The sequence below is a fragment of the Adiantum capillus-veneris genome, chromosome 2 (genome assembly GCF_014529385.1).
Source record: "Adiantum capillus-veneris isolate H3 chromosome 2, ASM1452938v2, whole genome shotgun sequence".
Classification (NCBI taxonomy): domain Eukaryota; kingdom Viridiplantae; phylum Streptophyta; class Polypodiopsida; order Polypodiales; family Pteridaceae; genus Adiantum; species Adiantum capillus-veneris.
The window spans coordinates 173,876,549-173,948,637 of NC_140932.1; the positions used below are offsets into that span (position 1 = coordinate 173,876,549).

The 72,089-nt window shown below is 44.4% G+C and overlaps 1 protein-coding gene across 1 annotated transcript; it reads right to left on the reverse strand.

Annotated features, from left to right (window-relative positions):
* Positions 1-4,909: 4,909 nt before the first annotated feature.
* Positions 4,910-44,430, reverse strand: LOC147464087 (uncharacterized). Its single transcript, XM_086492728.1, has 9 exons — positions 44,170-44,430; positions 44,036-44,092; positions 43,777-43,953; positions 43,508-43,613; positions 35,513-35,558; positions 34,163-34,259; positions 5,672-5,721; positions 5,452-5,564; positions 4,910-5,380 (listed from the first exon to the last, which is right to left on the reverse strand). The coding sequence occupies exons 1-9, from the start codon at positions 44,365-44,367 to the stop codon at positions 5,241-5,243; spliced, it is 984 nt and encodes a 327-aa protein (XP_086348854.1). The 5' UTR covers positions 44,368-44,430; the 3' UTR covers positions 4,910-5,240.
* Between the last annotated feature and the right edge of the window lie 27,659 nt (positions 44,431-72,089).

A 72,089-nucleotide genomic window follows, 5' to 3' on the forward strand; every position in this document is an offset into this window, starting at 1 on the left:
TGGGCACATCTTGGGGTGCTAGATCTGCTCCTAGCAATAGACATGTTTAAAGGAGGAGTATGCATATTGGAGGTGGATTTGAGCAAGTGAGGGTGCCGGGGGGGAAGGGGGGGGGGGGGGGGGGGGGGGGGGGGGGGGGGGGGGGCTTCTAGGAGTCAGTAAATTTTTGTTGATCATACAGTAGTTGCCAAATGATTCTTATGGTGAGGCTATAAGAGTCCAAGAGGGGGTTGGGTTAGAACGTTGGGTTTTTGTTCCCGGGTTTCCTTCTTCTTCCCTTACTGTGTGTGTCCATCCTAGCTCTTTTTCCTCCTCTTCCTTCATGCCCACTAGGGAGTCCAAGAGAGGATTGCATTAGATACCTTGGGCTTTGGTTCCTAGGTTTCCCTCTTCTTCCCTTACTATGTGTGTCCATCCTAGCTCTTTTTCCTCCTCTTCCTTCATGCCCACTAGGGAGTATATCTTTGGACAAGAACAATTCTAATTCCCCACTAGTGAGTTGGGTGGTGGTTGGTGAAAGAGATCTGCATGCTTGACATAGGTTTTGAGTCTTTCCCTATATAGCACATTAATTGCTTCTTGTCCTTCTGTAGAGACCCCTTTCAAAAATTTGAGAGTTGACTTCTTCAAGGAGTCAGCAGGGAAAAAGGCTTGAGCTTTATGGATCATAAGCCATAATGCATGGTCAAACCATAGGACATTCCCGTCCTTTTGCAAGCTTCCCCCATAAAGTCATATCCACACTTAATAAAACGATTATGAATATTCTAAAGTTGTTTAGTAAAATACAGGTCTCTTCCAGTGAGAGAAATTACCCCTTTAACTCCAAGCAAACATCCTATTCTATGAGCATCTATGTCTCTCAAATAGGGACATAGTAAATGGACAATCCATTAAAAATGTTCAATAATGTTAGATGAGTCAGTCATCAAGATTTGGTTTAAACCAATTTTTGTTGCTCCTTTTTCTTTTTCATTCAACAAAGTTAACAAAAATCCTTCATTGATAGATGCCAATAGGGCAAAATTTCCAAAAGCCCATACCTTCTAATGTGTATCCTGAAGCCTAACTTCTAAGAGTCTATCGGGTATGAAGGGGTTTGTGTAGGTGTCCTTTGGTGGTGCGACCTTTTCCACGATAGCTTTGTTGACTGAAAATTCTTTCTTGATAACCTCTCCACTTTGTCTGCATCAAGCTCCTCTGGGATTAGGTTACTTGGAGGGGAAATGGGATACTATGAGGCTCCTTGGAGCATGCTACGCCTCCTTTGTCTCATTAATGGGTTATTTCTTAGCTTCCTTCCAAGTAGCTCCATGAAATGTCGCATAACAAGTGGTGAGCGCTCCCTCCATTCCTTCTTCTCCTTAATATCTTCTCTTCCAAAATAGTGTTGATATTAGCAATCAAGTCATGTAATCGAGCATTGGCAACAGTTAGCCATGCATGGATATCAAGTACAACTAAACATCAAGAGCTCACAATTATCATCATTTTCCACATTGTGTAAATCATGATGAATGATGGTATTGTGAAATGTGGGGTCCTTGATGAATAATATCAATCCTTGTATTAAATTAGGAACAACCGACATGTCTCCATACCCTAAAGGGTGTAATGTTGCATCCCAAGATGGTACAATCTCCTGCATACCATAAAGTGTTATTAATGTACTTCACAAAGGATCAAAGATGGTGTTTTCAACACCAGAAGGACCATTAGTGTGTGTACGTGTAAGCAGCAGACAAAAATGACCACATAAATAAGACAATTCATAGTTATGCAAAAAGTAACAAGATTCAAATTAAAAATGACTGCATGTACCATCATCTATACTCCAATGGTAATGTTGGTTAATTATCATTTTTTAACCAAAGTGGCAGTCTATGCAAGCATTTTCCCTATTACCTACATCCCTCATAAACCAAAAAACTTAATTAGTATTTAATTTATGGACCGTAGGTGTCTTTGAAACAATGTACTTGTTATTGATGACAACATAGCTTGGATTATAGGCTTTATGGGGACATGATTATCCATATTTAGGGAGCTCTTGCTGGAGAGGTAAGGACCAAGTAGTGTATTTTCTAGTCTCCAGCTTGCAGATTCCAAACACATGCTTTTAAATAGCATAGGATATGTGGGTACGTTTCTTGCAAGCTTCAGTTGTGATGGCTTTAAGGAGTGAAGTGATAGGGGTGAAAATGGAGGAAGACGCCACCATGCAAGTAGTGGGGGTAGACCATGCATGTGGTTTCGTCACTTGTACCACTTAACATTGATCCTATAATAAGAACAAACCATCTTTGCTCATGATGAGATACTTTTTGGATTTAAAGCAAGGCTTACAAGGGCTTCTCTTAAAAATTTCAAAGTGTTAGATCCCATTATAAAAATTATCATACTACTGTGTGTGTGTGTGTGTGTGTGTGTGTGTGTGTTGGGGGGGGGGGGGGGGTATTGCTAATGTATTTATGTTTTCTCCCCTAATACACCATCAATAAGCAATCCCAAATACGATCCAACATCAAATACATTCTACACTAGCAATGGCTCATTGAAGAAATATTCTTGGTTAGTAGGCCAATTGATGATGTGTAAAACTTGTAATATGTGTTGGATATCTGATTTACTTCCCCAATTTCCTCTATTAATGCCCTTTTTGTCTAATCATCCTTATTTTGAATATTTTATTACTTTTACCCAGGTGACCATTGCATTATGTTGTTAGCGTGTGTGTAAAGTGCTCATCAAGAGCTACACGAGGGGCAAGAAGGATGGAGCAATTAAGAGTTCAAAAGGATCCGAAAATAGACTAATGGCTATTTTCTTAGAGATGGTCGTTTGTGGAAGCAACCAAAGCGTCTAGGAGGAGTACAGCAACATGTTGTCTGTGATAAAGCAACTCAACAAGATTAAAGAGTTTCATGGGAGCTTATAGGTTGGACACATAGATGTATGGGCGACTTTTGTAAAGATCAAAGATCGTTACTGGTGGAAAGGTATGTACAAAAATGTTTCTCAGATTGTGGAGATTTACACGGTATGCCAACACTATTCCAATGTACGGCATCGAGACAAGCTACATCCTGCTAGCGGAACACTATTCCAACGTACGGCATCGAGACAAGCTACATCCTACTTATCCACTAGCCATGAATTATTAGGTTGGAGATTTGATTACAATGCCGATGGGTGTTTGGCAGATGAGGAATATTGTTCTTGCTAGAGAGGATCTAACTAACAAAGTTGAAGGAAGAGCTTCGATCAAATTCCCAAGCCCGAGGGAAGGGTTGTTGAAGATTGGCTATGGTCAATGCCTCCAAGCTTACCTCGTGCAATGTATCACCCCTAAATTCCCTTTTCACTCCTCTATAAGGAGCCTCTAAGAAAAAGTGACCAAGGAGCTCAAGCTATTAGAAATATTTAGAAAGTAATTATCGTGCTAAGGCTCTAATTTTTGTGTTTGATTCACCAAATTCTCACTTGGGACAATGATTTTAAGGTTAATATTAGTATGTTGAGTTTTGAGCTAGAGCCTAGGGCCTTTTGTATAGGTAGGTTGAAATTTATAGTGTGGAATGTAAGAGTCGAACATTTAGAGGTTTCAACTTTAAAATAAAGGGTTTAGGTTTTAAGTTTGGAAATTAAAACGTCTTAGGTATATGATTGATAGAAGGGCTTTTACGCCACGTACACCAGGGTTTAATGGGTATGGCAAGATTGTGACTGTCCAAAAGGTTTTTAGTTTATTCAATGCTCAAAAAGATGGAATGGCGCGATATTTTTTTTCATTTTTCCGAGGCAATTTGAAGTTCTAGTCGGGATTTTAAAATTCTTTCGCTGGAAGTCATTCAAGAAGTTATCGTGAAGGCACGATTGTGAACATCTGTGTTTTCTATTACCCACACTAATCCCTAGCTCTCACCCCACCAGCTTCAATGGAAGGTTTGCCAGCAGCCACGGTAAGCCGGGGGATGCTCCTTCCAGGACAAATCTCGTTGTCTTAAGGAAACTGAGGCTACCATTTCGAACTAATGCGTTTTTTGTGACTGCCTTGCAAGGATTCATTCTCTACACACTCATTGGTATCACAATTTATAAACCAGTGAGGAGCTTTCCTTCACCCTTCCAAATGACATCGAACTTGTGTGGTCATGAGAATTCTTAAAGTGTCTTTGCTTAAACATGATACACAAGTAGTCACCAACATGATGTGTTGCAAAAGTGTGCAGGAAAAACATTGATAATAAACTAATATATCATGTTACAGCAAAGGACAAAAGAATCAAAAAATTTACTGTGAGTGGGTTGTGTGAATGGAGGCATTGCTCTATGACAGAGGAACTCAGTATTGCTATTGGTGCCATGAGATTGGTTTCATGACTTCAAATGTCACTGCTTTCTCAATTTTTGTCACAATTGTTACTCTCTCTCTCTCTCTCTCTCTCTCTCTCTACTTTCAAGCTGGCCAAAATGCAGTACCTTGATATGCTTGGCCCAGCAAAGCTCCAAGATCAAACATAGGGTTACTTTTATTTGACAGCACTATTAGTTTACGCAATCAATTCTTGATAAACCAAACATAATCACAGATACCCTCTTATCTTGCTGCTCTAATCGTGCAGCTAATGTAGCCAGATGGTCACTAAAGAGATGATTAGTAGGGGGTCTGGCTCAAGTTAAATTTCCAAATTTCTTGTGGCATACTTACACGGTAAGACCAAAAGAGTTGACCTGGATAAATCTAACAAAGACATCGTATAATTCAAATTGTACTCTCAACAGACAGCATGAGAGATTTAATGGGTATAACCATATGAGGATCAAGCTTCGTAACTGGACGTGAGCTACATTACAAATATAAAGCTCACCTTGCAACCCGATAAACCATTCCCGTCCTCGAAATAAATAGCTCGAGAAGTAAACATACTATTACTGAACAACTGTTACTTAACAAATGTATCCTGCAAAGCTCCAGGAACAAAAACAATGCCCAGGGACACAGCCACCAGTTTTATTGACTTCTGGCTACACAATCATGAAGTTCCAAAGCGATTTTGACTTATGTCCCAGAACTTGGGAAAACCAAGCTGACCCCATTCTCAGAACCAATGTAATATACTAATGTCATTTACGACCAAAAGGAAAAGATATAATTTTGGCCTAGTCTGACCTTTAACCTTTAACTTGACGTCTTTATCTATTTGCAAAAAGGAACTTTTTTAGGGGACAGCTTTGCTTTAAGGATTGTGAAATACTGCTGCTGAGAGCCGACGCATAGTTTCAGGAGCAGCTCGACATTGATCACATTCCTTCAGAAGATAAGCCAGGCTTATGGGTGATTGCAATCCTCCAAGCTTCAATGTAATCACCAGCCATGCTGCAGGAAATCATCCCGGCAAAGAACTCACTCTCGCAATGCATTTAAATGGAGTGAAATGTGTTAATTACCAACACTCTTGGTTTTCTGTCTCTCCTGTCGCTGAATGATGAGTACTTCAAGCAAGGATGCACTTAAGCAGAGAATGACTATGCCTGAAAGAAGCACCCTCAATGGCAAGTACCTAAGAAAGAAAATCTTAATTGGTAATCTTAACAGACTTAAGGACATGACAACATTGCACTTTATAGTTTACGCGGGGCTTTGATGCAGGTTCAAGTTAACACCTACCATGGAGGTAGCAGCCCACTGCTAGCAAACATGATGTCCACCACAAGAACCTTCACACAAACATGAGATAGATAATAAGTTTCAAGAGTTAGCAAAATATAAAAGCCATCAAAGCAACATGCCTGTCTCTCTCTCTCTCACAACATACTTTTTGGAGGAAGCTACGTGAAAGCACATTGTCGCCAGGCTCGTCAAGAGTAGGAAAGCTTTCCAAGGTCAAGGATGAAGTCATGCACGAGAAAGTACAGGTGATTATTCCTTCCGAGGAAGGAGATTGAAAGTGATGTATGAAGTTATGGAATCTCACAAAAATGATATGTATGCAAAAATGAGGAAGGTTGCGCAAAAAGAGATGCTTCGTGAGACCCAAGCAGAGATGTACACAAGACTTGAAGGGGAAATGCAAGGCTTTGTAAAGGTAGAGGTAAATGTAATGGAAGTGTGCTCCATAAGAAATTAGATGATGTACTTGTCGCTTTTGAATCTTGGAAATCAAAAGTGGAAAGATGTATACATGACAAGGATGCTTTGATTGAGGGCCTTAAAGGACAAGTTGCAGCAGAGTATGTTGGGTACAAATGAGGCATCTCAAAATGGTAGCACAGATCCACACTTGCAAGAAGACCTGAAAGAGCTGAAATCACATGTAGAGAACGGCTTGAAGTTAAACAACATGAGGAAAACACAAAGTAGATAGAGGTGCTAAAAAGAAAAAGCTAGCCCAGAACCATCTCTTAGAATCATAAAAGATACACTGGAGGAAGAGAAGAGGAGGAAAATGCGAACTTTCCATGTACAAGTTGTGGGATGGAAAGAGGACAAGAGCCCAAAAGAGGATGCTTTGGCTTTATGCATGAAAATGGGAGCAAACGGAAAGATGCCCATGGGATGCATGGAGAGCAGGGAAGGATCTATCAAACGAGAGACCACTTAGTATGAAATTTGCGGATTTGGAGAAAAAGAAAGACTTTCTTTCGCATCCACGTGTCTTGAAGGGTGAGAGAATATTTTTAGGAGAGGATCTCACTCGTGCCCAAATCGTACATAGGAGGGAATGCATGCCATGTATTATTGCGGCCAGAAAGGTGGTTGTTGTCTCCCGTTCACAGGAGAAGGGATCTAGCCCAGATGCCGTCGGGATGGGAGTCCAGTGTCTGAGCGGACGTAGTGTGAACTCGGCCAGTGTGGCCGGCCATTATTATAAAAGGGAGGCCAAGGCCTCATTTACAGTTATCGACCCCCACTGGCAGAGTGCCAGTGGTTAGCCCGCGAGGCTAGGAGTGCACGAGGTCACCTCGAGGAGGTGAGGTCACGTGGTATGGGACGCTCGGTCTTACAGGTGCACGCCTATGTCCTCGGACGCTGGCCCCAGCACGGGGGAGCTGCCAGATGGTGGCTATGGTCGGGTGGTTCATCCGACGCGTATCTGTAGGCGGTCTGTGTAGCCGGGAGATCCTCTCTCCGCGTTCGTTTCATGGTATCAAAGCCGGCTTGGCTGCACGAAGGACTGTGTGCACACCTACAACCTGGTTAGAGTCGGATTAGTACCATTTGATGCCATTTTTGATGATATAAATGTTTAATCAATTAGCCGTAAATAACTGGCTACACCAGTGGACCACATACTTTGATCTCCATGGGGAGCATGATGAACGGAGGATTCAGACGATTCCTCTCTATCTGTGCAGTAAGGCGCTTACCTGGTGACGCGACATGACAGAGAAGCCTACGACGTGGGCTGACTTTTGTGTGAAATTCAAGAGGGATTTCGCCAAAATGGACCCTTTGAAAGCTCATGCCAAACTTCAAAGTCTTTCGATGAAAACTCTTGTCTTTTGATAAATATACGACAGCTTTCAAAGAGACGCTCACCTTCTGCAAGGTGGATTCTACCCATGCTATGCACATGTATCTGCTAAGATTGCATGAGGATTACCGTTGGGCCTTAATAAGGATAAAGCCCCGACTGATGTCAAGGATGCAGTGGCAAAGGCCAGGACGTTCCATTTAATAAATGGAGCGAATTATGAGAAGAAAAGAACTGCATACCATCAATCCGGTGAGGGTGCTTCGAGGAAGCGACCCCAATTCCAGCATAAGTCCAAATCACCGCCGAGATCTTCTCAAGAGAAGAAGAAAGCCAGAAATGCTTCAGTTGCTGATGCAGTGAAGAAGGGGGCTTGCTTCGGATGTGGCCAGACGGGTCACCAAATCAAGGATTGTCCCAAGAAGAAGAAGACACAGAAACCGCAAGGTCGTCCTTCGGTTCGGATTCACGACATCTCAGGTAACTCTAATGTTGTTCAAGTTGAAATCCATCATTTAGCGCACAATTCATGCACTAATTGTACTTTTAGCACCAAAGTGTTTGATTAGCACGATCTTCTCCGTTTCCCCGGGAAGATTAATGGTCACGACGTGACCGTACTCCTTGATAATGGAAGCTCACACAATTTTGTGGATGCATAATTGGTGCAGAAACTGAGCCTACGGACGGGGGACAGTGACCATGAGTATCGCGTGAAGATGGCTAAAGCAAAACATGCCTCATGTATCTGTGTCGCTTTGTAATCAGAAGTCTGTAAATAATGGTTTTGCAATACCAGTTGTTACTGCTTTGGAAATGTATAAAGAAACAAAGTCTTCTGATGTTGACTTTTATCAATGTGTAACATCTGCTTGGTTTGATTCATTAGTTCTTGGTACTTCTGTCACTGAATTTCGTAAAAATGTTCAATGTTCTTCTATTGAACTTGGGGATTCCGACGAATCCAACCTTATCCGAGGAATCATGACTGATTTCGAGGATGTTTTTCTTGATGATCTACCTCCTGGCTTGCCGCCTTCGAGAGGAGTAGATCATGGCATTGAGTTGGTGGCTGGTAGTCATCCCTTCTCAAAGCAACCCTATCGGTTTAGTAAAACCGAGGAGGACGAGATTCAAAGACAGCTGAAGAATTATCTCGACAGGAGTTTTGTTCGGCCTAGCAAATCCCCGTGGGGAGCGCCAGTGCTACTTTCTCGAAAGAAGGACAACACTATGCGCTTCTGCGTGGATTACAAGGGATTGAATAAGCTCACTATCAAGAACAAGTATTCGCTCTCGTGCATAGCGATTTGATAGATCCGCTCCATGGAGCGTTGTATTTTACGAAGATAGACCTGCGATCATGCTATCATTAGATACGGATCAAACTAGAAGATATTCCTAAGCCAGGCTTCCATACGCGTTATGGTCACTACGAGTTTTTGGTCTTGCCTTTTGGTTTGACCAATGCTCCAACTACGTTTCAGAAGATGATGAATGATCTGCTGAGACCATATTTAGGCAACTTCGTTGTTGTATTTCTCGATGATATCTTGACCTACAACCGAAGTTTGTCTGAGCACCTAGTGCATATACGCACTGTTCTCAAAGTACTAAGAACTGAGAAGCTTTACGCTAAGGCTTCGAAGTGTGAATTCTTTAAGAAAGAGCTTCTGTACTTGGGTCACATCATTACTCGCGATGGAATTCGCGTTGACCCTGAAAAATTGGATAAAGTGCGAAATTGGCCCATTCTGAAGAATGTACGCCGAGTAAAGTTCTTTTTAGGCTTCACTGGATTCTTTCGCAAGTTTATCAAGAATTACTCTAAAGTTGCTGCTCCACTTACGCAACTCTTAAAAGAAGGGATGCAAGGGCCGAAGACTTCAGGTCCTCATCGTAAAGGTAATCCCCTTGTTGTCTGAAATGAGCGTTTCGACGAGAGCTTTCAGACACTAAAGCACTTGGTGACTACTGCGCCAATATTACACATTATGGATCCTAGCAAATCGTTTGTGGTTGAAATGGATGCTAGTGCTTATGCTATTGGTGCAGCATTATACCAAGATGGACGTCCTGTCGCGTTTGAAAGTAAGAAGCTTTCTGACACTGAGATGCGTTATCCAACGTATGAAAAGGAGCTTTACGCCGTAGTCCACGCCTTGAGGAAATGGCGGCACTACTTGTATGGCTCTACGTTTGTTGCATGGACAGATCATCATTCCTTGCGCTATGTCTGTGATCAGGGTGATCTCAGAGGCCGGAAGGCTAGATGGGTTGAGCTTATGCAAGAGTTTGACTTTGAGATCCGTTATAAAAAAGGATCCAGCAATCGAGTTGCCGATACGCTCAGCAAGATTCTTGAGGTCGATGCCTTGTCTATGGCTGAAATCTCGACGGATTTCTATCTCTCTCTCCAAGGGCTTATCGTTCCGATGGCCATTTTGGCAAGATATGGAACGAGGTCGAAGCGGGGCATGACTCGCATACAGGCTTGGGTGGTCCAGAGACCAAGTGACTCGTGCTGGAGAGACGAGACAGCGACAATATTCCATTAGAGGTGGACTATTGTTCAGAAATGGTAAAGTCTGCATCTCGAAAATCAATCAAATTCGACAAAGGATTTTATGCGAATGCCACGATGTTCCTAGCGCTGGGCACCCAAGCATCCAGAGAACTTTGGCTTTGGTCAAGCTATTGGCCAAGAATGCGCTCTTACATAGAGAGCTATGTGAAGAGATGCGCTCAGTGTCAGGTCAATAAGGCAAAGCGCCTTAGGAAAGCTGGCCTGCTACACCCATTGGAAATCCCAGATGCCAAGTGGCAAAGTATTTCCATGGACTTCATCGTTGGTTTGCCAAATACTAGTCGAGGCAATGACGCTATTTGGGTTGTGGTCGATAGACTCACGAAAATGGCGAAGTTTATACCAACGACGTCGACAGAAAAAAGCCATGAGTTGGCGGTTTTATTTGTCGACCAGCTTTATAAGCTGTATGGTCTGCCAGAAGATATCGTCAATGATCGAGATACTAAGTTCACTGGCCGATTTTGGCGAGATGTGTTTGCTCATCTTCAGACGAAGTTGAGTATGTCATCTTCTGACCATCCTGAGTCCGACGGACAAACTGAGAGGATGAATCAAACGTTAGAGGACATGTTGAGAGCCTATGTCTCTCATAGGCAGTCTGACTAAGAAAGGTATCTTCAACAGTTAGAGTTTGCCTATAATAGTAGCAAACATTCTGCTACTGGATTTAGCCCGTTCATGCTGATGTATGGATTTGATCCTAAATCCCCAATTGCTATTGGCTTAGAGAAAATCAAGGAACACCAAGCTCGTGATTTCTTGTATGACATGCAGGAAATGCTCGAATTGGCTAAGGATAGTATAAGAACGGCTCATGACCGAGTTACTACTTATGCTAATCAAAAGAGATCTCCAAGGACTCTAGATGTGGGACAATGGGTCTATCTGAAGATACCCGAGGATTCCAAGACTATGCGAACAGGAAAGCATTATAAGCTTTCAGCTAGATATTGTGGTCCGTTCTTGATCACAAAGAAAATTGGCCAAGTTGCCTACAAATTGGGCGAAGCCGACGTTGTTGTGCCTATCGAGGAAAATGTATGGCAAGACATGCAAACTAAGTATATTCCTCGAGAACCAGAAGCAATTTTAGATCATCGTACCCGTCATTCGCGCCAAAAGGCTTTTGACGAGTACTTAATTAAATGGAAGGGTCGATTTGGAAGGTTTGCTACTTGGAAACCTGTTAGAGCTTTGAAAGCTCAGTATCCCCACTTCATTGATGAAGACATCAATGGTTCTTAAGGGAGGGTATTGTTGTGTCCCGTTCACAGGAGAGGGGATCTAGCCCAGATGCCGTCGGGATGGGAGTCCAGGGTCCGGGCGGGCGTAGTGTGAACCCGGTCAGTGTGGCCGGCCATTATTATAAAAGGGAGGCCAAGGCCTCATTTACAATTATCGACCCCCACTGACAAAGTGCCAGTGGTTAGCCCACGAGGCTAGGAGTGCGCGAGGTCACCTCGAGGAGGTGAGGCCGGGTGGTATGGGACGCTCGGTCTTACAGGTGCATGCCTACGTCATCGGACACTGGCCCCAGCACGGGGGAGCTGCCGGATGGTGGCTATGGTCAGGTAGTTCGTCCGACGCGTATCTGTAGGCGGTCTGTGTAGCCAGGAGACTGCATGTTCGTTTCAATGGCAAAGTGATTATTGGGAAGAAACGGAGTGCTTGACAGTGTGGGACCCATGGGACATAAGACACCTATGGAGACGCTCAAAGACCTATCTCCTAGAGGAAGTACAAAACCGTGCGGCATGAGGGCAATGTGAATATCAAGGTAGCCTATATGATGAATGTAAAATGAACCACTGGGGAGGCCCATAATGCCATGTGATGCGACCATGGTCCTGACTGAAGAGAATTGAAGATCTCGCCCACGTGTGAAGAAAAGACCATCTACGCGAAGGAACATCGATGATGCCGAAAACGTGGGCTCGCTGCTGCTCCTGCGCATTCCCCCCCCCCCCCCCCCCCCCCCCCCCCCCCCCCCCCCCCCCCCCCCCGCGCCATAGCCCCCCCTTCGCCCTCGCCCTCACGTTGCCCCTGTTGCACGCTGCCCCCTGCCTGCACGCTGTCTGTCCGTGCGCGCTGCTGAGCTTACACCCAGCCTACGTGCAGCCCAGCCAGAGTGCAGCCCCGCTCGCTGCCCCCCCTCTTGTTTGTTGCCCGCTGCCCTCGCCGCTCCAGCCCCTTATCCTCACGCCCCCCCCCTCCGAAGGCCTCGTTTGAATTGCCTGGCAGTGGATTCTCAGTTGGTTTCTCCTTGCCGAGCTCTCAAGCGTTAGCCTTCTCGTCCGCCCTTCTCCTTCAGAGCAACAGACACTAATGGAGGCTCATGCTCCACCCCAAAGGGACTCCTCCGAAGCCCCCTCGCCCAACACCGCTGAGCCCACCATTCGACTTGCTCTCTCACCGACAGAGCAAGCGAGCCTAGCCGCAGAGATAGAGCGTCTGCAGGCGACCTCGATCATTTGCAAGATTCTCGGCACCCGACCCAGCAGAGGAGAGCTGCGTGACCTTCTCCAGGCCCGCCTTCTCGCAGAGGTGGGCAAGATCTTGGATGTCCAGATTCTCGGACGGGGGTACTACCAGATCAAGTTCGAGACCTCCGAGATGGCTTCCAAGGTCATAGCTATGAGTCCACTGGCCATCCGAGCATCACGCGCCCACTTTCGACAGTGGCAACATGGTTTTGACCCGACTTCGGATGTGCTAGTAGAGGAGGCAGACATTCCCATCTCAGTCTGCTTTCCGGGTTTACGAAGAGAGTACCTACCACTTCTCTCCAGGATTGCTCCGCCATAAGGACTGTCTTGGAGACACCTCGTACGGGAGCATCAGTAGCTGCCAAGGCGGCTGGCATCCCCTCAGTTCGAGTTTTGGTCAAAGATACCCACACGCTCCCGAAGGTCATCCTTTTGCCTCGGGTGAGTGGGGGTTGGTTTCGACAGAGTGTGGAGTACTCGGGTCTTCCGAACCAATGCTTCATTTGCAGACAGATGGGCCACCTAGCGAAGGCCGGTCCACGGAGGAGGCCACGACCTGCACCTCAGCCTCAGCCCCAGCCTGCCAAGGCTGGGCCGCAGCCACAACCAGCGGCACAACGCACAGATTCAGAGTCACCCTCCGAGCTTGGGGCTCCAGCGGAGAAGGGGTGACAGCAGGCCTGTGGCCGTCGACGCCAGGGGCCACAGCGACAGCCTGACACCCAGAGTAGCCCTCAGGTGCCTACTCAGCAGCAGTGGGTTCCCACGGGGAACCTCTTTGGTGCTCTTGAGCAGAAGGAGCCCCCTACGCCAGCCTCCACCTCCGCTTCAACCTCGCCAGCCGCCCCCCCTTCAGAATTCCCCTCGTCCTCCTCATCCCTCCCCCCGCCCTCTGCTCCCGTCCACTCCCCACCTCGCCCCTATACCTCTTTCGCCCCACCCTGCTTTTCCTCCCCCCTGCCCCCTTCAGCTTCTTACCCCCCCCCCCCCGCCTGCTCCAGTTCCACAGTCGACTCAGGAGACTGGTCCCTCGCCGGCGGCTAGGAGATCTCTTGGTAGCGCCTTTGCCAGGGTCGCCTAGCGAGAGAGGGTCAACCCTTCTTGCGGCCCTCTCTGCAGATTCAGACATCTTCCCTTGTAGCTATCCCTCGTGGTCTGACGAGCATTGACCTCCGACGCCGCTGGGATTTCTTCGACTACGGGCTCACTCGCTTTCTCGGCGATTCCGCAGCAGACCACGAGGCAGCCTCCTTCAGGGTCCATGCTTTGTTCCTCGCCGCTAGGAGGACAGAGGCCCTAGACTCAGCAGTTGGTTTCTCCTTCCCCCTCTGTGGTAGGACCGAGACAGAGTGGTCCCTCGACTCAGTGGTGGAATGGTTGCATACACAGATTCTCGAGTTCTCTCACCACATGGGAGAACTTGGAGTTACAGATTTACTGCAGACGTTGTGGCCACTGGCCAAGTTTGCGGTGACACCCCCAGACTCAGCAGGATGTAGGCACAATGTGGTGTACTTTTTTGCTGATACGCAGTGTTTGCCTTGCTATGTATACATTCATGAGGACTCCTGGACAGAGGAGGTTGCTTTACGCACGGCTCGCTTTGCTTGGGCTTGGACTAGGCACTCACTACAGTCTCGCCTATCTAGAGGACGCTCGGATGAGGATTACACCCCATCCAAGCAAGCCTCGAAGATAGCCCGTCTTGCTGCTGCGGCAACATCTGTTCTCTCTCGCTCCCCATGAGGATCGTCTCGTGGAACGTGTAGGGACTAGGTGGGCCCCAGTTTCAGCAACAACGGGGCCGATTGCATCAGGAGCTTCAGTGTTGCCTTGTGGGAGGAGAGATTGATCTCCTTATGCTACAGGAGCACCATCTGTCTGAGAGCCGCATTCGGCGATGTGGTTAGATTTTGCGAGGACGATATGATACCTTTTGGTCAGCTGCTTTTGGACCTGGAGGCATCCAGGGTGGGGTATGTATGACTATTGCGGACTCATTGCAGCAGGCCATTGTGGGCAGAGGGATTATTGTGCCAGGCAAGGCTCAGTGGATTACTATGTAGGTTCAGGGTGGCCTTGTGGGCTTCCTGAACATCTATGCGCCCAAGGTGGCGAGTGCTCGTGCAGAGTTTTGGTCACAGATTGTTGAGTCTTTGCCCCAGGCTGACCATTGGTGTGTAGGGGGGGACTTCAACATGTTGGAGGACCCTTCTGACAGAATTGGAGGCAGCCATGCTACTGTGCATGGAGTCGACTTAGCAGCTTGGAGAGGTTGTGTATGACTTTGAGGGTCTCGGATACATGGCAGCACTCTGGCTTTGTGAGGCCTCCAGAGAGTCTTGCCTTCTCTAGGTCGGACCGCAGAGTGGGTGGAGTGAATCTATCGCGGATAGATCGCTTCTACACTAGTGACCACTTCAGTGACTTGGGGGGATCAATGGGCATCCTGGCAGGGACATCCTTCTCGGACCATGCACCAATGATCCTCACAGTGGCAGACAGGCAGAGGAGTGGGAGCACGATGCTTCGCATCCCAGAGCGGGTCTTGTTGGACTCAGCACTCAGAGAGAGGGTAGAGGCTCTTTGGACAGAGTGCATGGACAGCCAGGCTCTACCTGCAGACAGAGTGGCCTTAGGCCTAGCTCAGCTTAGCCACTTTTTTCTCCAGGAGTCTTTGGCTCGACGGGCTACAGCGAGAGAGGAGGAGCAACGTCTCAGACGAGGCATTGCTTCACTACAGAGGATGCAGAAGCAACATCCAGACAGTCCATGGTTGGAGGAGCAGTTACAGCAGGCTCGACAGGAGCTTGCTTGCACAGAGGAGAGGCGTCATGAGTTTACCTTTCACCGACAGGCATCTCGGTGGACTCAAGTGGGTGACAGAGTGACAGGTGTTTTTTTGAGACAGTGGGACCTCGGCACTCGCATGCCAAGGTCAATCAGTTGAGGAGACCCGATGGGTCAGTTGTTTGTGAGCCAGAGGATATGCGTGCAGTTGCTACTGACTTTTATCGTGAGTTATTGTCGGCTGAGCCCCAGTCAGAGCGGCAGGATGCATGCAGAGAGCAGGTTTGGGCACAGATGCCTTGTCTATGACTGAGGAGATGCGCCAGAGACTAGAGATGCCTCTTCAACTTGAGGAGCTGCACACGGCTCTTAGGGCCCTACCTCGTGGTAGCTGTCCAGGTGAGGATGGGCTGACTCCCAGTTTCTTCTTGGAGTACTGGGACCTGCTTGGCCCAGATCTTTGTAGTGCCTTTCAGTACATTCTGCACACAGGAGTGATGCCGGATAGCATGAGTGAGGGCTTGATTTACCTCATTCCAAAGGAGAGTGGCTCCTTGGATGAGATTCGACAGTGGCGCCCCATCACCACCCTCAACTCAGCCTACAGAATTCTTGCCAAGGCTCTGAGTTTGAGGATTCAGCCACTTTTGGAGAGCCTTATACATGGGACTCAGACAAGTTTTATCAAGGAACGCAATATCCTTGACAACATCTTCACTTTCTAGGAGGCTTCTGCCCTGGCACGGCTCCGTGGGGAGGACCTTGTGATTCTTCTTCTCAATTTTGAGAAGGCATACGACAGAGTTGATTGGGACTTTCTAGAGGGCACTCTACGCAAGATGGGTTTCTCAGATGCTTGGATCAGAGGGGTGTCAGCTTTGTACACACAGGCTCACAGTCAGGTGCTTTTGGCAGGAGGTAGAGGTGAGCGCTTCATGCTCACACGATCTGTCAGACAGGGTTGCCCTCTTGCCCCCTTTCTCTTTCTGTTCTATGCGGAGGCGATGAGCAGATTTTTGGTGTCACAGCAGGTTGGTCTGAGGGGCTTAGCACTCCCTAAACGGGGAGACGAGCTTTTGGACGCTGAGTTTGCCGACGACTCAGCCTTGTACTTAAGAGGGCCAGGTGGCCAATCTACACAGATGTGAGCAGGCTTTGGAGACCTTCTGCTGTGCATCGGGCGCACTGATCAACTGGAGAAAGACAGTGGCTTTCTCGGTTGGCAGTGCTCCTGTGCCATATTGGATGCCAGGAGAGGGTTTCAGGTGGATTCCTCCAGGTACTGCAGTTCGGTACTTGGGTTGTCAGGTTGGTTTGGACCTGTCCCCCGAGAAGCAGATTGCTCCTCTTCTCTTGTCCATCAGGAGAAAGCTATTACATTGGAGCTCAGCACGACTTTCGCTGGCTCGTAGAGTAGTAGTTGCCAACCAGGTGTTGTTGGCGACTATGTGGTACATCACTTCTTGCTGGATCTTCTCGAGTTCTTGTATCAGCCAGGTAGAGAGGCTGATCAGGAACTTCCTTTGGTCAGGTCGTGACACTCAGATTGCCCGAGCCAAGCTGTGGCTTGGTCGGTCATCACACTTCCTTGTTCTCAGGGAGGGCTTGGGATCATTGATCTAGCACAGCAAAGCAGAGCCCTTCTTGGGAAGTTCGTCGTCAGAGGACTTCTTCCAGGCGAGGAGCCCTGGAAGGAGTTCTTGCTGCAGAGGCTTCGTGCCAGGGTGCCTCAGTCAGGAGGCCCTTAGCAACCTTCGACCAGATGGATCTTTACAGAGTTGCGCCGAGTTGGTTTGAGCAGGAGACTAGAGGACCGATTCGCTGTGAGTCTACTTCGATCTTGGGAGCTCTTACGATGTGGCCTAGAGCAGAGACAGCCGACGTGCACGAAGGAGCGCCTACGGCAGCCCCTCGTCTAGAACCCCATGGTTAGCACTCAGAGAGGCCACTTGATTGGGAGTCGGCCTCATGTTTCTTGGGGTCCCATGGCAGCAGGTCCAGCACGTTCTCTAGGTGACTGGCTTGAATTCACAGGTTTGTCTGAGGAGGTGCAGAGTGTCCAGCTACAGGGCATGCGAGGGGTGTAGAGCATGTGTCAGGACATCTCAGAGTCAGTTCCAGTTGAGTGGCTCACGCCTCTCGAGCCAATAGCACCCCGGTGGATGGGAGCCTTCACACGACTGGAGGTTCTCATTTCAGTCAGGGCCTGCTCAGAGACTGTCCCAGCCTTGTTCTTCGAGCTTCAGGGTGGGGGACGATTACAGCGAGTTGCAGTAGAGGCCCCGCAGGTAGCAGAGTGTTGTTTCTAGAGGATCCGAGTTGTGGGCATCTGTGGGAGGACTTGCGTCATAGACCCTGACCCAGCAGCTCTTGAGACTGGACACTGGAGGCTATGGGCTTGGGAGTGTTGTCCACTGGCACGAGTACAGTGGGATCCTGGTGAGTGGCTATGTAGGGACCCTTTCTCTTCTGCAGACCGCCCAGGAGTCCCCTTCTTTCAATACACTGTTCGGCTTGGACGTCATATACTTGCAGCACAGAGAGAGGCCCGCCCCGCTGCAGCACGTCATTGGCAGGAGGAGGGCCTCACAGTCGAGTTCTTGGCAGCCTTTTGGCAGAGGTTGTGGGACTCCAGACAGCCGAGGCGCGTCACTTTGTTCCAGTGGCTGGTTGCACACAGAGCCACAACAGTAGGGAGCTGGCTTGTGCATAGTGGTCTCTCGGCCGCATGTGCAGCCTGTGACCAGTTGGTGGAGAGTCAGCGTCACTGTCTTTGGGACTGTCCCTCGGCCCAGCCGGTGTGGCTACGAGTTCTTCGGTTGATGCCTGCCCTCTCCACGGCTCGACAGTACACTTGGGGGGCAGCGGCTTGGTCCACCCTCACGGGCCCGGCACTTCAGTTTGAGCTATCTTCCACTAGCAGGATGATAGTGATGCAGGGGGGGCGACCTACACTCCAGCCTGCTATACAGAGCTTACTCCACAGGAGTGGTGCAGTGAGAGAGGGGAGTGTTGGGAGCTCATCAGTGGCCTAGCTCTCTGGTTCATCTGGCGGGCCCGCTGTTTCCGCATCTTTGAGGCTCGCCCTGTGCCACCAGCAGAGATTGTTCGTGACTTTTGGCTAGAGCTGATCCATACTCTCAGAGGATAGCTTGAGGGACTACAGGGCAGCTCCGACCGCATGCGGGAGCGCCGCGAGGCTTTCCTTCGACTCTGGCGCACTGGGCCTTTCTACACCATAGTCCACGGGGTGCCCAGATGGCACTACTGTCCACCTGTGTGGCTCTTCCCTCCTCCCATCTCTTGATTTAGCCTCATTGTATATATGTTGTTTTTTCATTGGGAGAGTCTCCCCATCATGCTTGTTGTAGCCCTCTCTTGCAGAGGTGGATGTAGCCCTATGGGCAGTTTTCAATAACTAATAGAAGGATCTTTTTCTCAAAAAAAAAAAAAAAAACCATCTACACTGCTCCGTTACCCTGGAAGAGCCTGCTAAAGTACCCCATTGGCTGCGAAGGGTATGCTGTAGCTCAGTCCAAATGGTTGTCAAAGTGGTGGATGTAGGAGAAGACTATGCGCCCGGGACCATGTGGAAGGCTGGTATTCATGTTCTAGAGAGTAATGTTGTCAATCGTAGTAAAAAATGTTTCCCATTGGTAGCAATCCAACTGCTGACCTGTGTCTATAACCCAACGAGGTGAGCATGAAGACTGGATCTGTTGGCAAGCCCTAGAAAAAGAGGTGTGACCTCGGAAATTGCAAAAGCCATGCAACTGCCCCCCCGTGTCACAAACCCATCATGCATACCCACTCTCATCAACAAACAACAAACAACAAACAGCCCTCCACACTGGCTGAGCGTATGGACAAACCCAAAAACAATGTCTCAAAGACTCAAGCTGCAAAGTATGATCGGACGGAAACATAGAGATAACTGAAATTTACATACTTAGCAACAATTTTATGTACTTCAAAATCAACTCGAAAAGAGAAGAGAGAGAAAATCCACGTGAGGCATGGAGTGGCGGAGTTCCACCCCTAGACGGCACCGGCACCAAAGACTAGCGACCTTTTGGTATTTCTTTATTATTAATTTGCAAAGACACAAGTCAAGGGGCTCTTCTCTGCTTCTCTGTGCAATAGAATGCCAAAGAGAGACCCTTGTTTACAAATTTAAAGGCCCTTAGCCAAAAGCAATACATGAAAAGCATCAAGTCTAAAAGCGTAAGGTCCCAAAAGCAATCACTCATAGGGCTGTATGTACAGCGGTGCCACGTCACCGTCAACAGCGCAAAATGCGAACGGCCATGCAAAACTCAAGGGTTAGACCAAGATCTGAAGGTCACTCGGACGTTCCTAGCATAGTTACCTGAAACGAGAATGGGGAACAGGAACGGGAGGGTGCAGAACGTAACGGGAACGAGGGAGGAACGGTAGACCAAAGAAACTATATATATCATATGTTTATAGGGTCATATGTTAGTGAAAACTTGTAAGCTAAGCTTTTGAATTCGACCATCCTAATTAGAGCCATATTTAGACATGTTTTTACGATGACGGAGCTTGAGACATGGAGTTTGACTAGAGAGAGAGAGAGGGGGGGGGGGGGGGGGGGGGGGAGGGGGGATGGAGCTTGAGAGACAAGAGGGAGGGATGGAGCTTGAGAAACAAAGGTAGAAGCCACATTTGTTCTTTGAGGGTGTTGTGCTTTCCGCCAAAAAAGAACAAGCAGAAGCCAGAGCTCCATCTCCAAGCTTAAAGGTTTAGCAAGGAGAGTAGCTCAGTAGAGATGTTGAGAGCTTGAGGAGAGGAGGTTAGACAAGCCTCCAAACAGCTTCAAATCAGCCTTCCAAATAGTCCCCCAAACAGCTCCAAATCACACCTCCAAATAGCCCCAAACCTGACCCCAAATAGCCCCCAAATGGCTAGTCAAAAAAAGTTGACTTTTTTATTTGATCGTTCCGGATTCCCGTTCCACCGTTCCGGGTTGCCGTTCAGAAACGGCATTCCGTTCTCGACTCTGTTGGGAGCCGGACCCGTCCGAAACGCCATTTCGAAACAATTAGGGTCCGTTCCACCCGTTCCCTGTTAATATGGTTCCTAGTGCTCGCATAGCAAACACTCATGACGCAGAGGATTCTGGCTTTGACATAGAGATTGGCATCGACCACGATTCTAGGGAGAGTGAATCACTGGCTAGATGGACGCATTGATCAAATGCGTTTATGACCTCACAGAAGCCCTGACCCTAAACCCCTTACATACCTCCTTCTAAAATCAGAGCAATCGACCTCTATTGCACAAACAATAAAAGAGAGTCAACTTTTACATTTATCTAACAATTATGCACACTAGTGCAACGATGTCTTTTATGCAAGAAAAATAATCTTTCAATTGGCCAAAAACATCATACTTTCAAAATATGGACAATATGTCATGGGTGACACGCATATAAAATGACAATGAATCTCATCAGAGTGCAAGGTACCACCTGGATCTTTGTTGCATCCATACTCACTTGTTTGTGAGAGACTATACGGCCAAGATAGTGTATCTCCGTGAGAACGAACTCACTTTTCTTTGTGTTTACATCCAACTCATGCTTTTTGCAGTTCCTGAAACATTACGTTTAAGTGCTTCCAATGTTCGTCCTCCGTCTTCGAAAAGACGAGTATATCATCAAAGAATACTCCTGTAAACGCTCAGTGTGGACTAAAAATTTAATCCATCATTCGATTGAATATGGCAGGAGCATTGGTCAAGCCGAAAGGAATTACCAAGAATTTGTAAAGTCCAAAACGTAGTGCAAAAAGCAGTCTTTTGAACATCCTCAAGGGCGATTTGTATCTAATGATAGCCGCTCTTTAAGTCTATGCGACTAAAGATGCTTGCACACTGCAACTTATCAAGAGTATCATCAATCCGAGGAATTGGAAAGCAATTCTTGATGGTGATCTTGTTGAGAGATCGGTAGTCTATGCATGTTCGAAACGTGCCATCTTTCTTCTGCATTAGTAGAACTGGAGAGCAATAGGGCGAAGTACTTGGTCGTACTAGACATTTTTCCAAAAACTGGTTGACTTGCTTCAAAATTTCCTCTTGTTGAGCAAGACTTACCTTGTAAGGGGGTTGGTCAGGTGGAGAGCTACTATCACAAACGGCTGACGTGTCAAAGCCCCGACGAATGGAGTCAACTTACAGATGTCGGCCGAGAAGCCTAAACCCTAAGAAGAACAAGTAACAAAAGAAGAAGTCCTACCAACTTATGGGGCCCCGTTTGATGGGGCCCCGAGTGACAAAGGATTAGAATAAAGTTGGACCCTCACACACACACACACACACACAGCGGGGAACTGATGACATGACAAAATTCCGAAAATTATGCTGACAGTGCTGACGTGGCAGGTTGTACGGATTTCCGCGTTTTGCGTTGACTACTGACGTGGCAGTTGTACGGAATTCCGTGATTTACGCCGGCAACTTTTTGGCATTGCTTTTGGATTAAAAGCTTTTGAGTTTGAAGGCTTTTCGTGTAAACTACGTTTCATAGCCAAGGGCCTTTAAATATGTGCTAAGGGCTCATTCTCTGGCAGGCTTCCTGGAGAAGGTGTAGAGTTTGGAGTACTGGCTTGTACTGAGTTGATGCAATATAAAGAAATACCGAAAGGGGCACCAAGGTTTGGGGCCAATACTCTCTGGAGTGGAATTCCGCCACTCCGTGTCGCATGTCGTCTCTCTCTCTCTCTCTCTCTCTCTCTCTCTCTCTCTCTCTCTCTCTCTCTCTCTCTCTCTCTCTCTCTCTCTCTCTCTTAGTGCAGTTGTTATTGAAGTGCTAAAAGTTTGTCAATCTGTTCTTTTCTATTGGCACGTGGTGCCCGTCTTGTGACACGTGGAATTCCGCCCCTCTGTGTCGCGTGTCGTCTCTCTCTCTCAGTTCAGTTGTTATTGAAGTGCTAAAAGTTTGTTCAATCTGTTCTTTTCTATTGGCACGTGGTGCCCGTCTTGTGACAGTGGTATCAGAGCATCAGGCGTGTGCTTTTCTGAAAGCATACCGGTCCTACAAAAGAGCATATAGAGCTCTTGGAACTTTACTTGGAAGTATTTTCGAGCCCCGACCCCGAAGTTACTAGTCACTCCCACCCTTACTTCATCGCGCATCGGGCGCGCTCCGGTCTTCATCGCTCATGTCTTACAAGGCATAAGCCATAAACATCACTTGCAAGAGAAGGATCCAAGATTTGTTTCGAGTCATTGTTTTTCTCAAAAGCAATGCCATTCAGATGTTGATGTCTATAGCTACCAAGCCGCACACTTCCAAGGACTTGGCAAGCTTTCAAGAAAAATTTTGCCCGAAGTTATATGCTTTCTGACATCTTCCTTTGAAGTGCAACTTCTGGCAGAGTGGGGTATCCTGAAATGCTTGCCATGGAAACCCTAGCAGATTATAACTTGAAATTTCTCGACGTCTCTCATTAGATGTCTCTTCACGAGCAAATGACCTTGGAGGTCCAGTGCGATTGCTATCTTGTGACTACTATCGCTGCCAAAGAAACGTTGTTTGTCCAAGAGCTGATGGACCATGCTGTGCTCAGCTACGACCTTATGGATTGAACCTAACCCTAATTTTTTTGGTGCAGGTTCCAGGATGGAAAGTCAATCGACTTTTCGATCTCGACCGATGTCGAGATTGCTTGTTAAGTTTGAAATCTATTTAAGAACTTGTTTGGTGATCCTGTTTGGGATTGGTTTGAAATGGATGGTATTTGTTTTGAACCTGTCTTGGTGCCGATTTGAATTGTTTGACTCTAGTTTTGATACCGGTTTCAATGATTGGTGATTTTACTCCCGGGTAGAGTAGTGAAAAAAGATGTTTGAGAATGATTGTTCATACTCATGGCCCAGACCCTTGTGGTTATTTGCGAGGGGAGTATTGAATGATTGAAAAGTGTTGTTTTTACTCATGGCCCGGACCCTTGTGGTTATTTACGGGGGGAGTATTGTTGTTGTGACTCCTGGTATGGACCTGGATGGTTATGCGGGAGAAGTATTAAGAAGTTTGAGCAGTGGTTACTCTGAGCAGTGGTTACTCTCAACACCTCCAAACGACGCAGGCTGCAGTCTGGGGACGTTTTGCTGTAAAAGGCCTCTATATCTTCCGACCCGGACCTTTTTAAGTTATGCGGGAGGAGTGATGAGGGAGTCGTTGAATATCTCCCGGCCCGGACCTTGTTAGGTAATGCGGGAGGAGTGTTTCTCGGCGACTTTATGTTTCTATGTCTTGTAACATGCATATGTAGGCATTTGTGTTGCATTGTGATGTGCCAACCATTGAATATTCCTAATTGGATGAGATTGCCTGGGTATGTAATTTTAGTGCATCAAGACACTCGTGGAAGATCAGTGCAGTCTGGGTATGATGGCTAATTTTACTACGCCGGAATATCGATAGTTCCAATCTGGACGAAAGGAGAAGACAACTCCTTGATTAAAAGACCTGAAAGGAGAAGCTAACTCCTTAACAAAAAGAGCAAACTGATTGTCCCTCGGAATGACCCTCGGAAATTTATTAGCTAACTTGAGTTGTTTTGCAGATATGTTGTAATCGCGGACGATTACTCTCTTTCAAGAAGGGGAGATGTCACAAACGGCTGACGTGTCAAAGCCCTGAAGAATGGAGCCAACTTACAGATGCCGGCCGAGGGGCCTAAACCCTAAGAAGAACAAGTAATAGACGAAGAAGACCTACCAACTTATGGGGACCCCGTATGATGGGGCTCCAAGTGACATAAAGGATTAGAATAAAGCTAGACCCTCTCACACACACACACACAGCATGGAACTGATGACGTGGTAGATTTCCAAAAATTACGCTGACAGCGCTAACGTGGCAGGTTGTACAAATTTTCGCATTTTGCGTTGACTGTTGACGTGGCAGTTGTACGGAATTCCGTGATTTACGCTAGCAGCTTTTTGGCATTGCTTTTGGACCAGAAGCTTTTGAGTTTGAAGGCTTTTCATGTAAACTGCTTTTCATAGGCCAAGGGCCTTTAAATATGTGCTAAGGGCTCATTCTCTGGCATGCTTCCTGAAGAAGGTGCAGAGTTTGGAGTACCGGCTTGTATTGAGTTGATGCAATATAAAGAAATACCAAAAGGGGCGCCAAGGTTTGGGGCCATTACTCTCTGGGGTGGAATTTCACCACTCCGTGTCGTGTGTCGTCTCTCTCTCTCAGTTCAGTTGTTATTGAAGTGCTAAAAGTTTGTTCAATCTGTTCTTTTCTATTGGCACGTGGTGCCCGTCTTGTAACAGCTACCTCGTACGAGATCAATGCGATGATCTTTCGAACGTTTTGGAGATAGCCTGCCACGAAGAGTTTCCCCGAAACAATCCTAGGTTGGCCTGTCAGGAAGAGTTTCCTTGAAACTATCGTAGCCTGGCTTGTCAAGAAGAGTTTCCATGAAACAGACCTAGGTTGGCCTGTTAAAAAGAGTTTCCTTGAAACCATCCTAGGTTGGCCTGTCAAGACGAGTTTCCTTGAGACAGTCCTAGCCTAACCTATCACGAAGAGTTTCCATGAAACTGACGGCCACTCGCCATTACCTGAGTTGGGCACACGGTGGGCCTCTCCCCGGCATGTGGCACAGTTTGTGAGTGGCTTAAATCTACACTTGGTGGCTTTCTTGAGCTCATCATGCTGGGTCGTTGTCACAATCTGGGCACCACGTGTCAATAGAAAAGAATAGACTGAACAAACTTTTAGCACTTCAATAACTATCGAATTGAAAGAGAGACTTTCTTTATATTACTTGAACTCAGTACAATGTCAGTACTCGCGCTCTGCACCTTCTCACTGAAGCATGCCAAAGATTGAGCTGTCTGCACTTATTTAAAGGCCCTTGGCCTATGAAAAGTAGTTTACATGAAAAGCCTTCAAACTCAAAAGTATCTAGTCCAAAAGCAGATGCCCAAAACCTGCTAGTGTGATTTACGAAAATCTGTACAACTGCCATGTCAACAGCACAAATCGCAGAAATCCATACAAGCTACCACGTCAGCATGTCAGTGCAATTTGCAGAGCGTCCGTACTGCTGTCACGTCATCAGTTGCTTTATTTTGATGTCTTTGGGTTACTCGGGCCCCATCGAACGGGGTCCCATAAGTTGGCGGGAACTTCTCTTTAAAAAAAGAGTCCACTCGACAAGACTTTGCAAGTTGGTAAAACTTTGTATGTTGCTTCTGCTTCTTCACTTATGGTTTAGGCCCCTCTGCCTGGATTTGCAAGTCTGCTTCGTTCTTCAGTGACTTGACACGTCAACAATTTGTGACATCCCCCCTTCTTGAAAGAAAGTAATCGTCCACGATTACAACATATCTACAAAACAACTCAAGTTAGCTCAAAAATTTCCGAGGGGTCATTCTGAGGGACAATCAACTTGCTCTTTTTGTTAAGGAGTTGGCTTCTCCTCTCGACTCTTTTGATCAAGGAGTTGGCTTCTTCTTTTGACTCTTTTGATCAAGGAATTGGCTTCTCCTTTCGTCCAGATCGGAACTCTTGATATTCCGGCATAGTAAAATTAGCCATCACATCCAAACCACACAGATCTTCCACGGGTGTCTTGATGCACTAAAATTACATACTCAAGCAATCTCATCCAATTAGGAATAATCAATGGTTGGCACATCACAATCCAACACAAATGCTCACATATGCATGTTACAAGACATATAAACATAAAAGTCGTCGATGAACACTCCCTCCGCAAATAACCATCCAGGTCCGGGCCATGAGTTGTTCAACGACTCCCTCATCACTCCTCCTGCAAATAACCTAAAAGGGTCCGGGCCATGAGATAAAGAGGCCTTTTACAACCAAAGCCTCCCAGACCACAGCCTGCGTCATTTGGAGGTAGTGACAGTAACGATTGCTCAGACTTCTTAATACTCCCCCCGTAAATAATTATCCAGGTCTAGACCATGAGTAAAAACAACACTCTTCAATCATTCAATACTCCACCCCGCAAATAACCACAAGGAATCACCAATCATTGAAACCAGTATTAAAACCAGACAATTTAAATCAGTACCAAGATAGGTTTATAACAAATTTCAAACAAAGTTTCAAACAATACTTTCTCAAACAAAGTTCAAAGGTATCTAACTATAAAACAACTAGAGAATTCATTCAGGGTTTTGTTCGAACAACCGAACTTTGAGGACGACTGGCTTGCACTTTTGCATCACAGTGACGGTTCGATTCCGAACCTAGAGAGTCGCATCATTCTTGTCATGCCAAGGCATGCCCAAGAGAACATCGCAATTTCCCAACTTCATAATGGGGAAATCGGCTTTTCTATGATAATCTTGGATAGTCACTCGAAGAGCACCAATGAGCAGTACCACTTTCAGAGTTTGCCCTATGGCTAGCTCAGCTTCAATTTCTTCACCCTCAGCATCATAATCAAAGTCCATCTGCTTCAAGAATTTTGGATGGAGGAAGTTCTCTGTAGCTCCTGGGCAAAGAAAATTAGGGCTTTCAAACCGTTGACTTTACCATATGCACGACACAGTTTATTTGTACTTTCACGGTGTATGCCATAGATGTCAGGTACTAATCCAATGGCCGGTTCAGCTTGTTTGGCTGGAGATGGTCCTGGGTTTCTGTCGACCGTCGACGCGGACGTCGACTCCGCTGGTCTGTCAGTGCGTTGGGGACAACTAAAATAGTTGTCCTGTTTGAAAGCATCCAAAACATCCGCCTTCTTGTAGGTGTCTTGTTGTTGAGGCATCAAACAAGGCCTTTGCGGTTTGACTTTCATGAGACTCGAGAATTTGTTCTTTGTTGGCGAGAGTTGTGGTTAGTAGCCGGAGGCTCTTCTGTGGTAAACTCTAGCTTTCCCTTCATTATTTTGTAGCCATGATCCATAAGCTCTTGCATGGTAGAGACTTGCTTGGAGAGACAATATTCCTGCAATGGTGATGGTAGTCCAATGGTGTAAAGCTCGCACTAGTCCTGAACTTGAAGGACACCGGAAGGTACACGTCAAGAAACCTTTGGTTATAATCGTCCAAGGTTTTGGTGGCAAGCATTTTCAAGTTGCCCAACTCTACCAAAATCCGGACTTCAAACATAGAAGTCATATAACTGCGTGCAAAAACTGTCTTGAAAGCTTGCCAGGTCCTTGGAGCATGCGGTTGTGTCGCGATTGAACTCCACCATTGCATAGCATTATCTTTAAGAAATCCCGCTGCTCGAGAAATCTTGGATTCTTTTGTATAGTTCCCCAAAGCATAGATATTGTCGAATTGTTGTAGGAACTGCAATGCTTTCTTTCGATCTTTCACCCCGGAAAAAGTGAAAAATTTGACTGTCGTGCCGCCATCCTTGAAATCTTTGGGTTGGTTAGGTGCATATCCCGGGTATGGATAATAAGGGTATCCATATGGGCTCCAACCATTGTAGCCTGGTGGCGATGGTGTTGGGGAAGGTGGGGGCAATGGCAGTTGCACTGGATCAGGGTCAGATGGCTAAGCCATATTCCTAAAAACTCCCAAGATCGGATCAAACGACTGAAAAGGTTGCCAGTTGGAAGCTCTCGTACTTTTTGGTGCCGGAGGAGGAGGTACCACCTAGGGCATCAGAGGGGGTAACATGTAGTTCAAAAATTGTTGAAAACTTTGCAACATCAAAAGATTCTGTCGAGGATGCCACGAAAGAATAGAAACTGAAAATATTATGTTGAATCCATAAACGCCCTGTCTTAGGTTCTTTATGGCTTATGCCATGTAAGACAGAGCGATGAGGACGGGAGCGCGCCCGATGCGCGATGAAGTAGGGGTTCGGGACCCAAATATACTTCAAATATACTCTTTTGTAGGACCGGTATGCTTTCACAAAAGCACACGCCTGATGCTCTGATACCACTGTCACAAGACAGGCACCACGTGTCAATAGAAAAGAATAGACTGAACAAACTTTTAGACATAGCAATTAAGGTACGGGACGGGAAGTTTTATACGGAGCGTTTAGTACGCGTACTAGACGTATTTTTTGAGGATTAATATAAAATACGTCATGTTTTTTCAAATATATTTTTTTATAAGTATTATATTATATGGGTCCACACAAAGGTATACAATTTATTAAAGTCAAATGTTGCACATAATTAAATAGAAAGTTGACATCTGTAAATCCTAAACTCATTGCTTAGTCAATGATAATTTCAATTCTTTACAGCGTACACAAATGTCAACAACCCTCTTTGCCATTTATAATAAATAATGGAGTCATACAAAAAGTGTTTAGACGTTTGTAACTTTGGTAAAATTGACTACCTTTCAAAACTTTAAGGCAAGCCAACTAAAGTCTATAAACTGCCCACGTTTTTTAACAAAGCAACACACTGAACTTTGGACTAGATGCTTTTGAGTTTGAAGGCTTTTCAAGTAAACTGCTTTTCATAGGCCAAGGGCCTTTAAATAAGTGCAGAGGGCTCAATCTTTGGCACGCTTCAGTGAGAAGGTGCAAAGCGCGAGTACCGGCATTGTACTGACTTCAAGTAATATAAAGAAATACCGAAAGGGGTGCCAAGGTTTGGGGCCAATACTCTCTGGGGTGGAATTCTGTCACTCCGTGTTGCGTGTCGTCTCTCTTTCAGTTCAGTAGTTATTGAAGCATAGCAACTAAAAAACGCGTTTTTTAAATAGAGTACAAAACGGGACGTTTTAAACCAAAAGCTGCTAGCGTGATTTACGAAAATCCGTACAACTGCCACGTCAGCAACGCAAATCGCGGAGATCTGTACAAGTTGTCACGTCAACATGTCAACGCAATTTGTCCAACGTCCGTACTGATCCCACGTCATCAGTTGCTTTATTTTTGTCTTTGGGTTACTTGGGCCCCATCGAACGGGGTCCCATAAGTTGGCAGGAACTCCTCTTTAAAAAAATAGTCCACTAGGCAAGACTTTGCAAGTTGGTAAAACTTCTTCTGTTGCTTCTGCTTCTTCACTTGGGGTTTAGGCCCCTTGGCTGGGATCTGCAAGTCGGCTCCGTTCTTCAGTGACTTGACACGTCAGCAGTTTGTGACAATCGTGGAATCTTTCAAATACATCTTTCGGGCAATCAATGTTCAGAGTCGCTCTCCTATTGTCGTTGTGTCACGATCGGGAGCGCATAACAATAGAATTTATCTTTTAATGCTGAAGCCAATTGATATATATATATGTGTGTGTGTGTGTGTGTGTGTGTGTGTGAGTGTATATGTATACGTGTATATGTATGTATGTATATGTGTATACGTTATATGTATATGTATATGTATATGTATATGTATATGTATATGTATGTATATGTATGTATGTATATATATGTGTATATATATATATATTGTAAAGTGCAGCGGAAGTGAATGTTGAACTTTGCTCAAGATGAGTGCTCCGAACTGTGCTCAAGGATTCCTTTTACTTACGAAAAGGAGAACCTTCCGTTCCTTAAGTGAGAGAGTACAAGTAATCACAAACAAAGTGGATAAACACTGTGAATCAAGGTGCTGAGACTGAGAGATAGAGAGAGAAGAGAATACGACACCAGAATGTTGTCAAACCCTCCTCCGAAGGCCCCACTCTCTATGGCGAGAGCGGTCTACTTATGATTGCACAAATCTCTACAATGTTTGGACTTGCCGACGATGTCCACAACGATGAGGACGATGACGAGACGGGCTGAAATCTGAAAATGCTAAGGGCTGAAATCTGCAAATCTTTATCTGCTGAATTCTGACTCTATGTCGGTGACGATGTCGATGATGACGGTACGACAACGCCGCGCTGAAAACGCAGATGCCGAAATCTGCGTTTTCCGGGCTGAATTTGCAAACTTCGCGGGATCTGACCGTACGGCGAGGATTTGCTGTGGGAAGGTGAAATCTGCGAGGTTTGAGGGTTCTAATGCGGAAACTGACTGCTGAAAACTGAAAACGCCGAGTCTAGGGCTGATTCCGTCGCGAAGATCTGCAAAAACGCTGAGGTTGATCTGCAAACCAAAAATGCTAGTGTTGAAACTGTGTTCTGCTGCAAAAACGCTAGCCTCTTGCTGATCAAAAACGCTAGTGCTAAAAGTGTGTTCTGCTGCAAAAACGCTAGCCTCTTGTTGTTGCAATCTGCTAACGCTAGGGCTGATCTGTTGTCTCCGCTAACTCCAGGCTGTCCTTGATGAAAAACTATGGGCTGATCTTGGGTTTGTGGCTGCCCGGGGGGGAGTCTTGCTGAGAAGGTGTCTGCTGAACACTTGGTTCCTGTTGTCTCTTCTGCCAAAAAGTGCTAGCGCTTGGTTTTCTTATATATTAACTTAGGCAATTTGCCCTACCCAGTTTCCCAACAAAAGTCACTTAATAAATAAGTGAAAAATGTCAAACTAAGGTAAAATAGGTCTATGCACTGTAAAAATGCTCCTGATGGGTTCTGACTGTAATCTGATGATCATGCTGTGTGCAACCAAAGGATATGTATCTAATCTAAGTGTCTGGGCATGCACGGTCTGCGAACAGACTCACAAAGGTGCCAGATCACTTCCTATTCTAGACTGACTGAATTGAACTAAACCCTTGTCATGAAGTAGCTTGTCCATGTACACAAAGGGTTAGATGTGCACGTGACAATATATATATATATATATATATATATATATATATATATATATATATATATATATATATATATATAGAGAGAGAGAGAGAGAGAGAGAGAGAGAGAGGATCGACACAGTACTGGGACCAAAAGATACATAAGAGTATCTTTATTACTAAGGAGAAGTCTATACAAGCACTTGAATCGAACATATTACCACGTTTGTTCTAGATCAAACTCGATGGTACTTGAAAGCCTCTCCTTCCTAATCTCACGGAAAAACCCTTTTCTCGGGAAACTCTGTTCTTTATTCTGAATCCTCCAAAACCAGAATTCTCACCTCTGGATCTCACCTTCCAGGCTCAGGGCATGGCATCCCTGTAACTCTTTTCTGAGTATGTTCCGAGAGTCCTCCTCCCACAGAGATCTTAGGATCCACTCTCCTTTCTTGGACGTGAAGTCCTTCCTTGGAAATCTCAAATCCCTGTTCCCAACCTGCTAAAAACTCAGTAAAATCTTATAAGCTGAAACAATGCTTACACATTCGCAATCCAGGCGTCCCTGGATGCAGTCTCATGCCCAGATGCAATGTTAACATAGACCTCTTTACAAAAATCCATCTCCTTTCATAAAAAGCAACCCGCTTTCTGAAAAAGCAATTGTATTTCCTCAAAGATTCCTCTAAACCTGCTTACGCTGAGAGAAACACATCGACGCACACAAGCAACTTCATTCAAGGACTTGCTCATTTTTTGTGCACAATTTAACCCAGTTCGGAATTCTTCCTAACTATAAAATATTCCCATTCCAATGCTCCCATCACCCACCATGTGACACATCAAGAATACCCATCACCTAGTCCTTTCTTACCGAACTTACGGTACAATCTCCTTCACGATGCTCTATGTCATCCATCCCATGACGCATCCGAGATATCCGTTCCGGATGGTCGGATACTTCTTCCTGATGCTCTCTGCACCCATTCGAAGTGACGCATCAGAAATACCCATTCTTGGTGGCCCTTCACGTATCCCCCTTCACAGTGCTCCCGACATCACGTTGAATAACGACTAGAAATATATGTACTCAGATGTCTCAAGCAAGAAAAACCCTCTCACTTATAATTCCAATAATTCATTTAGAACTATATGCTCAAGCATTTAGCAACACGCAGGGACACAGTTGTTGATTTTAGAGTGGTGGACACCGATCTTCAACGTTGAGGAGTTTGATTGGCAACAACGGATCCCTCAGTTTCCAGTCACTCTTTCCTTCCCATCTCTCCTGGTCCACCTTTTGCGTTGTCTTACTCGCCTAGCTGCTAGATGAAGCCTGGTTATACCTGGTTCATTGGTTACAAAGACTAGCTCACCACGGATACATGTGCACGCCCATAGTGATACACATTCCCTCGACACAATTCGACATCAAGATCTTCCTACAGAGCGGTCCCGTTTACAGCATTTAGCAATACGACTGATCATCTAGAAACAGATGTTCAAAGCAAAAGGGTTAATCATGCTACTTGTTATAGAGGATAAAGAAGTTGAGAGGTGCCATGCTTTTGGACAAATTGTGAGAGGCTGCCCTACCCACCCTCCACGACTTGAGCCACGGCATCCCCCACCCTAGGGTGCCACAGAGGGCAACATGCTACTCCTCATACTTTTTGGCGGATATAGCAACCTACAACACAACCTCGACAACCTGTTTCTCAGCAGTTTCAACTACTCAGTTGGATTAGCCCTTGCAGGACATACCCTCTACTACTCCCGTTATGTCTTTTTCTAACAGGATTTTGCACATTGGTGTTCAATTGCGTAAGTCGGATGAGGGTCGCAAGGAGGCTTTTCTCTTTGGTTTGGACGAGTACATCAAATACGATGTGCAAGCTTTCAGCCCTAAGGACTACAATGACGCCGTCACAATCGCTCTCGCATAGGAAATGAAGCACAACAAAGGTAAGCCGAAGGAGAACAAGTCAAGTATTCCTTGAGCAGATTTTTATCAGGTGTAAACTAAAGGGTTTCCTGAGTTTTAGCCTTTCCTTTATTATCGTTGTTAGGTGGAGAATTTTGTGCTCTAGGTGTAGTGGAAGATTGAGAAGAAAAGGTGTTGTGGTTCTTACCATTCTACTGATTGGTTCGGCGGCCGCTGGCTGAATGAAAATCAGTAAAGGCAATCAGGCACAAAAAGCACCATCAGCCCCCGCTCAATCCAAAAAGACAGATTTGGGGGAGGCATACAACGCTTTGCACAATCTGCCAAAATAGGAGCACCCCCCACCCCCCCATATGGGGATGCAAACTCAATGCCCAACGCCATAGACACTCGCAGAGCCTCACAAGGCTGGGCATAGCCACAAAGAAGCCCTCACTCACTAGATCTAGCCGGGAAAACCTCCAAAACATGTTCAAGCATATGCCTTATGGAGAGCGACCACCTCCATCCAATCAAGGACAACCCCCTTTATCATCTGATCTCCACCACAGACACCTACACCTCTTCCGGGAAATCCATGGTTTAATACAGGATGTTATCCTGGAAGGGGTGGAGATGTCCGTGGTGGATGTTACCATGGCTGCTCGAGGATGTTATCCATCATCTACTGGAGGATGTTATCGATTCTATCCAGCACAAATTGTAAGAGCCCAAAGATACTTATACATGAAAAATCGAGTTCATGCCAATTCATTGCCCTTCGAAGTATTTAAAAAGATGATCATCCATTCTTCTGATAACAAGCATATTGCTTGCGTACCCATTATACAAACAGGCTCTAAGTTAGGGCTGCCAAGTTTAGTAGCAAATGGCCAGAAAGTGGCACCAAACAATGATCGGTGGACCGTGGAGCATGTCAAAGGAAGGATAGATCATAGACCTCCATTTACTGGTCAAATTTCAAAACAGGCTCTTACTGTCACATCAGCCAAACAATCTCCCCATTATTCTATATGGGGAGCTCAGGTGCAAAACTGTATATGTATGAAAGGGCCTTGTCAAAGCAAAGCAAGAGGCTACTTGTGACAACTCTTACTTACAACATAAGAAACTTTTATGTTCATTGCGAAAAGTTTCAACAACTCCATTCTCCAACCCTTCTTATATCAAAACTTCATCTAAACAAGACCCTGCTGTTCTAGCTAAAAAGCTCAAGTGCAATTTCTTCCAGTGAAGATATCAAAGGTGACTTACCAAAATAAATGAGCAGATAAGAAACTGAAGCCTTGGCACAGTGGTCATCAATAAAGCAGGCCATGCTAGCAATGGAGGAATAACACTCCAAACATACCTTAAAGGCAAAACAAAAGACATGTTAAATGCATTACTATTTCGAAACACTTTGCTTTGCAGCAAAAAAGGCCCCTGCAGAATTTTGCAGAGAAAACTAACAGCATCTAAATCTCTAGCACCTGTGTGCGTGAATCTTTCGTAAAATGAGGAAGGTTGAGCAAAAGAGTTAAATTAAAAAGATAATGCAATATGATTAGCATACTGAAAAAGACAAATAAAGATTCAAAAACATAAAAAAGGACGGAATCATACTATCCCATGATGGCTTTTACATACTGGCAAACGTGATAATTAAATCTATTAATTTACAAGATTTGCCGTCACTGCCTCCTCCCCCTCTCTCCCCCCTCTCAGGGTCACGACAGCAGCCCCTCAGCTCCACGTCAATTCCCTTGCAGCAGCCCCTCGGCTTCCATCGGCGGCTCCAGCCTCCCTCCCACAAAAGCCCCTGACGAGCACACTCCACAATAATTCTCTGGCTGTGTCTTGTGTAACATATAATGCCATCAATACCTCTTGAACATATACCTGGATGATACTAGAAGAAGTAATGTACACAATAATGAATGAGTAAAACCACATCTCCGATAACATCATCAATGTGCAATATTGGGTGTAGAATTGAACGGAACTTTTATGTTACAAATCTGAGACGTTTAAGTAGCTTACTACGCGATTCCAAACTATCTTTTAGCAAAAAAGACAAGAAACATGTACCACCTTGATACCCCAAATGACACTTTTCTATATAACCATTGAGATGTTAGTCATAATTCCATTCTACTATTTAGCGGAAAAAGGTATGCGTTAAATACCACCTTGATCACTAAACTGAATATTAGATTGTCAATTGAGATCTTTAAATAAAAGTGATAGATCACGCATAATTATGTTAAAAGACTGGATCTATCCAAAGGGTCTCTGGCACTGCGTTGAGTCATTCCAGGCTAGTCATGGAAATTATACAGGAAGCAAGGCAATAGGGGGCCTGATGTAGAGATTGCCCATCCAAAAACTTCCGATCAAAATCCAAGGATTTCCCTTTTAAACTGTAGTTGTTAATGTACAGAAAATTAGATCTATATGGAGTCCGAACGTCTTAAAATCACTAGCTGTTATACAGCACAGAGGAGACAAAACAGTGGAAACCTTTAAAGAGAGAAAACTATAAAATTGACCTTTGTGTGGAGCAAGAAACTTTAAACACCATTTTTCTCAAAAAATCAAGAGCCCTATTGAAGAGGTACTTACCGCACAGAATTGCTTGCATAGTTGAAAATTTTGCGATCTGGAGATGCTGTCAAAATCAAAAGAAAAAAGGGCATTTGTGCTCTATCAACAAAAAGTAACAACTGAGAATAGACATCTCTCAAAGTTTCTTTCAGCCTATTTAAGAAGCAAGGAAAATGAAAACCATCATAATATCTTGTAATGATAATGTTTTTGCACAACATATTCGGGGCTAAATTTTTAGAAAAATATAAGACCAATTCTATCCAATCATTTAGAAGCCATTTTGCATGTCTCTATGTGTACTCAATCTGATAGGTGAGATCTCGATGTGTAAGGTGCAGCGGAAGTGAATGTTGAACTTTGCTCAAGATGAGTGCTCCGAACTGTGCTCAAGGGTTCCTTTTCCTTACGGAAGTGAAAGCCTTCCGTTCCTTTAGCGAGAGAGTGCAATGGACACAAACAAAGTGAATGAACACTGTGAATGGAAGTGCATGAGACTGAGAGAAAGAGAGAAGAGAATACGACACCAAAGACGTTGTAAAACCCTCCTCCAAGGGCCCCACTCTCGATGGCGAGAGTGGTCTACTATTGATTGCACAATCCGGTACAAGATGCTGATGCAAATCTAATGGGCTATGTCGAGGCCGATGGTGGTGACGACGAGGACGAGACTATGGCTGAAAACTGAATGCTATGGAATGCTTGCGAATCTACTACTGTCGACGTTGACGGGCTAATCTGCTACTTTTCCTGCTACGTGAGAAAACGCTGAGATCATGCTGCTGGAAACACTGAATTTGCATGTGCAAACGCTGCTCTGCTGCCCTGTAAAACGCTGACCTGCACTAGTTCCAAAACACTAGCCAGGCTGTCATAAAAACGCTAGGCATGCTGCTATAAAACGTTGGTTGTTGGTGTTCCAAAAACGCGGGTTCATGAGGCTGGTTTCGCTATGGCAGCAGCGCTGAAAAATGCTAGGCTTCAAGAACTGAAAACGCTAGCTTGATGGGGAGATCTGCAAGCTGTATTGCTGATGCAGGGCTGAAATCACTGAGTTCCTCTTGCTGAAAAACGCCAAAGATCAGGGCTGAAAAACGCTGAAGTTGGCTTGTGGAAAACGCTATGCTATGGGGGTTCTTGTTCTTGCTGAGAATTGGTCTGTTCAACAATGCTCCTGCTGCCTCTTTTGCCAGAAAGTGCTAACCACGGACACATAGGGTTGGATGTGTCACGTGACATCCCCTCCTTTTCAAAGTGAGGTACTGGCACCGAACTGTATGCGGTCGAGGGAGATCGCCAATAGCATCCGGAATCTTGGAAAGGACTCTTCGCCGGCCCACTCTGATGTGTGGGTTGGGCGGTACTTGAACTTCATAAAGGTCTGCAACGCTTGCTTCTTTGGGCCGCGCCGAAAGCGACACAAAGTCTGTTGTGGCTCCTTCAATGCTTCAACTTCGTCTAGAGTCATGCTTCTTCCTTCTTCAAGAATCTCCATGGCTGAAAATTCCTGAAACCACTTCCAACACAAAAACATGAACACACCCATTCCATGTAAAGTGATGGAAAAAATTTAATCTTCCTAAAAGACTGTGCATGCAATGCAGATGAAACAAGGCCAACCCGTTCATCAAACACATGCAAAACATGGAATCCAAACTCATCTTTCTGATCTAAATCAATCAATTGTGGCAAATCATAATGGATATGCCGATGCTTGATGCTCAATTCTTCTTGTGCTCTTTCTACAACTGTGTCGTGCCAAGGAAGACAGAGGGAATGTGACTTCCTTGAATGCATACTTTTCAGCTTTTCATGAACAATCCGCATACATCCGTGCTCATTCATGAGTGAAACGTGCTCAACGTACAATATGTCATGCCTAGGAAAAGGGATCACATAAAGACGCTGACTAAAATACAGGAAACGATCACGAATGAAACACTCGATCACTGCGTGCTGACGATTCATTCGAACTCATAGTACTTCCTGTAAGGGTTCTTTGGACCTAGGCTCGAGAGCCAAGATCGGTTCGTCGTGCTTGATCGAATCTGCCTGGGGGGGGGGGTGTTGTGCACCTCGACTCGAAAGCCAAGATCGATTCTTCGTGATTGATCGAATCTGCAACGAAGTTAGGTTGCTAGAAAAAGCATCAACTAAGCCATCATTCTTGTGAAAAATCACGTCTTGATTGTACAAATCATCATGCTTGTGAGAAATCACATCATGATCATCATGCAAATCCTGTGTGTCATGCTTTGGAGAAGAAGAGACTGAGAGAGTCTCCTTCTCCTGAAATCCTTTCAATCTTCGGCTGCACATTAGAAATGAGAGATGGAGAATGAACAACTTGCTCTCCACGAATGACAATGGGAGAGTCACTTTTGGCATTGAAAGTGAACGTATTTTCCGCCCAATCAATGAGAGGGTTATGCTCACGAAACCATTGAATGCCCAAAATCATATCACATCCTGAGAGAGAAGAGACAAAAAAAAATCTACCGAAAGCAGCTTGTTGAACTGTAAATAACACATCAAGGCACTCTTTCGTGATGAGAGAGTCCATACCGAGAGCGAAGCCAGAAAACTCGAGAGGAGATTTCTGACTAATCTCTAGGCGAGCTCTCTCAACAAGAGGACTAATCACATCATGCATGCTGACTGGGTCAAACAATATGATAAAACGCTGCACCGTCATATGACCATAACATTTAATGAGAGACTCATCAATGGGAGGGTCATGAGCAACTTGGGGCACACTCGTGTTCTCATTTATTGCATTGACAGAGTAAGTGGGTTCTGTTGATTCTTTAGATTCATTAGAGTCAAGCTTAGGACATGTTCTTTTTATGTGACCCTTAATGTGACAATGAAAACAACGTCCTTCCTTAGAATAAGTGCTTTGCTCTTCCGACGTGATGTATCCTCCTAAAATTTCTTGTGCTACCTTTTCATCTGGAGTGAGCTTAGGTTTAGCAATTGTGTTAGCTTTACCCTTAGATTCACTTTGAGAGTTCTTTTCTGAGAGACTATTGGAAGATTGGTTAGAAGAGTTACCGTTCTTACCATTCTTACCGTTCTGAGGGTTCTGAGAGGTATGAGAGGTGCTTGTGGATGTATTGTTTTCCTTAGGCTTTCCCTTGTTGTGCTTCATCTCCTGTGCGAGAGCAATCGCTACCGCCTTGTTGAGATCGATTGGATCAAGCACCTCGACATCATACTATACTCGTCCAATCCATAAAGGAATGCCTCCTTGTGCTCCGCATCCCATTTGCGTAATTGAGTGTCGAGCTGCAAAACACGATTAGAGAAAGACCTAACTGGCATACCATTTTGCTTGAGACAACGCCGATCGTCCTTTAATCGTGCAAGATACTGAGGTGGCATAAACCGCGCCTTGAGCTTGTCTTGAAAATCGGCTCAATTGAAGAAAACGGACGTGAATTTGTCGGCTTCCTCTAGGTGCGCGACTAACTATGCCTCTTGACATGCGTGGTACCAATTGATGACATCACCGGCAAGGTACATAGCTGCCGTCAAAATCTTGCTATTTCCTGTCTTCTTAGTTATCGCAAAATAAGCATTAAATTGATGCAACCAAGAATGAATAACCGTAGCATCCATCTTACCATCATACTAACTAAACTGGATCTTCTCTGTGACTGAGTTGTTTGAGTCAGAATCTCGGCTTGCGCCACTGGATGAACTACCAAAATCTTTAGCTAGCTCGGACTTCGAGGCGAGAACCTGTCAAACCAATTCTTGCGTGCGTAGGTCTCTCTGAACCTCACGATCGACCTCCAAGGCCACTTGTCTTTCTTCGGTTGCCTCCTTTCTTTGTGCTTCTCTTTCTTTGCATGCATCGCGCTCGCGTTCCAAGGCAATGCTTGTTGTGCCATCAAGTCCATCATCGACTTGACCAAAGCCTCCATAGGATTTGGTGCAAACCGTGGCGTAGATGGGGAAGAGGGAGGGTCAGAAAAACCTCCTAGTGCGGAAAATTCTCTGTCACCTTCTTCATGCTCATCACCTTCATGCAAGGTATCCATTCCGCTTCGGGTGATGGCCATACATTGAAGTCGTGGGTCCTTAAGTTCACGAGGAACTTGGGTTCTTGTGGGTCTTGGGTTCTTGGGTTCTTGGGGGTCTTGAGTTCTTGAGGTTCTTGAGGTTCTTCTTTCGCTTGCAATCTGTGTTACAAAAGGATCTTCTCTTCACCCGAGTTCTGCTCTTTTCCACGGGCGCACCCCTTGACGGCCTTGCGCTCATACCAAGGTTGCTTTTTCCCACCTCACGTCGATTGGCCGACCGCTAAGTGCACAGTCCGCTCGCAATGAGTGAAAAGAGACACAAGGGGAGGCTGGACAAGCCCTTCTTTCTTGGGTTTCCTGTCACTCTTCAAAAACACGATTAGGAATCGACACGCTCAAGAGGACTTGGGTTACGTGCCACCGCAACAAGCAAAAAAAATTCATGTGGTTCTTTCCTTGAGTGATACAGAACACTGTCAAAGCTCCGATACCAATGTAAGGTGCAACGGAAGTGAATGTTGAACTTTGCTCAAGATGAGTGCTCCGAACTGTGCTCAAGGGTTCCTTTTACTTACGAAAGGGAGAGCCTTCCGTTCCTTTAGTGAGACATTGCAATGAACACAAACAAAGTAAATGGACACTGTGAATGGAAGTGAATGAGATTGAGAGATAGAGAGAGAAGAGAATACGACACCAGAGACGTCGTAAAACCCTCCTCCAAGGGCCCCACTCTCGATGGCGAGAGTGGTCTACTATTGATTGCACAATCTAAAAATCTGGTACAAGATGCTGATGCAAATCTAATGGGCTATGTCGAGGCCGACGGTGGTGACGATGAGGACAAGACTATGGCTGAAAACTGAATGTTGTGGAATGCTTGCGAATCTGCTACTATCGACGTTGACGGGCTGATCTGCTACTGTTCATGCTACTTGAGAAAACGCTGAGATCATGCTGCTGGAATCGCTGAATTTGCATGTGCAAACGCTACTCTGCTGCCCTGTAAAACGCTGACCTGCATTGATTCCAAAACGCTAGCCAGGCTGTCATAAAAACGCTAGGCATGCTGCTATAAAACGCTGGTTGTTGGTGTTCCAAAAACGCAGGTTCATGAGGCTGGTTTCGCTGTGGCAGCAGGGCTGAAAAACGCCAGGCTTCAAGAACTGAAAACGCCAGCTTGATGGGGAGATCTGCTGGCTGTATTGCTGATGCGGAATCGCCTACTGCAAGGCTGAAATCATTGAGTTCCTCTTGCTGAAAAACGCCAAAGATCAGGGCTGAAAAACGCTGGAGTTGGCTTGTGGAAAACGCTATGCTATGGGGGTTCTTGTTCTTGCTGAGAATTGGCCTGTTGAGCAATGCTCCCGCTGCCTCTTCTGCCAAAAAGTGCCAACTCTGGTTTGCATTTATATTATCTTAGCAAAATTGCTCTACCTAGTTCCCAATAAAAGTCACTTAAAATAATAAGTGAAAAATGTCAAAAATAGGGAAAATAGGTCTATGCACTGTAAAAATGCTCTGGATGGGATAGCATAAGGTCAGTAATCTGATGACGACTACGAAGACTTCTTGGAAGAAGAGTAGTTCAACAGACTATCCCGGCTATTTGGGTCGGAAGTCTACTTTTGAGGAAGCAACCAAATCCAAGAAGCGAGTACGCTTTGAGGATGATCCCAAATCATTGTCTTCATCATTTGACAAAGAGTTCCTCTTTCTCACACTCCAACGAGGAGGACAAGAAACACTGGAAGCGGAGAAAGACTCAGAAGAACAAGAAAACCAAGAAAAGAAAATCCCACAAAAAGTCTCAAGAACACAGCAAGCATTCTGACAATTCCGACGAGGCCTCGTTCTGACTCTTATGAGCCAATGTATGGGAACGATTGCACCAGCTCAATCACTTTGATCATCTAGAGAAAAAGGACAAGAAGACCAAAGATTTCAAGGAGAATGGGCAAGCACTCAAATTTGATGCGTTTTCACGCTGCAAGGACACCCATCAAGCCCTTGCATTCATAAAGAAGTTCATCATCTTTTCAGGAGGCCGTTTCTCAGAACACTCCAAAATACAAAGGGTGGTGTCTTATCTAAAGGGTAACGCCCAGCCATGGTGGTCTACCCTACTGATGCGTAGGGAAGCACCTACAAAATGGTTGAAATGCAAACACGTCTTCACTTCAGGATGGCTTACAAAGGAATATGAAGAGGGTGTCAACACGGCTTTGGGGATGCCAACTAGAAAATAACTACATCCTCGAGCCAAACATAATTAAGTAACGATTGACCAAAGTGGTATTGTTTGTGGATTTGGGGCAACCGTTGGTATAATACCTAAGGTCCTAAAGGCACACAAGCAAGAATGCTATAAATTGACATGGCAAATAAAATAGCAGTTATAAAGCACACAGCCCCTCCAAGGAACAAGGGTTTGGCTAGCAGATGAGCTTACTCCACATCAACTAAAAAGTTAAAGAAGCAAGGAAGAGCTACGAGTGACACTCAGTACTATGGAGGGAAGGAAAGGCAATCGTCAAGGAATTTTGTACCTCCCTCCCCGAGGAGTGAATCCAGCTTCTTGTTATGTGCTTAACTACTTTACATTTACATAAGTTTAATCCCCATTGTAAGAGCTATAATTACTTTTATTTTCCTTTTCACCCAAAGTGGAATGTACTCAGAAAAGATGTATCCGATCTATCCCCTGGTCAAGTTTGGCCTCACACAGGTACAATAAGTACGGTACAAAAAAACATTAAAATATTTGTGCAATATGGGTAATCACTACCAATAAGAATAATTCATTAGGTATTGGATACAAATAGCCGTACATGTCTATTTATGCATGCTTGCATACATGTAAATGCATGTATACATACATGCATGCATATTTATAGTGTACACATATGTACATGCATGTATACATCATATGTACACAACCCTAGATACATGTATGTGTTTGTGTGTGTGTGTGTATAAATAACAACCAGCACGTAAAATATTGAATACCCGCAAGGTATTTATCGTACGGTATGGGAAGATTTGGCCTCACTTGGATGTTAATATATGCATCTACCAAATGGACCCTTCAGCTCTCATCTATCTTGCACACATCAACTATTGGCAGCTTCCTCACCACAGAGAGGAAACACCTAACCCTCTAGGACCATGCCTCGGAGTACATGGTATGATGATGAGTGCAAAAACAACTCACACTCTGCTTTGTACACAGCATACATTGGGAAAGATCACAGAGTGTCAGGCATGCAAGGAGATGTGGACCCTCACCCGTTGTAAAAAGGGAGAGCTCACCAACTAGAGTTGTACCACTTATGTAAAGACGAAGCCATAGCCTTGCGACAGCTCAAAGAGCGTCGCCCACCCACTCCCAATGAGGACCAAGAGAGATGGCATGACAGCATACATTGGGAAAGATCACAGAGTGTCAGGCATGCAAGGAGATGTGGACCCTCACCCGTTGTAAAAAGGGAGAGCTCACCAACTAGAGTTGTACCACTTATGTAAAGACGAAGCCATAGCCTTGCGACAGCTCAAAGAGTGTCGCCCACCCACTCCCAATGAGGACCAAGAGAGATGGCATGACTATGTAAAGAGGCTCTACCATGCACTTAGGCAGCCATCAATAAAGAAGTGTACCACTTACGTACAGATGTAGCCATAGCCTTGCAACAACTCAAAGAGGGTCGCCCACCCACTCCCATTGAGAACCAAGAGAGATAGCACAACCATGCAAAGAGGCTTTACCATGCAATTAGGCAGCTATCAATACAGAGATCTAGTGCCTAACTATAGGAGAAAAAGGCCTACATTAGAGCGCTACAATGAATATATATAATCAAAACATAGCCAATCAAAAAAAGGTGCTTAACATATATGCCTAACAATGAGATCAAAGATTCGCAGAGCATAAGGCTAGGTACAACAAAATAAAAATTACAACTCATGAGAAGAATTCGATGATATTTACCCTGAATGCCCACCATGGCAAGGCCCCAGTGTGGGGCGCCCAAAAACGAAAGAATAACTCCGCCATAAAGTGTCTGAGCTTCTATAGGGTTAGCCGCTAGAACCTCCTGAAAAATCCCTTCACAAGAAAGATTTGCATCAAAAAAAATTACGAGACTGCTAAAAGCATGGCTTAACCACAGCAAGGATTACAAGCAGCACGACATACGCACATGTGCACAAATACACAATAACTAACAACTAACAAGCTTTAAGCATGTAAGAACTTACTGGCAAGGGAAGCCAGTAAGGGAAGGGTGGCGTTAGTGCGAGGAAAGGAATTGCACCGGTAACTCCAAGAAACATAGGCACAATGGGAGCTTTTGCGAAGTTAATCAAGATATTCCTGATTGAAAGTGTGTTTTGACCCTCGTTGGAGCTAGCTGCAGGGGGTTTCACCTCTTTATCCTAGCAATGCATACATATAGCCATTATCCTGTTGCTAGATGACCACATATATTTGCCAGATATCCAATGCATGGCAGACTACCTGCGAGGAAGAGCTCGTGCTGAAATGGCGATGGCATCCAAAGGTGGAAAGAGCATCCTGTCAAGATTTTGTATCTCAAAAGAGACAAAAACTTCGATCATACCTCGGAAATTTCTGTGGAGACAGTGAAGTACCTGCAGGTGGAGACAATAGGTAGAGCTCGCATTGGCAAATGGGCAGTGAGGGCCTCCAATCAAATGAGGCGGAAGAGGGGAAGAGAGTGGTGGGCGGAACAACGAGCAGAGTCGAGGCAAGCGCCTCGCAATCACAGTAAAACCCTTCGTCGCCATCGCACTAGCTGGCAATTCTTTCGCGCTGCCACGAAGTAACATACATCTGCACTTATTGTCGTGCGGCCACTCACACTCTGCACGAGGTACTAAACCGGCACCAAGTTAGACCCTCAGCACTAAAGGGCACGGGGCATTAAAGGAAGCTAAAGAGGTGGGATCTACGGCTGAGAAGCTCGGGCACAAAAGCAAAGGCGCGCAGGGCCGTAAGATGCCCAGAAGTAAACTAGGACGTCGAAAAGTAAACTTGGACATGGGCACACCCTGTCGACGTTTATTTATCATGCATTTGTTGCCCATTGTGGTCAACGTATGCGCATAGGGGGGTTGGATAAGTCATGCGCCTTGCCCGGCACCCACTAGGGTTCAAACCCGCACGCAACACCCCATGCCTCATTTTTTTGAGCCCTCAAATCTCCTTGAGATTCGTGCCCGGGCTTCTCAGCCGTCGATCCCACCTCCCGAGCTTCATTTAATGCCCGTGCCCTTTAGTGCTGAGGAAGTTAGACATCAAACCAAATGCAATAGAGATCAGCATGTCTAGGTTGTATTTAGGGAAAATTACCAAAATACCCCTCTAATTTGTGGAAATTCTCAAAATACCCCTCAAATTTCAAAAATTCCTTGTATCTATTTTGGTTGAATTATTCAAGCTTATCATTCCTTTATTCTTTTCTGACAGTCAAGATCCGTTTTTGAGTGCTTAGCATGTAATTTGTCACAAATTACCTCGCAAAAAAGGGCAATTATATCCAAAAATAACGAAGCAATTCATCTCCAAAGCCTACATAACCTACTCAAACTCTAGTTTTAGTATCTTGTATTGATAGACAATAAGTCTTCTTATGAAGGGTACAATATTTTTAATCTTTGGGAATTTTGGAAAATTTGAGGGACAAATTATCGGGGGTATTTTGGGAATTTTTGGAATTTGAGGGGTATTTTTGGAATTTCCACAAATTAGAGGGGTATTTTGGTAAATTTCCCTTGTATTTATTCTGATTCATCTCACTCTGTTATGTGCATTCTTGTCATTTGTATAATAGTGTGTTTATTAACGGCTTTGCCTTTTGGAAGAAGTGATTCTCAAGTTTGATGGTCCTTCAGGGAGGTGCAGCTTGTGGAAGAAGTTATGTCCTTTGTAGCACGAAAGGTCTTACCTTCAAGGGTTTGGCTCCCCTCAAGAGCCTATGGAAGTTAAATTGGTGATGGACTTCGGTTTTGATGCTCCTCGCTTCGAAGATATGTCTCTTCTGGTTGATGTCTTGGAAGTTCCTACTCTTGTTGGCTCTACGTGGTGGTCCTTGGGGGTTTGCTTGTGGCAACGGCATCGCTACGGTGCCACCTCGAGGGCTTCTGGTGGTGATGGGGACTTTGGGCCCCGCCCTACTGGCTTGCTTTCTTCTCTGTTTGGTCAGTGCTCTTTTGTTCGGGTTTTTTTTTTGGAGGGTGGCTCCCTTATTAGCCTATGTAATGTTGTTGTTTTGTCCTGTTTTGGGTGGTAAGTCAAGCAGGATGTTATGTATGCAAGGTGGTTTAGCTTGGCTTTGTGTATCCATGGCTTGGATTGGAGCATGGATTTATATGGAATTTTTTGGCTTTAATACAATACTACCCACATAATGTGGGTCTTGCCAAAAAAAAAAGTGTTCTTTAATTACAACGGTATTCCTAACGGCTTCAAAAAAATTAAATGTATGCCTGATTGAAAGATTCCCTCAACAAAAACAAAAACAATGTGCTAGTTTATAGCATGCAGCAATGGATGCAATGACGAAGCACGTAGATTTGTAATAGTATCGGTTGGACATGAGAAGGACAGATACAATATGGAGAGAGAGAGAGAGAGAGAGAGAGAGAGAGAGAGAGAGAGAGAGAGAGAAGAAACTCTTGAAGGAAAAATGAAGGAGAAGAGAAACACAAATGGACCAATGGGAAGTAGACCATCTCTTTATATGGACACAAAAGGTCTTTTGACTTTCCACCTTGGTATGTCTTACTTTCCACCTTCATGTGTCTTTTCATTTCCTAAACTCGCCCTTCATTTACGCACTTAAGATGTTTTGAAAGAATTTTTTATTTTTTGAGATCGGGGAGACCTAATGAGTGGCTTTTCAAAACACGCTTTAGAGGAGGTAGGGATGTTGCGAGTCTGAGTGAGAGCATAAGGATGCTACGAGCCTGAGCGAGAGCCGAGTTCTAGACTGTTGCATGGGTAGAATTGGTAAGGTTGAGCAGTTCCCTTGGTGAGCGGTGCCGAGTTCCTTAATGGGCAACTCCTGGTGAGTTTTGGTGCTGGCTCGGATATTGTGCACTTGCAGCATTGAGCTCGCGTTTCAATCTCAAGCTTCCAGAGCTGTGTGTTTGGAGCAAGCAATCGAACTGGAGCCTCCACCTTGCTTAGTTGGTTATAATCGCGCTGATTGTTGTTAAGTGCGCAGTCGCCTCGCTAGGTTATTTGCTTGCTTGGTTGGTTATAATCGTGCTGATTATTGTCAAGAGAGCAGTAGCCCTCGCTGGATTATAAGCGATGCTTGGCTAGATTATAAGCACGCTCCTTCCTTGGCAACATAATTGTGCTTCACATCATTGGGTATGTTAGGTATGGAGCCTGATTTGCCCTTGTAATTTTCTGTGGTAAAAGCGCACATTTGTAAAGCCCCCATTATGAGGAGAAGCCATCATGTGTGAAGGAAAATCACTCGCCGGAAACCAAAATTTTCACAGCCAAAAATCAGGGGCAACTTTAGGGGGCGGAAGCCCCCGATAATTTTTTTTTCCCTCGTCGGAATATTATGGCCGGACGGCGGCCGGAAAGTGGTCGGAAAATAACCGTCAGTTGACCGATGGCCGGTGGTCGGAAGTCAATGGCCGGTGGCCAAATTCAAAAGCGGACTTGTCTTCTCAAGGGTGGCCACACATGGGCGGATTGGAGGGTCCGATTTGGACTTATCTACACAAGGGCGGCTACACATGGCTACCTCTCATGAGAGAGGGCAACCCTTTTGGCCTATAAAAGGAGGCCATTTCTACACACATTTCATAGTGTGAAGTTGATGCAACAAGGTGAGTGTGGGTGGTGAGAGTGAAGCAAGGGGGGGGCTCCATTAAGGGTATAATCCCTTTGTAAAAAACTACTTGTTTTGAAGTACTAAAGCCATTGAGTGACTGCTTTTTTCCCGTGGACGTAGCCCACATTGGGTGAACCACGTATATCGTGTGTACTCTCTCTCTCTCTCTCTACTATATAATCTCGTGTATGTAAATATGTCTCTCTCCATTAAGTAATCTACTCAATTATCTATTTAGCTACGTCTTATTTCTTAACAACTGGTATCAGAGCAAGGTTTGCTCGTAGCTAAGTTATCTCAAGGAAAGGATTCCTTGAATTGAGTGGGAGTTATGGCGGAGAAAGGGAAGCTCAAGATTGAGAAGTTCAACGGCAAAAACTACCAACATTGGAAGATGCAGATTGAAGACTATCTCTACCAAAAGGACCTCTATTTGCCACTAGGCGGTCTTGCAAAGAAGCCCGCAACGATGGCAGATGAAGCATGGATTGTCCTTGATCGAAAGGCACTGGGAACAATCCGGTTAAGCTTGGTGTCAACGGTGGCCTTCAATGTTTCAAAGATGAAGACCACGGAGGACTTGATGAAGTCACTTGACCACTTCTACAAGAAACCATCGGCATCCAATAAGGTATTTCTTATGAAGCGCTTGTTCAATCTAAAGATGGCAGAGAATGGTTCAGTTGCAGAACACCTAAATGACTTTAACACAAACATAAGTCAACTTCGATCGGTGAAAATCAATTTTGATGATGAAGTGCGAGCTCTCCTTATACTATCATCTCTACCGGATAGTTGGGACAGCCTTGTGATGGTTGTAAGTGATTCTATCTCTGGTACAAATACTCTTAAGTTTGATGATGTTGTGGGTGTTCTCCTAAGCGAGAAAATGTGAAGGAGAAGTACAGGAGAATCATCAAGTGATGCACTATCAGTGGAAACAAGAGGAAGGCCTAAGGAAAGGTTCAAAAACCAAAAGGTTCGTGATCGCTCAAGGCGGAGCAAGTCACGCACAAAGTCAGTTCTTGAATGTTGGAACTGTGGCAAGAAGGATTGCTAGTCCAAGAAGAAGAAGGAGACAGAGTCTCAAGACAACAAGCCAACATCGGAGGCCAATGTGGCAGGTAAAGTAGAGCAAGATGCTCTAATTCTCTCAGTAGACAATGTGTCTAATTCGTGGATAGTAGATTCTGGGGCTTCATTCCATGCAACACCACACAAGCAACATTTCCAAGACTACACCAAAGGTAATTTTGGGTATGTATACTTGGGAGATGATGAAGCTTGTGAGATTGTCGACAAAGGTACAGTTTCTGTCAAAACTGCTAACGGAAATGAATGGAAGCTTAAAGATGTTAGGCATGTTCCTTCTCTTCGCAAAAATTTGATCTCTACAGGACAATTGGACGATGAAGGTCACAACATTGCATTCGGAAACAAACGGTGGAAGATCTCAAAGGGATCTTTGGTGGTTGCCAAGGGAGAAAAAGTCGGTACACTTTACTTGTGTACTGTTAGCACGCAACCTTCAGCTTGTGCAGCAACTACAGAAGTTGATAGTGCGGTGTGGCACTACTGACTTGGGCATATGAGTGCCAAACACTACAAGAGGTTGTGTGCTCTTGTGACGCTGTTAGCGACGGAAATACACTGGGTTTTTATAACCCCTGGCGTCGCTAAAACCGTCGTTACGAGCGTCGCTACGGGAGCATCGCTATATGCGTCGCTATAAGCGTCTCTATATAGAGACGTTCATAGCGACGGTCATAGCGACGGTTATAGCGACGTTTACACAGAAGACTATAGCGACGCTACAGAGCCATAAATAGCGACGGTTATAGCGACGCCCGAGAGAATTTTTTTTGGTGGCAGGGCATTGAATGCCCTGCCACCCATCAACCATATTGTACTTGATTCACTTTTTTAAAAAAGTGCAAGGGTAGATAATAGACCCAAAATAGTCACCCACAAGACGCATTGTTTCCAAAATTGACAATTGTACACATCATAGGCAAAATGAATTGATTGGCAAATGTAATAATGACAATTGTACAACATCATAGGCATAAAGAATTGATTGGCAAAAGGAACTGCGGTGACAAATGTAATAATATACATGGTTCAAAAAGACGTATAAAATTCGTCTCATGATACATAAGCTATGAGAAACCCTAAACTAATGCTATCTAGCTACAGCTAAACTGACGTCGTCTAGTCAGACGTCTCATCGCGTCCAAGCGGCGTATCTGTCGGATTCTGCAAAAAAAGACAATAAGACAGCTTTCAGTAAGTATAAACATATAACGACATTTATAAAACAATACAAAAAATAAAAAAGAGTAAACCCTAATACTAACCATGCCGCCGCGAGAACTGAGAATGTCCATCAGGGCGTTTAAGCCCTTCCTGCTTGTGTACTCGCGCTCGTACGGTGTGGGATCACGTCCTGTCATCGACCACTGTCAAAACATACAAAGATTTCATTATGTTAGAATTAAAAAACTCATAAACCCTAAACTATCGAACATAAAGAGCAATGTGAAAACACTTACAAAATCGGCCTCAAATGATGCCCATCCACCGCTCCCCAAGTGGTGCGAGCTCCCTGCCTCTACTCGCGCTCTGGCTGCATCCTTTTGTTGCTTCCACTTGTCGGGATTCTCGTGCGCTGCTTTCTTCGCATTCTTCCAATCTTCTTTGGCCAGCGAATCTGGCCTGTTCCACCCATTCTTGATTGCTTTTTGCACTTCGGAACGCTTGTGTTTGCAGTATTCGCGCATTCGAATCTTCATCAGGTCTTCATTGAAGTGCTGATCCCGTGTTGGAACGGGAAACTCATCATGAAGTATGTTGATGACTCTGTTTTTTAAATCACTTGGTACTTCACTCCATTTGTTTAGTATGTAGTGTCTAAACAGCTGAGAGCAAAGACCACGCATGCGCGAGATCACCTTCTTGCCGTCATCATCCATGATGATGCCGCCGCTGAAGTCGATGGAGTAAGACAAGCCCTCTGGCCGGTGACGCGTGAACCTGGGTGTCCCGGTAGGGGTCTCTAGTGGCGTGTCGATGGGGGTACGGACGTCAGGTGTCTCCACCGGCGTCTGGGCCCCGAAGCGAGGAGTGTCGAGTGGGGTGGCTCCTGGCGGAGTAGGTAGAGGTGTGTAGCTTCTAGGAACAGTCAGCCATGCAAAACCTGGCGTAGATGGCGATGTTGTGGCTGGTGTGGGGGCGGGCAAAGAAGGGGAGGGTAAAGAGCCTCGTCGAACACGAGGCGGTGTGGAGGCATCGGTGGCGGAATCCCCACAACAACCGCCACCGCCACCACTAGAGCGCCGGTGTCTAGACGAGTGTGAAGCTCGTCTCGTCGACGCCGAAGCTTCGGAGCGCGCCGAATGCTCCGAAAGAGAGGGAGATGCGGATGGAGTAGGAACGCGCGATGATGCACCAGAGCGATGACGCTCCACGTACCACTGTCTCTGCTGCGGTGACAAAGAAGAAAGAAACTCCTCATCATCCATACCTGCATTAAACACACGAATATTTATACTTAATATTGAATGAATAGAGTAGACAATGACGCAAAGACCATTAAATACAATGACGTAATGACGCATATAAATACAATGACGCAATGAATTGAGTGATAGAAGAGGCAAGTCGAAAACTCATAATTTTCAATCAAAAGATGTGAGCGCGAGTAGAAAAGAGCGTTATACACCATGGAAGGTACTTAGAGAGCCAGAGCTTTTACAACACGGAGCAAAATTGTTCAAATACAATATTTGTGGCTTTAAGAGATCTCTCTCTCATCCTCGCATAACTCAGCATAACTTCCTATATCTATATAGAGCTCTCCGTTTAAACACATATCCTCTGTTTCATTTTGTAGCTCCTCTGCATGCACCCCATATAGAGTAGTAGCATCTTGATGCTCGTCTGGCACCACCGCAGCGGCTTCTGATTGAGCATCTTCTCTGATCTCCTCCATTGATGCCGTTGTGATTGGCACATGGTAGCCTTCATACGTCCTTGCACTACGAGGGGCTACCTCTATGACGTACCACCAGTTTGATGTAGACTTTGTAGGATGAAATATTACCTGCCAGAGCCACATAACTTACATGAGAGCTTTCAAGCACATAACTTGTAAAAGGGGGATGTTAACTATTTACATACTTACTTGTTCACAATGCTCGGGTAGTACGAAAGTGTCTCTTAGGTCAGTCCATTTCTTAGTAGAATCCACCTCAAGAAAACCAGACTCTCCTCTACGCACAGTAGCGTTGCGACCCTCCATGATTATCTTGAACCATTGCACGTCGAACAAGTCGACAAAAAATCCTCTGTAATCGATCCTCAAAATCTCTTGCAGCGTGCCGAAGTAAGTGAGTTCCGCCACCACAGGATTTGCATCAGAGGAACGTCGTCGACTAGACTGTTCAAATTTTGCCATGATTCCACAATCTTGAGTAAAACGCTTTTTGTCGATTCGTTCCACCCTAAAATGTCGACCTTTACACCATGCTGCTGTGTATGACTTATACTACAACGAACAAAGATTATGAGTGGCCGTTCAAACGTTTATAAATAAAGTCACTTGCTAGTCGTACATTGCAAACTTACCTTGGTCGCGCAACCCCGAGAGTACTCCCACTCTTCTTCAGTCACTTCGTCACCGCATTGTTGTGCGCTTTTCAATTGGTTGTGCAACCATCTTAAGCTCATGAAGGTTGGTAGGCTCTCCAGAACCGCTAGATAGTGCATCGGTGGTCGTCTTCCCCGTCTCCACTCGATTCGTGCCCTTTGTCGCTCTTGCTTTGCATCCTCATATTGTGAAATCCACTTTTGCATCACTGGATTGTGAAGCATGCAAAATCGGTTGATTTTAGCCTCTAGATCTTCCGTCATCTTCTTCTCAACACCGAGATTGCACATGACAATCCCAGATATGCGCTCATCATCTATGGTTCGCCATAGCGTGTCCCGGGATTTATCAAATCCGTCTAGCCACTCTCCAATGTACACTAGGGACTCTGATACGAACCAACCTTCTGCCATGCTACCCTCCGGACGTGCCTTTTGACGCACATATCCCTTAAGCGTTTTCATGAAACGTTCTAAGAAGAACATCCATCTGGAATGAACTGTGCCAGCTATTTCCACCTCATCAACTATGTGAACAAGAAGATGCACCTGAATGGTTAGCATTGTAGCAGTGATTGATCATGAGTCGGGGCCAGTATGGTAACTCGTCATCCCTGGAGGCAATCCGTCATCGCACATCTCCTTCTGCTCTAACCATGCTTGTGCAGACATCCTTGGTGGCTCTCTTCCCAAAAAGCCGTCGCGTAACACATGATTCTCTGGAAGATACGCTTGATGACCTTCGTAGATTTGCTTCTTCGGTGAGGGTGCCCTACGTGCATTCAGTCTAGGTCCACATGTGACACATGCTCTGTATCCGCTTGTTTGAAGCCCTGCATGTATACACATGATAATAGATCAACTATGGGAAAAAACAAGATTTACAGTGTCTGAGTGAGGAGTGTCAATAGATCACCTGAGCATTTTGTTAGCCAGGGATAGTCATGCATGGTCCACATTAGAATGCCTCTGATCAAAGCATTCCGTCGTCCTGTGTGTCGGCTCATATCCACCACCTCTATCCCAATCCACAATTGTTGTAGCTCTTCCAATAGTGGATGAAGATACACATCCATATTCCCCACTTTATATCGCCCTGGCACAATCAAGCTTAGCCATAGGTGCCCCTTCTTCGTAGTCAACCACGGGGGAATGTTGTAGTTGACGATGACAACGGGCCATACACTGTAAGATGTTGATCTTTGACCAAATGGATTTACGCCATCCATAGCCAGGCCTAAGCGCAAATTTCGAGCTTCCCTGGCAAAATCCGACCATGTTCCATCTATATGTTTCCACGCTACGCAATCTGCAGGAATTCGTAGCACACCATCCGAAGATTTATTCTCCTCATGCCATGATGCTAGGGAGGCCATGGACTTACATTCGAAGAAATGCTTGATGCGAGGAAGCAGAGGGAAATGTCGCAAAACCTTTTGTGGAATTTTTGTCCCGTGGAGATCTACTCGATATCTTTCGGAATCACATTTCGGACACTTCTCCATGTCTATGTATTCCCCTCTGAAAAGAATGCAGTCATTAGGACAAGCGTGGATAGAATTTTAATCCATCCCCAAGTTTCGCAAAATCTTTCTTGCTTCATCTCGGGAATCTGGCATCACATTGTCAGCTGGTAGTATGTGCTCTTTCAGCAATCTACACAACATAAAAATATGATACAGTCGTGTAAAAATCTATCAAATCATTATACATTTAGAGTTTTATTAAAGTAAACTAATTGTAATAGATCACCTGAAAAGCGTTGTGACGCTCGTGTCACTCCATCCAAACTTTGCCTGCATGTTGAGAAGAACCAGGAGTGCTTTCAATCTAGACATACGTGCTCCATTATACAATGGCGTATCGACTTCACTTTTCATATCATCATAGATAAGCCTTTCTGAATCCATGATCGTCTCGATCATTTCATCAATCTCGGGCTCAAAAATTGCCTCGTTGGGAATGTGCTCTGCATGATCATCCCCCGAGCTGTCAGAGGCTACATCTTGTGGCCTCACATATGCTGCTTGACCAAAGGGCCTGCGAACACGTCTATTGGGTTGCAAGATTGCTGCTTGTTGGCCAGCGTCAGAGTCCGACGAGTTATAATTGGCAACAACTCGATCTATAATAGATGGATCGAACTCGCCAAATTCGCGAACGTGCTGCAAAGAAACACGTCTTGTCCGTCGCACAGCATGCTTGCATTGATTACAAGGACATAAGACCTTCGTTGAGAGATAGGTGTTTCGGTTGGACGGTCCCACATCCTCGTCGCTACTCATAATGAGGATAAAAAACTTATAACCTGGACAACAAATTTAATATTCTATTGGCATTCTTCGTCTTATCTCTCTCTCTCTCTCTCTCTCTCTCTCTCTCTCTCTCTCTCTCTCTCTCTCTCTTTACCTCACATTCTCTAGTCATGTCCAATCCCCGCACACCTCGGTCTAGAGGTGCACGGAGATCAGAACCACCGGGTTATAATCTCGTCTTTATTGGTCAATACCTATATTTGTGGGTACACGAAATCTACACACCCACGTCTACATGATACTGCATGTAGTGGACAAAACCCCTTTGCCTCTTCTCTAGCTGTAGCACTTCACAACATCTTAACATCTTTTCATAGTAGATCTTTTCACTGTTCGTCTAACTCTAAACCCTAAACCATTAGTAATTCTTGCGTGGACTCGATCTAACGTAAATAAGCGTAAATCTAACTAAAAATAAACCTAAATCTAATTTAACGTAAGTCTACATCTAACCTAATCTTTAACGTCTTTTGGGATAGTTTCCTACGACGTTAAAACTCTCTTCTTCTTGTGTGTGTGTGTGTGTGTGTGGGTAAACCTAAATAAACCTAAGTCTAATCTAATATAACATAAATCTAAATCTAACTTAAATTATGTTATATTAAAAACAAAGAACTAAACTAACAGGGATTATAAGAACCTTAAAACTGATTTAACACATAATTTTTCACATAACTCGGCAAGAATTGGCATTCTCATCACTAAAGATGTGAGAGTTAACTTCCGGCGGTGACGCTGCCTCATCTCCATCCACATCTGACGACAGCAATTGGCCCTTTAGACCGTTCTTGCTCTTGTTACTAACTTTGAAGTTGCTGTTGAATGACTAGAGGTTGTCTAGATGGTCATTGTGTCGGGGATGTAGTGACTCTTGCCGCCCTGAAGATCCACCTTCTTCCCTATCTTCTGAAGACATTTCACCAGTACTTTTGGATCGACGGAGCCCACCATGAGTGAAGGCAGCAATACCCTATATTCCATTGAGGGCTTTCTTCACCCGCTTCATGCAGGCATCGCAGTCTATGGAGACCTAAATCTAATCTAATATAACGTAAATCTAAATCTAGCGTAAATAAACGTAAATCTAGTTAAAAATAAACCTAAATCTAATTTAATGTAAGTCTACATATAACCTAATCTTTAACGTCTTTTAAGATAGTTTCCTACGACGTTATAACTCTCTTCTTCCTGTGTGTGTGCGCGTGTGTGGATGTGTGTGCCAATAAAAAGAGATAAATGGTATAACCTTTCTATCACCCATGCCAAGTATGATAGATTGATTATGCCATTTCCCTCTTGAATAATAGGTCTTGAGTTCAACTCCTCGTCGGCTAGATCTTTAGGTCTTTTAATTTTAATTAGTTTCCTACGACGTTAAATTAGTTTCTCTCTCTTTCTCTCTCAATGTGTGTGCGTTTTTTTGGATCGTATGCATGTTTTCTCTCTCTTTTCCTCTCTCAATGTGTGCGTTTTTTGTTTATGCATGTTCTCTCTCTCTTTTCCTCTCTCAATGCGTGCGTTTTTTGTTTATGCATGCTCTCTCTCTCTCTTTTTCTCTCTCAATGTGTGTGTGCATTCTTTGTTTATGTATGTGTGTGTGCGTTTTTGTTTTTGTTTGTACTCTCTCTCTCTCTCTCTCTCTCTCTCAAAAACACTATGTGTGTGTGTGTATGTGTGTGTGAGAGAGAGAGAGAGAGGGAGAGAGAAAGAGGAGAAGGGAACATGAGAATGAGGAGAGGGAAGGAGCATACCTGGCTCTCCTTCCTCTCCTCGTGTGTGTGTGTGTGTGTGTGTGTGTGGAGAAGAAAAAGAAAGAGAGAGAGAGAGAGAGAGAGAGAGAGAGAGAGAGAGAGCGTTACCTGCTCCTTGCTTGAGGGCGTCGAAAAACTCAGATCTGAGATCTGAGTTTTTGGGCGCGCTCGGTTATTTTTTTAGCCCAGCCGGCGTCGCTATGAGCGTCGCAAATTTACAAAGAAATTTGCGACGCTCATAGCGACGTCGGGAATTTTTTTTTTGAGCGTCGCTGTGTGAGCGTCGCTAATATGAATAGCCTCTTGTAGTGAAAGGAATGCAAATCCTTTAAACAAAGAAGCTTCTACCAGGTTTGAAAGAAGTGGACTTAGAGTTTTGTGAAGATTCTGTTTATGGTAAACAAAAGAGGGTAAAATTTCAAAAATCAGGAAATGAAAGAAAAAATAAAAAACTTGAGTTGGTTCATTCTGATGTTTGGGGTCCTGCAAGTACACCATCACTTAGTGGCTCATTGTACTATGTAACATTCATAGACGATGCGACTAGGAAATCATGGGTTTATGTCATGAAGAATAAATCCGATGTATTTTCCATATTTCAAAGGTGGAAAGCCTTTGTGGAGAATGAAACAGGTACTAAGGTTAAATGCCTCAGATCCAACAATGGAGGCGAATATTGCAGCCAAGCTTTTGAAATCTTTTGTGCTAGAAATGGCATTCGGAGGCAAAGGACAACCCCAAGGACACCTCAACAAAATGGGATTTCGGAAAGGATGAACAGGACAATCATGGAGCGAGCACGAAGCATGCGGCTACATGCTGGCCTACCGCTTGAGCTTTGGGCAGAAGCTATGAGTACATCTGTGTACTTAATCAATCGGTCACCCTCAACGGCATTGGATGGGGGAGTTCCAGAAGAGGCATGGACAGGTAAACCGGTGAATTATGCATTTCTCAAAGTGTTTGGGTGTGAGGCTTTCATGCACATAGATAGAAGCCTAAGATCAAAGCTAGATGCAAAGTCCAAAAAGTGCAAAGCGGACTTGTCTTCTCAAGGGCGGCCACACATGGGCGGATTGGAGGGTCCGATTTGGACTTATCTACATAAGGGCGGCTACACATGGTTGCCTCTCATGAGAGAGGGCAGCCCTTTTGGCCTATAAAAGGAGGCCATTTCTACACACATTTCATAGTGTGAAGTTGATGCAACAAGGTGAGTGTGAGGTGGTGAGAGTGAAGCAAGGCGGGAGCTCCATTAAGGGTATAATCCCTTTGTAAACTACTTCTTGTTTTGAAGTACTAAAGCCATTGAGTGGCTGCTTTCCCGTGGACGTAGCCCACATTGGGTGAACCACGTATATCGTGTGTACTCTCTCTCTCTCTCTCTCTTCTCTACAATCTCGTGTATGTAAATCTGTCTCTCTCCATTAAGTAATCTACTCAATTATCTATTTAGCTACGGCTTATTTCCTAACAGGGTGTTGTAGACTCTTAGACGCGCTTTCTCTCTTACCTTATAATTTAGAGAATTTAGCTCTAGACTTTGGTCTTTTAGGCAGGGAGTCTCACCAGGATGGATTCTAGCGAAGGCAGCTCCTCGGGGGAGGAGCTTGATGGTTACATGATGCAGGTTGACTTCAATCATAAGCTAGCTCTTTAGAGCCTTGAAGCCTGTTGTGCACACTCAGTTGTGTTGTACTTCATGGGTACGCAAGTGTCTACCAATGGTCCATGGGATTGGGCAGTAGCGGCGACGAATAGCAAAATTGCGATTTGCCAGCTCACTGCTGTTGGCAAAGGTTTCTATGTGGCAGTGTCTATCCGGATACACGATATAGGTGGTGTCTAGGGGGGTTCTATTTTGCTTATGATATGCCATGATCGCCCGAGTACTTTCCAAATGAAGAGTTTGTGAACTTTTGCCCAGTGTGGGTCACACGTTCAAAAGCCTTCCTCTCTACCTCCGGGGCATGTGGACGTTATTGCTAACTTGATGGGCCGTACTATTTATTCGAAAGATGTAGCGTGCTAGTTCGGGCTTGGATGTAAAGGTGTGCATTATGTGGGATATGAGCAAGCCCATCCCCAAATACCTTGATCTACATATGGGAGACTTTGGTGCCTTTCGGTAAGAGATGGCCTTTGCTTCCTTTCCCAATGTCTGCTATAAATGTCAGAGAATTGGGCACTATGCTAGGAACTGCCCCAAGGCAGAAGCTGCCCACGGTTCGGTGGTCAAGATTACCTGGAGGCGGGTGTATACGGATACCAAGCCAGATACGAGTTTTGACAAGCGAATGAAAGCTAATGATGATAGAGAGATGAACCAGGGTGAGGAGAAACCAGAGGAACCAAAGTATGGGTGTCCGACTGATGAGATGCGAGAGAAATTAGAGCAACCAAAGGGATGAGATGCAAGAGCAACCAGAATCGTTTGTCAGTCCCACCGAGGGGGCTCAGACGACAAATAAATCCATCCAAGCTGACAACAATACATGTGGAATTCACAACCAAAAGCTAGACCTTGTTAGCCATATTGTAAGTATCTCGGGTGTTACGACCCAAACGATCAGTCTGTTAAAAGGAAAGATGAAAAAAAAGTGATGCTCGCTGCGTCTCTCTTTGATGTTATGATCCGTTGGGTGAGCTTCGCGGTCAAGGGGTGTGCTACGGCAAAGCTATCTCCTTGGTGGCAACCCCAAGGTCGTTTAAGTTTCCTCTTTGCTGCTATGGACATACGTTCATAGGGTGGCACCCTTTGTCAACTGATGTATTTGGTTTGATGTATATGGCTAGTTGATGCTATGGCTCGGGGGAGCATGGTTGTTATTGTAAATTTTTTTATTTCTTAATTTATCTCTCCACTTACTATTGTGAGTTTGACCCCAAAAAAAGAATGTATTATTAATTTGTAATTATGTCATTTGAAGATTCAACAAGAGCGATACATCCTCAAAAAAGATAATGGAGAGAGAGAGAGAGAGGGAGAAAGAGAGAGAGAGCAAGAAAGAGAGAGAGAAAGAAAACTTGTTACCTTTCATCAAAGCATGTTACCTTGTTTCATAGTTGGTGCCATCTTTAGTACGTTATAATCGTTGAAGGAGTACGAGCGGAAGTGCGACGCGAGAGAGAGTGCGAGAAGAAGAACACGATGATATGGTGAACTCGCTCTACTGTAATGTGTAGAGCATAGTGAATTCTTATTAGGTTTTTACAAAAGAATATGTGTACATACCTGGCGGCCCGCCCACTTACCTGGGCGACCACATTGGGCTTTATACCCCAACAACCTCCCACTTAAAGTCCAATGTGGTACTTTAAATGTGAGAGAAGCTACTATACAAGCTAATATACAAGAGATGTAGAGAAGTGATGTACTACCCTACACCTAACTGCTTGCGAAAATGCGCAAAGCTCTCTGAGGGAAGTCCTTTTGTAAGTAGATCAGCAGGATTTTCTGTGGTGTGAACTTTGACAAGCTGAAGTTTCTTATCCTCGAGCATTTCCCTGATGAAATGATACTTCACATCCACATGCTTTGTCTTTGAGTGATAAACTGGATTGCGAGCCAATTGTATAGCACTTTGACTATCACAATATAACACAGGCATCTCTTCTTTGATTCCCAAATCTGTTACTAGTCGATTAAGCCAAATTGATTCTTTGCATGCCTCTGATGCTACAACATATTCAGCCTCTGTAGTAGACTGAGTAACACAATCTTGTAATCTAGAACGCCATGATACTGCTCCACTAGCCAATGTAAAGACATACCCTGACGTAGACCTTCGGTTGTCTAAGTCACCTGCATAATCTGAGTCTGTAAAACCCTTTACACTTAGCTCATGACTCCCATAGCATATACGCATACTCTTTGTAGCTTTCAGGTATCTCAATATTCCTTTCACTGCCTCCCAATGTTTCTTGCCTGGGTTTGACATGTATCGACTTACTACTCCCACTGCAAATGCAATGTCTGGGCGAGTAGCAATCATTGCATACATCAAACTACCCACTGTAGATGCATATGGAATCTTATCCATTTCAGCCTGTTCTTCCTCAGACACAGGACAATCTTGTTTGCTAAGTTTCACATATGGTGGCAATGGAACACTCAATGCCTTTCCCTTCTCCATATTGAAACGTTGCAAAACCTTGTCAATATACTCTGTTTGAGATAACCAAATCAACTTCTTTGATCTGTCTCTCTCAATGCGCATACCAAGTATATGACTTGCCTCACCCATGTCTTTCATGTCAAACGATTTTGCCATCTTTGACTTCAAAGCTGAAATTTCTTCCAAGTGCTTGCCAGCAATCAACATGTCATCCACATACAAAATAAGGATCAGCCAACTGCCATCCTTAGTCTTCTTTGTATATAGACAGTGATCGAACTCACTACGTTTGTAGCCTTGAGAAAGCATAAACTTGTGGAATTTATGGTACCATGCCCTCGGTGATTGTTTTAAGCCATAAAGACTCTTTAACAACTGGCATACCCAATCTTCCTTGCCTTTCTCAACAAAACCTTCTGGCTGCTGCATGTAAATTTCCACATCTAAATCACCATGCAAGAACGCTGTCTTGACATCCATTTGGTGTAACACCAAATCTAATATGGCAACCAATGCAAGAAAGCATCTCAATGTAGTCAATGCCTTGTTCTTGCTTAAAGCCCTTGGCAACAAGCCTTGCTTTGTACTTTGGCTGACTATCATGAGCGGTGATCTTATACCTGTAAACCCATTTACAAGGAAGAGCCTTTTTGCCCTGTGGTAATTTAACTAGTTTCCATGTCTTGTTTTTATGCAGAGCTGTCATCTCTGACTACATGGCCAATTGCCAATTCCCGAAGTCCTTCATTTGCACTGCTTCCTTGTAACATGAAGGCTCATTGCAATCAGTCAACATGACATAGTTCATAGATGGAACAACCTATCAGGACGTCGCGTGACACGTTCAGATCTACGCACAATAGGTGGCTCAGGCTCAGCCACAACATGTGGTTCCACTCTATCCTGTCCTTGCTCCTCTTGAGCCCTGACATTTTGTCTTGCACGTGTAGGTCCATCTTCTTGGAAGACAACTCTTCTAATCTCCTCAACCCTCTCTGGTTTAGAATGATATTTGGATTCATTAAAGTGAACATCATTGCTACGGACAACCTTTTTGGATTCGGGATCCCAAAGTCTGTACCCCATCTCACCAGAATTACCATAGCCTAGAAAGATGCACTTTCTACTCTTTGGCTCAAGTTTGTTCCTGAATTCCTTTGGAACGTGAGTATATGCCTCACAACCAAAGACTCTGAGATGCTTGTATGAGGTCATTTTGCCTGACCATACCATCTCTGGCACTGAATCCTTCTGCAAAACCTTGCTAGGAGATCTATTTACAAGATGAACAGTTGTTGATACAGCTTCAGCCCAAAACCCATTTGGCAGCTGTGCATTAGACAACATACTTCTGACCTTCTCTTGTATGGTCCTATTCATCCTCTCAGCAACACCATTTTGAGGAGGATTGTAAGGAGCAGTAAGTTCACGTTTTATACCTTTTGACTCACAAAAGTCCTGAAAGGCGTTTGAAACATACTCTCCACCATTGTCAGTGCGTAAGCATTTAAGCTTCTTGCCACTCTGATTCTCCACAAGTGTCACAAACGTTTTGAAAACACTCAACGCTTCATCCTTGTTCTTGAGAAAGTAAACCCATACTTTCCTCGAGTAATCATCTATAAATGTCATAAAGTAAGAAGCTCCCCCTAGAGATAGGTTAGGCATAGGTCCACACAAATCACTATGAGCAAGTGCCAACTGTGTATCTCTTCTATTGCTTCTATGCTTATGTGGCTGTTGTGTTTGCTTACCATACATACAATGTTCACAGAATTCAAAATCATTAAATGAAAAGCCAGGCAAATAACCAAAACGAGACAAGATTTCCATTCCCTTCTTGGACATATGTCCTAACCGGTTATGCTACAAAGAAACGTTCGGCTGCTCGGTTACATTGATTACATTTTAGAGACATTTGATACATAAATCATGTAAAGTCCTCCAGACTTTACTCCATGTGCTACTGTCATAGAACCTTTGGATATCTTCCACATGTTCTGTCCAAAAGTGGTGACGTAGCCAGCATCATCAAGTAAACCTGTGCTGATCAAGCTCTTTGTAATTGCGGGAACATGTCTCACATTCTTCAGCGTGAAAGAAGAGCCATTCTGAAACTTCAATTGAACATCTCCAACACCTAAGATCTCACATGTCTGCCCATTGCCTAGCCGAACATGATCTTTAGTGGTCACATAAGAGGTAAACCACTCCTTGTTTGGAGACACATGAAGTGATGCCCCCGAGTCTATAATCCAGTCACTTATTGCATTTCCATCAGATGCTGTAAGAAGAGCTGAGTCCATTGTATTCTTCAAGAAGTAGATGTCTCCTGACACTAGACTGTCATCCTCTGCAACAGTGTTTGTCACATTTATTTCTTGAATCTTCACTGAGGACTTGTTCTTCTCACCATGGTCTTCAGCTTTCTCTTTGCCTTTTTCTGCTTTCCATTCTCTGCGGTCTCTTTTCATGTGACCCTTCTTGCCACAATGGTAGCATTCTATGTCACTCTTGCCTTTAGCACTGCGGGACTTGCTACGAGACTGATTCCTCTTTCCACCTTTGTACTTTTCTTTGGTCCTTCCCCTGACAACTAAGGTTGTTCCTTTGCCTTTGTCCATTGTCCTTCTATTGGTTTCTTCAGTAAGCAGACTTCCTTCTACACCTGCTATGTTCAAACCATCTGGAGGTGCAGAATTACTCAAATCTGTGCGAAAAGTGTCCCAACTTTCCGGCAATGTGATCAACAGGAACATAGCTCTAACAGGTTCATCAAACTTGACACCTTGAGCTGACAACTGACTATAGATTGTGTTGAATTCATTCAGATGAATGGACATAGGCGTCCCTTCTTTCATCTTCAAGTCAACAAGCTTCTTAAGCCAGTATACCTGTGAAGCTGCACTCTGCTTCTCATAAAGATCACTCAGCTTTAACCATGCTTGATAAGCCGACATCTCGTCGGCTACATTGAAGTAAACGCTTTCTGCCAAAGTCAACATAATGGTAGAAAGTGCCAATTCATCCATTTCGCTCCATTCATCTTCGTCCATATCTTCTGGTTTTATCCCTTTGAGCTTTATAGGTTTTATCTGCTTCTTTTGTACCAACACGTGCCAAATCTGCTTCTTCCACAATGGGAAATTGGTTCCATCCAGCTTCTTGATATTGTAAAGAGCAGTGTCCTATGATCCAGCCATAGCTACGCTTTACAGTGGTTTACTTTCCTGGGAAAAATTCGGCAGAGTTTCCCCTGTAAACTGACCTCTGAACCAATATCAACCTGTCAAATGAACCAAGAAAGCTTTAGATTCTCCATAAATTTTGGCAGAGTCTCCTTTGTAAAATGGCTCTGGTGTACTAAAAAACAGACCAAAAAACAGCTCAAAAAACACTGTCTCTCTGACACTGTAAGCTGTGGGTAAACCTGTCCTGCACATGTACTGTCTCTGATTGTTCTGTCACTGCCCTGTAAGCATAGACTGCGACAATGCCTCAACGGCAGTAAAGCAAAGATGCAATCCCAACTGTCTAACTCACAGTCAATACATCCTAGCTGCCTATCTAAGGGTGCTCGAGGGATCGCTCCAAGACCGGTATCACCGAAAGGATCTCAACATTCGAGAATCCCCCAGCTCAATAAAACCTCACTCGACCCTCAACAAAGGCTGCAGTAAATCTGACAGTACATAGACTTCCCACAAAGTCATACATCCATAAATTTCCCACTGTATGCTGTAACCGCTGCGGCGATTGTTTGCTGCGTGACTCACAGCCAGCAAACCCTCAACAGACATACATCATCTCTGACAATACATCCCATGTGGAAGTACCTGCAATGTCACGATGAAATTTGGAATATCAAGCAGCAAACACAAGCTACCTGATGAACTAGTGGATGTCGCCTACAGTCTGTGTGTAGATACGCCCGTGTCATATGTGACACGTCTCCAAGAACTGTGAGCCGTCCTTCGATGTGTAGACAGCCACAAATCAACACTCTGGGAGTGTCGATATCCTCAGCACCTGCAGTCGTAGGCCAAAAACCCCAAATTTGCAGAGTCGGATCTGCACCTGTCGAGACCACGTAGTCGAAAATGGCCTGCGCTGACCTTTGTCGAAGCCGAACGGTGGCCGAGATGACCTCAGAATGAAATTCTGACAACACCGAGGCCTTCGGATGATCCCACGAGATTTGGGGCCGTGTCTTCGCCTGTCGGATTTCACTCCAATCTGAGTTGGTGACTCTAGCCTCCTGTAGTGCTGCCCCGAGCCTCAATCTGAGCTCTGATACCAGTTGAAGGAGTACGAGCGGAAGTGCGACGCGAGAGAGAGTGCAAGAAGAAGAGCACGATGATATGGTGAACTCGCTCTACTGTAATGTGTAGAGCATAGTGAGTTTTTATTAGGTTTTTACAAAAGAATATGTGTACATACTTGGCGGCCCGCCCACTTACCTGGGCGACCACATTGGGCTTTATACCCCAACAATCGTAATGTCCCAATTTTGATATGTGTACCTCACAAAATAGCCATAAGAAATGCTAAAATTTATATAAACTCATGATCCGGATCATTTGTAATATGTTGTGTTTTAGATGTTGTTCCCTTTTTATGTTTGGGGAAAAAGAACATGTAATTCCCTTTGCATAGGAGAGTTTGCACAGTACGTGGAAACGTGTCATTCCCTCAGCAACGTGCAATTTTTAGTGCGTTCATTTGAGTACATCATTATTATTGAGTAAAGAACTCAAAAGGTTGTATATACTCTTCCATTTTGACATTCATTTGTCAATTATCATAATCAATGCAATGTTGCCGGCTTAACCTTTGTCATTACTCTTGCTGACATGTTTTCTTAACTCGCTCCCATTGGTAATCCAGCAATCAATGCGTTCCAAGAGATTTCCCTTTCAACATACATGGCTAGCATGACATTTTCTTTCAAGGAGCCCCTAAACAAAAATCTCATTATAACTTGGGCTAGTGACACATCGTCTTAGATAATGACTCTTATCTTCAACACACAAGCGTAGGTGACACATCATGCTTTGCCTATTGTGTAGGTGATTTGTAATTTTACCACAATTGTAGGGATAACTCAAGTTCAATATCTCAAAGCTTTGATTAGATTTGTCTCTTTTGCAGATGCCATATTTTACAAATAGTTCAGAGCTTCATCGACTAGCCCTGGGCATATCTTTCTATGAGAGCACTCCAAGAGATTTCATCAGGCGAGGAACCCTCACTTCACATTTTGTTTGAACAACTAGGAGCTTCCTTGCCACACAGCCATGTCTCTCATATCCTACAATCAACTCGCTCTAAAAAGCTACATTTTGAATAGAAAGCTCATCCATAACCTTTTGTGCTATCATAAGGGCATCACGCTTGGCATACATATCAACCAAAGCATTTACTGCATGTTTCTCCAATATCCCTAACTAGCAACCACTCTCACCCATTTGATGATCTTGTATAAGGCCACATGCCTTCAAGGTGCAAGCATATGTGATTACAATTGCAGACAAGCCTTCCCTTTACATCCGTAAAAAATAGACCAATGCTTCCTTACCATGGCCAGGTTGAGCATATCCCACAATCGACTTGCTCCAAGAGATGACATCCAAGAGAGGATGCCCATCAAGAAATTTTCATGCTTTTGTGAGGGCAACACATTTGGCATACATATTGATCAAAGCACCGCCAAGCATGGCATCTTTCTTTGATAGCTGTCTCATATTGAATTCAAAAATTACCCATATGAAGGCCTTGCGTAAGGCCACATGCATTCAAGGTGCAAGTGTATGTGATGCATTTGGAGAGAAGCCTTCCCTTCACATCTAATTGAAACAGTCCAAAACTTCCTTGCCACAAGAATTCTCAACATATCCCGCAATGAGCATGTTCAAAGTGATGACATTATAAAGAGGATGCCCATCAAGACCTTTTTGCACTTTTGTGAGGGCACCACATTTGGCATACATATCGACTAAAGCATTGTCATGTATGACATCTTTCTCTAGCAGCTCCTGACTAGAAATCTTATTGTGAATTCTCTCACCCATGTCAACATCTTGTGTAAGGCCACATGCCTTAAAGGTGCAAGTGTAGGTGATGCATATGGAGAGAGGCCTTCACTTTGCATTTGATGAAAATAGCACAAAGCTTCCTTTGGTATTTGGCATACATATAAACCAAAGCACGACCAAGAATGAAATATTTCTCTAACACCTCCCCTAACTTGCAATCTCATAATGAATTCTATCACCCATGTTAGTAAGGTCACATGTCTTCGAGCTGCAAGCATAGCTAATTGCATCTAGAGAGAATCCTCCCCTATGCATCTGGTGAAAAGAGCACAGAGCACAATGAACACATTTTGACAAGCAACGTTTCGGATAGAATGGTTTTCAAGGACTTGTCCGGGTCGCCTTGCTTCTCACAAAAACAGTTCAGAGCTTCCTCACCAACCCTTGGTAGGCATATCCTCCTATAAAAGCATTCCAAGAGACTTTGTCTAGCGAGAAACTCTTGCTTTGAATCTCGTTGAAATAGCCCAAGGCTTCCTTGCCACATCCATATTGCTTGTATCCAGCAATTAGCACTAGAAGGAAAAATTTTACACAAAAAGCTCATCCAAAAAAAATTGTGCTTTTGTGAGGGGAACCTATCTTTGTTTGATAGACTTTGACGAGCAATTGCATCGTGAATTCTCTCATGCATAAAGTCTTGTGTAAGGCTATAGGCCTTCAAGGCATAGGTGATTGCATCTAGAGGGCGGCCTTCTATTTGCATCCGGTGAGAACAACATAGTGCTTACCTGCCAAGATCATCTTGGCCCACATATCCTGCAATGAACCCGTACCAATTGATGACATTCTTGATTCAACAACTTTTCATGCTTTCACAAGGTTACCACATTTGGCACACACACTCACCAATGTGCTCCCTAAATATGCATCTTTCTAAAGTAAATCACTACCATGAAACTCTGTGTATCTTGTTGACTCGTTCCAAATCCTTCTTTTAAGCTCAAGATTTCAGTCCGATCAGGAAAGAGAAGCTCATTTCTATTGTCTCCTTATCATGCTCTTCTTGCAGTCTATGCTTGACTTGTGTATGTAATATTGCTACTTCCTTGGATTTTTCAGTAGACTTGTTGACACTATGTGGCCATAAGCTGATGACTCTTACAAGAAATTCATCAACCATGAAAGTTGATCCCGAATTTGCAGGAAGAGTTGCAGACAGTGCTAGAATTGCGGCAGGAGTTTGCGAGACATGCAAGACTTTTAAAGGGTGCTTATAAAAAAGAGCGTCGCAAAAAGCAATAGCCATTAGAAAGGTTGTTGTTTAAAGCCATGCCACATGGAAGAAGTGACAACAAGAAATTTAAATGCAGTCTGATAGCTAACGAAGTAATGATAATTGTGTAGTTATGCAACCCCCCACAACCAAGGGGATGCCTTTTATAAAAAATAATTTGATTGTTATTTGTCAAACAATGCTTTGTGCTAAGGGTAGTTAGGGATTGTTATGCCTTTTATGAGTACTATTTCTTTCTAGGATTTTGTCTATGAGCCTAGAGGGCATCTCTCTCTCTCTCTCTCTCTCTCTCTCTCTCTCTCTCTCACACACACACACACACACACACACACACACACACACACACACACACACACACACTCTACCTTAGCCTTCTCTACTACTGCTTTCCTCGCACTACTCTAGCCTTTTCAATGGTTGCATACACAACATGATTAATACTATGGAATTTGCAGCATTAGATCTTTTGAGAATTCACACTATGGAATATGCAGCATTCATCTCATAGATTGACACTATGGAATATGGAGCATTAGATCTCTTTAGAATTAACACTTGGTCAAGCATTTTCATGAGTTATTTAATTATTGAGACACAATAAAGTATGTTGCCTAACCATCCTCTTCTACAATACTATTTTGGGACCTCTCAAACCAAGTTCAAATTAGGAAAAATATGAACCCTCTAGGGGCCCTTTGGGATTAAGGTTAATTAGAGGCCAGCCAATAGGAAGAGGGTGGTGGACACACTCTATACCCTCCAAAAAGTAGGGGGACAAGGTAGCCTTACACCTCTTAATGGCCTCTTACCTAGTGAGAAGGTAAGGGAGGTGGTTAGGGGAAAGGGAGGGGGGGGGGGGGGGGGGGGGGGGGGGGGGACCACTTTGACCTTTTTTCCCCCACTTTTTGGCCCGGATTTAAAAATACACTAAAAATTTCAAAATTTCAAAAAATTTCAAATTTCAAGTTTTCCCTCCTTAAAAGGTCCCCTAACCTATTTCATGGTCAAAAAAGTATTTTTGACCTCCAAAAGTAAAAAACGTGCACTAAACAATTCTAAAAATTAAATTTTTTCAAAAAATTTCAAAACATCATTTTCCACCCTCCAAAGTCTTTCCAAACCTATTCTATAGCTAAAAGTGATTTTCTCTCTCTACAAACCCTTTTCCAAGCTCTCCATGGCTGCAACAACCACATGCACCCCTTATAGTCCAACATTATCTCTCTACTAGCTTTCTCCCAGCTCCATTGTAGCACCAAGCAAGCTTCTTCCCCATCTCTTCCCCTTGCCCACCACATAGTTCCACACCAAGCTAGCTCCTCTCCCTTCTCTCACCTCCATTACAGCATGAAACAAGATTCTCCTCCTTCTACTTTCATTCACTCGCACTACATGGAAACCTCTACTCCCGAAGGTGGAAAAATCATCAACTCACATGACTTGCATACCACAAGAACAGGAGGTGTGAATAGTGCATGGGCATTGCAAGGATTCATCTCCAACATAAAGATAGAATGGTGAGAAAACTACCCTTGTAGCTTACATTCAGAGCTTAAGATCATCTCCATCTTTAAGTTTATCATGCTGGAGGGAATTAACCTCTTTATGGCTTTCAATGTTTAGGCTTCACACCTCATAACATTGGGTGGTGCTATTTTGTTGATGGCTTTGGTGCGCCATCTATAGTTTTGTAGCATGTGATTGAGTCTCACAATGTAAGTAAGTTGTGTTATCTATGGAGAGTCATCAAAGATTTTTCTTATAATTTATTCTTTGTATAGTTGTCATTAGATTATTAGAATGATATCATTTTGTACTTTATAACTTTGTGCTCACATAATCTGTTGTTTACTTACAGAGTCAACTTGTTTTGAGAGGACATGAGCAAGCAACCATGTGCAGAGAAGGAAATCACCCTATTTTTGTTCCGTGAGGAACCTTTCACTACCGTGTTAAAAGATTTTGATAAGAATAGTAGGATTTTTGTAGAATCTTGAACCAATAGGTACTCTCTAGGAGCTCTTAGAAAAGCCATCCCTATAGTACTACTATCTTCCCTAGTGTCATAGACACACAAATACTCGTGTATATGAATCTCTAGATGAGAAAGACAAATACTTGTAAGAGAAGCCTAACAGCAACAACATTGTCTCCATTTGTAATTATTTTTATGAGGCTGGATTCCTCTATAAATACAATATAAATATTTCTTTTTGTTAAATGGTGTCGCACTGAGTGAGAGTATTTTATTTAGATTACTGGAGTTTCATACAGATTTGAGATATATTGTTGATTTTTTTGGATATTCTGATTTGTCTGTAAGATGTTTGAAGTTTCAAGTCTTAATCATTCCACCATGAAGAAATTCATGCAATATTTTGATTTCAGTTTAATCACTAATGGTTATTCTTATTAAGTGGATCATAACCTTTGTCAAGATGTCCTCATTTGGGGATGTTGAATATATATCAATAGCAACATTTCAAAAGTTGAGAAAGCTAAATTCTTGCTTTCCAAAATGTTATTGTTTCCATACTATTCCTATGCCAAGCTTGACTTAGAGAAATGACAACTCGAGATGGAGGTGTAGATATATAGGGGTGAATTATTATTGATTTTTGTTTCATCATATATATTATAAAGCCTTTGAGTTTCCACCTTTTTGAGTAGTGTTGACAAGTTTTTGGTATCAAACCTTCTTAAATATCCCTATTCATTCGCTATTGGTAGCTATTTATTTGGTATTGTTAAAGATCATACCAATATCTATCACCTTGTGAACTTAATTGTTGAATTGCGGATTTGATTTTTACTATGTAGCTCATTTGGATTAAGAAAGTGTAAACATAAATTATAGATACATGCATTGTTAACATAGAAGATATGTATCACTCGAACCTATATAACTGCTAATCAAGAAACCTTTGGTCGGATACTATAACAATAGGGGTCACATGTGGTTTTAAAAACCAAAGAAATGGCTTAACCAAAACATTTCCAAGAACACGAGGTGAACACAAGGAAGTAAAAATTGGATCCTTGTTTGGTTGATTTCTAGTGCTAAATGTTCTGAGTGCACAAAATTTATGAGGCCTTTGACCTTGCGAGTTCACTAAAGTATATGTAACATAGCACATGTGTTCAACAGAAGGGAATTTATATTCTTGTAAAGTTACAGAAACATGTATAGGTAAGGCCTATAAGGGCTACTTTCAATCCATTGTGGTGAACGGACATGATATAGGAAAATTTGACATAGTGAATACTCCGGACATCAAACACTACAACTCTATCTCATGGCCATACATTAAAACAAAGCTCCTATTTGTCATTTTGAAGCCCCAGAGACCCTCAACAAGAGGGACCACAACGGCGCGTAGAATGCCCATCCAGGCACAAATAGGGACCAAGATATTTCCAAGAACAGGGGATGGACACAAGGAAGTAAAAAATGGTTGATAAGCATGATACAAGGTTTAGGTATCTGCCATTTGGGGGGGGGGAGGGGTTGCTATGAACACATTAAACTGCCCAGTTCTATCTCATGGACATGCATTAAAAAAAGCTTGTACTTGTCATTTTAGGGGCCCAGGGACCCTCAACAAGAGGGGCCACAAGGGCGCACAAACTGGCCATCCAAAAATTTTGGATGGCCAGTTTGTGCGCCCTTGTGGCCCCTCTTGTTGAGGGTCCCTGGGCCCCTAAAATGACAAGTACAAGCAGTTTGGATGGCCAGTTTGCGCGCCCTTGTGGCCCCTCTTGTTGAGGGTCCTTGGGCCCCTAAAATGACAAGTACAAGCTTTTTTTAATGCATGGCATGATACAATGTTTAGCTATTTGCCATTGTGGGGGGGGGGGGGAGTTTGCTATGAATACATCAATTTGCCCAACTCTATCTTATGGCTATGCATCAAAATTTTTGGATGGCTGATTTGCGCGCCCTTGTGGCCAAATTTTGGATGGCTGATTTGTGCGCCCTTGTGGCCCCTCATGTTGAGGGTCCCTGGGGCCCTAAAATGACAAGTACAAGATTTATTTTTATGCATGGAATGATACAATGTTTAGCTATTTGCCATTGGGGGGGGGGGGGGGGGAGTTTGCTATGAATACATCAATTTGCCCAATTCTATCTCATGGCTATGCATCAAAAAAAGCCTGTACTTATCATTTTAGGGCCCCAGGGACCCTCAACATGAGGGGCCACAAGGGCGCGCAAATCAGCCATCCAAAAATTTTGGATGGCTGATTTGCGCGCCCTTGTGGCCCCTCATGTTGAGGGTCCCTGGGGCCCTAAAATGACAAGTACAAGATTTATTTTTATGCATGGCATGATACAATGTATAGCTATTTGCCATTGTGGGGGGGGGGGGGGGGGGGGGAGAGTTTGCTATGAATACATCAATTTGCCCAATTCTATCTCATGGCTATGCATCAAAAAAAGCATGTACTTGTCATTTTAGGGCCCCAGGGACCCTCAACATGAGGGGCCACAAGGGCGCGCAAATCAGCCATCCAAAAAATTTTGGATGG

Bases quoted from the DNA above. Each gene is read 5' to 3' on its own strand.
- LOC147464087 (XM_086492728.1), bottom strand. From the start codon at position 44,367: ATGTTACTTCGTGGCAGCGCGAAAGAATTGCCAGCTAGTGCGATGGCG. The intron at 43,954-44,035 runs GTAGTCTGCCAT...ATGCATTGCTAG, and splicing joins GCACGAGCTCTTCCTCGCAG to GATAAAGAGGTGAAACCCCC. The intron at 5,565-5,671 runs GTAGGTGTTAAC...TTTCTTTCTTAG, and splicing joins AGTGGGCTGCTACCTCCATG to GTACTTGCCATTGAGGGTGC.